The sequence below is a fragment of the Nicotiana tabacum genome, chromosome 22, assembly GCF_000715075.1.
Source record: "Nicotiana tabacum cultivar K326 chromosome 22, ASM71507v2, whole genome shotgun sequence".
Taxonomy (NCBI): Eukaryota; Viridiplantae; Streptophyta; class Magnoliopsida; order Solanales; family Solanaceae; genus Nicotiana; species Nicotiana tabacum.
Genome location: NC_134101.1, coordinates 128612752 through 128684000, shown reverse-complemented (window position 1 = coordinate 128684000; position 71249 = coordinate 128612752). Strand labels below are relative to the sequence as shown.

The 71249-nt window shown below is 40.7% G+C and overlaps 1 protein-coding gene across 7 annotated transcripts; it reads right to left on the bottom strand.

The window, feature by feature from the left end:
• Positions 1 to 15966: 15966 nt before the first annotated feature.
• Positions 15967 to 43760, bottom strand: LOC107764009 (protein LNK2). Of its 7 annotated transcripts, none has more exons than XM_075243795.1 (8): positions 43364 to 43671; positions 37745 to 38105; positions 37480 to 37609; positions 23805 to 24111; positions 22124 to 22165; positions 20153 to 20842; positions 19918 to 20063; positions 15967 to 16678 (listed from the first exon to the last, which is right to left on the bottom strand). In XM_075243795.1, exons 1-8 carry the CDS (start codon positions 43385 to 43387, stop codon positions 16321 to 16323), a joined length of 2058 nt encoding a protein of 685 aa, XP_075099896.1. In that variant the 5' UTR covers positions 43388 to 43671; the 3' UTR covers positions 15967 to 16320. The 7 variants fall into 7 exon arrangements, with proteins under 7 accessions (XP_075099896.1, XP_075099897.1, XP_075099900.1 ...); XM_075243796.1 differs by having other exon boundaries at positions 20153 to 20824; XM_075243799.1 differs by having other exon boundaries at positions 37817 to 38105; positions 43364 to 43670.
• Positions 43761 to 71249: the final 27489 nt, after the last annotated feature.

Genomic DNA, 71249 nt, shown 5'->3' with positions numbered 1-71249 from the left:
CATGAGTTTTGAAAATAAATTCCAAATTTATTTTGGCAAAACCCATGGCCAAACGGGGCCTTTGAATGGGTTTTCAGTGTTGGGTAATTTCTTTTTTCTTTTTTTTTCCCCACTAAGCCTACAAGTTTAAATTCTACGCATACTGTCGAAAATAATTACACAATTAGATCACTTATACGGTAAAATACTATTAAATTTCTAAACTTTAAGTTATACATACAGACGAGTAAAGATTTTTTGACACTATTATGTGATTTTTACTTATCTATTTTTACTTGATTAATAATTAATGTTTATCAAGAGATCTTACTTGTAATTATCTGGTGAATTATGTAATTATTTTTTATTGCATTAGTGTGTATGGAAACTCAAATTTCTATAATAATTATTACTTAATTCGTAATCTATAAGATCATAAGTGATCTACTATCACATGTTAAACTATACTAATAGTCGGGTTAATGGGTTCACTCCTTGGAACTTAAAACGTCGAGTGTCCGTCACGGCCTTCGAATTTTGAATCGTGAGTAAGATTTTTGGACTGTCAAAAGCTATAAGTCTATGGAAGGAATATTGAACAAAGTTCAAATGTTAAACTTGTATTGTCAGTCCCAAACTTAAATTGTGACTCCCTATTGAAAGGAGAATGGATCTGGCACAACATATAGGGAGAGTGGTTTCTGTATGGGTAAAAATTCGACCGAGAAAATTTAGTACGAAAAAGTGATTGTCGTGACAACGATAACACATTATAGGCAGCTTGGTCGAGGTCGAACAGTGGTTAACAAGAATGAGCCATCGTGTGGCTCATCTGGCCGAAGTTGAGTAGCGGGAACAGAAATAACGGCTAGTATAGCCTTGAGACTTTCAAAAAATATATTCCCTTGAATATTCTCTCTGTTGTACTTTTAGGCATTTTTGGGAATACCCCCCCCCCCCACACACACACACACATATATATATATAGTAGGAGAGAAAGGGATAAGGGGGAATTCGATTTAGGAGAAGAACATTTGTAAAAGATAAGCATTCAGAAAATACAAAGAACCACTTTTCGTAGAGATTCCACCGTTTTGTGAACTATTCTAGTGTCATTTCCATCATATCCAAGAAACTGTGAAATATTGTCCAAACACTCGTGTCAGTCATCATTGTCAGAGGAAAGAATCCTTCGCCCTCTTCAATATTGGGGAATCTTCTCCTATGTTTATATTTATTGTCATTTAATGTTATTTAATATATGGTCTTTTTACATTCCATTATATCTAGGCATAATCACTGTCAACATTAACATTCAACTATGTCTTCTGTTCATGTTATCCATCTCAGATCTAGAATTAATTATCTTTAACATCTTATTATCTAATTGGTTTAACAAAAATGTGTTATACTTTTTTGTCGAACAATTTGGCGCCGTCTGTGAGGAATTTTCTAGTTAAAATTTTAGTTTTCTCTAGATCCATAATATAGAACACACAACATTCCATGTGCACACAAAGCTAACATGGCAGGTAACGGTGAGGAAAAGAGGAAAGCAATAGCTGACCTCACTGCTAATCCCCCCCATACCATCAACGAAATCGATGAAACGGAAGGCGATGATGTAACACCAAATGCATTTCCTTGGCGAAACAGCTCGCCCTCTCCCCATGGCAGCATCACGACCTCATACGGTAAGGGGGCCTCTACGTCTACAACGGAAGAGGCACCACCAGCAGTGAACAAACTGCTCGAGGCATGGTTGGCAAAAACGCTAACCAGTATTCTCGATATGCCCGCTCAAAGGCCGAACAAAGAAGATGTAAAAGTCAGCGTTGCATCACAAACGAGCAATACGCCCCCATCATAACAGGTATTACTCACAATGTTAGTAATGCAGGTAATGACACCCTCATAGCCATTTTGAGGAAAATGGATGGGATGGAGAACGAGAATAAAATGCCGCGACCAAATGAAAGAACATCAAGAAAGAGTAGACAAAATACCGGGCGCCCCAAAACTCCTACCAAAAAGGGACGCCGGTCGATTCATTGAACAGCCATATAGTGACGAAGTTGCGCCACACACAATACCTAAAACCTTCAAAATGCCATCGTACCTAAAAATATACAACGGCACAACAGACCCTGAAGATCATGTGACTCGTTACGTCATGCAGTGAAAGGAAACGATCTCGCCAAAGAGAAAATTTCCTCCATCTTATTGAAGAAGTTCGACGAAACCCTCACCGGGGGTGTATTGACTTGGTATTCACAGTTGTCCGCATGCTCGATTGAAACATTCGAGGAAATGGCAGATAAGTTAGTAACATCCCATGCCGGAGCAAAAAAGGCGAAGGCGAGAGTAAATGACATATTTGCCATAAAACAATCACCTGGAGAGGGACTCAAGGACTTCCTTGCTCGATTTAATCGAGTAAGGATGACCTTACCAAACGTATCGGAAGGAATGGCCGTGGCAGCCTTTCAGAATGGGCTGAACAAAAGTGGGTCAAGGGCGACCAAAAAGCTACTGAGCCGCCTCATGAAGTATCCCCGACCACTTGGGACGAGATACACTATGCTTATTGCGCCGAGGTTCGATCTGACAAAGATGATCTAAATGGGCTGACTCAACGGCTAACTTCGGTACAAGCCGAATCTAGGATGGACTGGAGATATGATAACAAGAGAGATCTAGCAGGACCCCGACCTAATAGGAAAGACATCAACCTTACAACCCAGGCACCCTCATGCTGTCTCCCCGACACGACGAAGGCCCTTCTAGGCCAAGAATAGGAACTCACCGAAATGAGAGAGGTATGCCTCCCTTATTGTCTGCTCACAATTTCTGTGTTTCCCCCTCAAAAATAGTTTACACACTAGAGAAGCTCGGCCCAAAAGTAAAGTGGTCATAGAAGATGAGATCTGACCTGAGCACTAGAAAGTCAAATGCCCTCTGTGAGTTTCACCAGGAGCGAGGTCACAAAACCAAGGATTGTATCACCCTAAGACAAAAGGTCGTGAACATGCTTCACCAAGGGCACTTGAAAGAGCTGATGAGCGATCGAGGGAGGGCCAACTTCACCCGTGGACATGAATAGCACCAGGGACTACCCAAACCACCCTCCCTGGCTTGAACCATTCAAATGATCATTGGAGGGAACGACGATGCGTCAATCAACAACGTGAATTTCACCACCACCCACAAACATAAATGGCCGATCACTCATGAACAGTATGACGAACTCGAAGAAAGAATCATCTTCGATAAGTCGGATACCCAAGGTTTGGTGTTTCCTCACTATGACTCCCTTGTCATTACTTTAGGCATCTTAGATACTGATGTAAAAATTACTATGGTCGATGACGGGAGCGGCGCGTGCATCATCCACCCTCGAGTTCTCACCCAACTGAAACTCGAAGATAGGATAGTGCCATGCTGCATCACACTAACGGGTTTTATCAATGTAGTTGAGTGGACATCTGCAGAGATCACGCTGCCCGTCCTGGCCGGAGCCGTCACTTTTGAGACCATGTTCCACTTCATAGACCAGGATACGACATACAACACCATCATAGGTCGACCTTGGATCCACGCCATGAAAGTCGTCCCCTCCAGCTTATATCAAGTCATCAAATTTTCCACCCCTTGGGGAGTATTCAGCATCTGAGGAGAAAAACGCACCGCCTGAGAATGCTATCGTATCGCCCAAGACTACACGCACACCCAACAGTTAAAGGGTAAAGCCAAAGAAGCATAGCAATCAACAGGGTCGAGGTCAGGCGAGGACGAGAAGGATGTAATCAAAGATCCCGAAGTCGTAGAAGCTACAAAATCTACCGTAGAAGACCTTGACCCTGTCCTACTCAATGATAACGACCACAACAAGAAAGTTTTCATCGACCACAAGCTCCAAGAATGAGGTAAATTCTGCCAGTTGTTAAAAAGTAATGCAGACCTGTTTGCTTTTTCGCATGAAAACATGCTGGGTATCCTAAAGGAGATAGTGACACACAAACTGAACGTCGACCCATTCCACTCCAGTGCGGTAAGTTAGAAGAAAATTCAATGCCGCGATAAATTTTTACGTCCCGCAGTATTACGTCAATGTTATGCTCTGCAGTAATATATATGGCGGTGATGTTACGCTTCGTAGTATTAAGTTACGACGATGTTGCACCCTGAAGTATTGTACGTTGAATTTGTCATAAGGTAATTGACATCAGTCCAAGTAAAAGATTACTTGAAGATCATAAGGATTATTTTATTTCACAAGTGATTAGTAAATTCATGAAGGTGAAAGGGGGAGCAAGTCTAAGAAAATGAATTTCGTTGAAATTTGGTATTTTGGGATAAAATACGGCTATAGCTAAAATACTTGGTATTTATGGACTAGTACCATACAAGGTACCACATGACCCTACTAATAAGGTATATAAGGTATATGAAAAGTGAGTAATATTTCAAGTAAGTGGGAATAATTCTCAATTATGCGGGTAATTGGTTAATTACCGGGTAACAGAACATTACCCGGTTATCTAATAAGCGGATAAAATTAATAAGATCATACCAAAAGGGACGTGGCAGCTTGTGGCATTCAACCTAATGACTCATTAGTCATTTATATTATGTGTCACATTAAGGAAAAAGGTGGCTAGAGTTAATTTGACAAAGCAATTGCATGAATGACGTGGTTGGTCTAATATGCATTTCATTGGATTAGTAATATGATTTCTTCAGTAGTTCATGTGGAAACTTGGTCAGTGGGTATACCAAGTTATCAAGTTTGGACTTTTCCAATATGTGATAATCAAAGCTTTTACTACTACTTTGGTAGTGATTCTTGAAACTTTTAATATAGTGAAGGAGACTTCAAATGGAATTGTGGGTATCCGTATATGGTTGTGGTTTTAAATTTCAGTCAATCATGGGAATTGTATTGCTTAGTTCAATTTTATACTATTACAAAGGATGAATTATCTCACATCAAGTCACTGTATAAGTTTCTAACGTTCAAGTCAATTAACTTAGTGGCAAGGCGTCGAGATAGCCCAGTTTTCTACACTTCGTTTCTTTAGAAGTCAGATAGCTCAAGCTTTGTAGTTTAAACCCAATGTTCAAGAATACCATATGAATTTTTCCCTAGTTCAGGTATGTTAAGGCTAAGTTGTTCTTTCATTTGGCATGAACTCGTCATTACATTCATATCTCGGAATTTACGTATATTTTGCTAGTCTCGCAAATTGCGTATATTTTCCTAAGTGTTGTAAGTTATAATATTCTCCTTATCGGGACTTCATATTCAGTTGAGTATTGTCTTCTTCCAGTCAAGAGAGCAGAGAGCCTATATATACAGTATTACAATATTTTCATTACCATCGAGCTATAATCGATGGGCAGGCCCCTATTGGGCAACCTCTGATCAGATGGTAAGTTATATACTGATCCTACTGTGGCCGAACGCTTATGAGCGAGCCTAGTTGGTCGAGATACAGAGCCTAGTATGATCGAGCGCTTATGATCGAGCCTACTACGGCAGAGCAGATATATATGTATACCAAGCCTTATAGGGTCGGACAGCTATTTTACTTACTATATTGAGAGAATTGAGTCAGTATCAGCAGGTAATCATATCTTCAGATTATCTTTGACTTCCAGCTACTTGCAATTATTATATTATCAGTTCAGTTTCAGCTTTCAGTATATTTCCTTACATACTCAGTACATTATTTTGTACTGACATCCCTTTTTTGGGGGCGCTGCATTTCATGCGTGCAGGTCAGACAGACAGACGAGTAGGCCTCTTCAATAAGTGTTGCCCGAGTTCAGCTTGATCGGTAAGCTCCATGCCTTTCGGAGTTTCAGGGTCTAGAGCCTTATGTATATCTTGTATATATATGTATATATGTCATGAGTAGGTCGGAGAGCCGTTCCGATCACAGTATATCCATCAGTAGAGGCTTGTAGACATATCTTGTCAGTTAGTGCAGTATGTTGGGCTTTCAGGCCTTATATGTATATTTGGTTGGTTTGTCAGCTGTAATAAATATGACGGCCTTGTCGGCCATGTTTTATATTGATATTTAGTCAGCATTCGCTGTCGTCTTGCAATGTGGCCCATGGCCAAAAGTATGACATCATATGTTCAGAGTCCCTTAGTTGCAAGTTGGTACGCAAGGATAGGTAAGGCACTGGATGTCAGTCTCGCCCCCAGGTTTGGCGCGTGACATAAATGATGCTATCCACGAGGAGGTGGAAAAATTACTTAAGAATGGCTCCATCAGAGAGTCAAAATATCCCCAATGGGTTGCCAACGTGGTCATGGTAAAAAAGAAGAACGGAAAATGGCGGATATGCGTAGACTTCACAGATCTGAACAAATCCTGCCCAACAGACTCATTCCCACTGCCCCATATTGACCAACTCATCGATGCAACAATCGGGAACGAGCTGCTAAGCTTCTTCGATGCCTACTCAGGCTACATTCAGATCCTCAAGGAGAAGGAGGACCATAAAAAATCACTTTTATCACCCACCAGGGGACATACTGCTACAGGGTTATGTCGTTCGGGTTGAAAAATGCAGGGGGGACATATCAAAGGTTGATGACCAAAATGTTCAAAGATCAACTCGGCAAGACCATGGATGTATATATAGACGACATGCTAGTCAAGTCGAAAAGGAAAGATGACCACATCGACCACTTAAGGGAAGCCTTCGACATACTTAGAAGGTACGAGATGAAATTGAACCTCGATAAATGCACCTTTGGAGTAACCTCGGGAAAGTTCCTCGGCTTCTTAGTATCGCAATGAGGCATCGAGGTCAACCCCGAACAAATCAAGGCTATAGAGGGAATACCAGAAAACTTGACCAGCAAGAAAAAGGTGCAAAAGCTAATCGATCGTACAACCGCCCTATCAAGATTCATATCACGGTACTCTGATAGGTGCCATAAATTTTTCGGCGTACTCAAAAAAGACAACAGACTCCAATGGAATTCCGAGTGCGTTAACGCCTTAAAAGAACTAAAGGCATACATGTCCTCGCCCTCGCTGCTCGCTAAAGTAGAACCTGGAGAACGTCTCTTCATCTGCCTGGCCGTGTCCGATGTCGCAGTAATTACAGTCCTGGTATGAGAAAATAAAGTTACGCAGTCTCTCATCTACTACATTAGCAAGACTTTGGTCGATGCTGAAACACGGTGCCCCCACCTCGAGAAGCTAGCCATATCCTTGGTTGTAGCTTCACGAAAGCTTAGACCCTATTTCCAGTGCCACCCCATCTCAGTGGTCACGACCTTTCCGCTAAGGAGTATCCTGCACAAACCCGAATTGTCGGGTAGATTGGCCAAATAGGCCATAGAGCTGAGCGAGCATGATATAACTTATCAGCCGCGAACGGTGATAAAGTCAAAAGTACTTGCCGACTTCATCGACGATTTTAGTGCAAAGATAATGCCTGAAATCGAAAGGGAAGCCACCAGCACTTCCAACAAAATGCACGACCAATGGGTTCTGTATACCGATGATGTTTCTAATGCGTCAGGATCTGGACTGGGACTCGTGCTCGAGGTCCCAACAGGAGAAATAATTCGCAGTCCATACGGTGCCCTGATATGACTAATAATGAGGCTGAGTATGAGGTCGTGATTGCAGGATTAAAATTGGCACTCAAGTACGGAGCACGACGAGTAGTCCTAGATGCGACTCGCAACTCGTCGTCAACCAAGTCACGGAGAATTTCCAAATCAAGGAACAACAGCTGCAGAAATACAGGCCGAAATCTGCAAACTTTTACCCGAGTTCGAAGAATGCCAGCTCGATCAAATACCTCGAGCACAGAACATCGAAACGGATGGACGGTCTCGCCAAACTGGCAGCGACCACCAAAAGCATAACCACAGAAGGGAACGTGGTCACTATCCTCCATTCATCGATCGATCAAATTGAGGTACAGAATATAAACTTAACTTGGGACTGGCGCAATCGTATTGTCTCATATTTATAGGACGGGGTGCTCCCAGACGACAAAAAAGAAGCGAAGAAGTTTCGAATGTAGGCGTCCAGGTACAACGTCATCAACAACGACTTGTAGAAAAAAAAAGAACGTATGGCGGCCCCTTATCAAAATGCTTAGGCCCAAATCAGACGTGGCGCGTCCTAGAGGAAGTACACGAAGGCCACTACGGAGCTTATACCGGCAATCAAGCTCTCATCAAATGCCTCATATGAGCAGGCTACAACTGGCTCACGATGAAAAAAGAGGCCTCCGACTTTGTAAAATAATGTGAGCAATACCAAAAGTACGCCCCCATGATCCACCAAGCGGACGAGCACCTCCACTGAGTCACCTCACCCTGGCCTTTCATCAAATGGAAAATGGATATCGTTGGACCCCTCCCAGTGGGACGATGTAATGATTTCTTTTTATTTTAACCAGCTATTTTTCTAAGTGGATAAGAGCAGGTGCATTGGCCCAAATACGTGAGCAAGAAGTGATCACATTCATATGGAGGAACATCATATGCCGCTTTAGCATCCCCAAAGAATCAGTTGTGACAACGAACCACAATTCACTGGGAAAAAGATCGATGAGTTCTTTGAAAAATGGCACATCATAAGAATACTCTCCATGCCATATCACCCCGCGAGCAACGGACAAGCGGAGTCCTCCAACAAGTTAATATTGAACATCATGAAAAAGAAGCTCGAGAACGCGAAGGATTGTGGCCGGAATTGTTATCGGAAGTGTTATGGCATACCGCACAAAGCCGAAAACGAGCACAGGAGAAACACCATACTCGCTAGTCTATGGGACTTATGCAGTGATACCAGTCGAGGTCGGAGAACCAAGTCTTAGATATTCACACGAGAGTGGACCGACTAACGACGAAAGCAAGAGGAAAGACCTCAACGAGGTCGAAGAGCGAAGAGACATGGCATACATAAGGATGGTCGGTCAGAAACAACAAGAAGAACGATATTATAACAAAAAAGCCAAGGTCAGACCGCTCAAAGTAGGGGACTACATACTCAAAGAACACAGGCGAGCAAAGACCCACGAGAAGGAAAACTAGGAGCTAATTGGGATGTCCCATATAAGATCACGACAGCAGCAAGCAAAGGGTCATTCCAACTAGAAACAATGGAGGGGAAGTTATTACCAAACAACTGGAACATCGCCCAGCTCAAGTACTTTAACTTCTAAGAAAAGATGTTCTCTGGGCCGTACTCTTTTTCCCTCAACCGAGTTTTGTCCCAATTGGGTTTTCTCGGGGAGGTTTTTAATGAGGCGACAAGGAGGACATCTCGAAGTTTAAGGCTTAAGCAGGTTATATTACAAGTTTGGCAAGTTCATTGTTCGACCCCTCGAATACTTCTCCAGGCTAAACAATAAAAGGACTAGATAAACTGAGACTGGAATACCAGCCCAAAAAACATGTAAACTTTGATATAAATATATCTAAGCAAAGCATACAAACACATGATATGTGCCTGTATCCACCAAGTTTTAACTCTGCACCAATCAATTTACTCATATTCGACCTTGTTCGAATCAACTAAGAGTCAACATTGGACCTCGCTCAAATCGACTCACGTTCGACCACGTTCGAATCAACTAAGATTCAACATTCGACCTCGCTCGAATCGACCCACGTTTGACCTCGTTCGAATCAACTAAGAGTCAACATTCGACCTCGCTCGAATCGACTCACATTCGACCTCGCTTGAACCAACTAAGAGTCAACATTCGAGCTTGCTCGAATTGACTCACGTTCGACCTTATTCGAATCAACTAAGAGTTAATATTCGACCTTGCTCGAATCGACTCACATTCAACCTCGTTCGAATCAACTAAGAGTTAACATTCGACCTCGTTCGAATCGACTCACATTCGACCTTGCTCGAATCGACTCACATTCAACCTCGTTCGAACTAACTAAGAGTCAACATTCGACCTCGCTCGAATTGACTCACATTCAACCTCGTTCGAACCAACTAAGAGTCACATTCGACCTTACTCGAATCGACTCACATTCGACCTTGTTCGAACCAACTAAGAGTCAACATTAGACCTTGCTCAAATCGACTCACATTTAACCTTGTTCAAATCAACTAAGAGTCAACATCCGACCTTGCTCGAGTCAACTCACATTCGACATTGTTCGAATCAACTAAGAATCAACATTTGACCTCGCTCGAATCGACTCACATTCGACCTCGTCCGAATTAATTAAAGTAACATTCGAACTTGTTCGAATTAACTCACATTCGACCTTATTCGAATTAATGCCTTCGACCTCATTCGAATTAGTAAAGAATCATATTCGACCATACTCGAATTCAACTCATGCTCAACCTGACTTGAATTCGATTTACAACTTCGTTTGAGTTAAGTATTATGACATGTGACTTCACCCAAAATTCAATCAAAGATATACTCGACCATGGTCAAAATAACACGTACCAACACAATTCTTCTAAAGAAAAATGTTCGAAGAAAAGTAAAAAGGCCCAAAAACATACAACAAAGGGTTGTGATCGTTCCATTCCAAAAAACATATCTTACAAAGGGCCAAAAAGACGCCCCCACAAACAAAACAAAAAAGAAAAGAACACAAAAACTAAGTACAAAGTACTACTCCATGACATCCCACCTTCACCACCGACGCCTTCACCGCCCGGCCAAGCAGTGCCATCTCCATCATCGCCCTTGTCATCGGAATACTCGTCGACATACCAAGCATCTGATGCAAGCCCGTCTAAATCATCTTCACCTTCACCGATCCCTAGTATAGCAGGGTCATAACCGTAGGCAATCCTAGTGGCACGCACCTTAACACGAGCATCCTCAAAATCGGCCTCAGGAACCTTCCCCGTCGTCAAAAAATTCCTATATATGTCCAGTTAAGCCTCGGCATGGATCCACACCTCGTATAAGTGCCGTAGAATGTCGGGGAAAACAGAAGTATAAGAGGAGGACGGTTGGGCCAACAGCCGATCCTTCTCGGCCTCAAGAACAACAACTTGATCACTAAGGCTCGAAACATCTCTCTCGAGCCCACCAATTCTCTCATCAAGTCGTGCCTCCCTTAGCATAGCCGTTTTTTCCTCACTCGCCCGTTCAGATCTAAGCACGCGAATGAGCTCCTCCAATGCCGCAACCTTCGCCAAAGCCGTCATCCTGGCCTCCTCGACCTTCTCCAACTCTGACACTTTCTCAATCAACTCGTCACTCAAGTCGTTAGATCTGGTTGAGCTCTGTTCAAGCTCGGCCCGCAAAGACTCCACTTGAGCTTGAAGGTCGACATACTCAGCACGACCCCTTTGCTCACCTCGAGCTCGTCCTTCTTTACTCTAAGCAATTCCTCGAGCTCACTACATCTGCCTATGACCCTTACGAGCTCATAATCCTTCTGCCCCAACTCGACTCTAAGGGACTATAAATTACCATCCGTACCAAACCGGGCACGCATCACACGATACTCGTCACGATATCGGCAATACTTTGAAACCATCTTCTTGAAAACCACCTTCCGCTTCTCTTCTCGGTGGGCGCTCTCGATCTCCAAAATAAGAGTCTAAAGAGAAAAAAGAGCCAAGAAGAGTCGGTAAAAATAAAAAGGAGAAAAGATGCGAGGTACATAAACAAAAACAAGGATACCAACTCACCCACAAAGCCATTCTAGATATGCTCAATGACAAATCGACGTCCTTAAAAGATTCCAGAGCCTTGTTCTCGACGTAGAGCAAAGAGGGACCAAAGAGGGGACCACGCTCTCTGTGTTGGTCAACAGGTTGCAGTTCAAAGGGATGACTATCGAATGAGAAGACCCATCCATTCTCACCTTAACCCGAGTAAACCCCTTCAACAAACATTTTCTCCTTTTTGGGGTCCACGTCAGAACACGATTCAGAATCATCTACGGTCATGCCTTTTCCCCTCTCCTCGGCAGAGGAAGGAATGTCAATCGGCTCAAATGTCGATGGATCACTCCTCGGTGCTACCGTAGAAACTTCAGGTAAAGGAGCAATCTCTGCGTCTGGAATTGAAATCTCAGCATTCGAAGCCACGTCGGCCTCAGGTATAGGAACGATCAGCTTGAGCTCACCCCTCATTGCCCCTTCGCCCTTGCTACCTCGCCGCCTTTTTAACGGAACCGCTTCCTCATCGCTCGGCGACGACTCATCCACCAAATACAGTAAAGAAGAAGTCAAAGTCCCAATTGATGGGGCAGCCGCCCGGTGACCAGGTCGACGTGGAGCTGGGACCTTAGAAGAAACAGCAGTCCGCGCGGACTTGCCTACATCACGGCGGCCAGAGACCCGGTCGTGGTACCCGGTTAACGAAAAACAGGGGTGGGAGCCTTCACTTTCTTTGGAACCCTTCGACCTAAAAACAAGGAAAAACTGTGTAAGTAAAAAAGAAAAACGATATTAAGGTCGAAGCGACTAAAGATCGGAACTTGACTCACCAGTCGAAGAAGGTTTACGCCCAAACTTCTTGTTGAACGATGACCACTCACGGATCCCCACCGTATGGGATAATATTTGAGCCACCCAGTCGCGAATTTCGGCAACCAACATGGGAGGCACCTTCTTGGTTGCACCACAAAAGAATGATTAAGTCACCAAAGGGAAACAACAAATGACCAGTTAGCAAAAATACTAACGGGCAAAGTTCCACTCCTCGGAGAATCCGCTAGGGTTCGCCACCACATGCTCGATTTTGACGTAGAAAAAAGTTGACCCAAAATTTACGATTGGTCTTATCATCCATTTTCACCACCAATCCCTTGGACCCACGATGGAGAAGATGTATCATCATACCCCGATGAAAGCTTGGCGCGAAAAGATGTAGCAAATGGCGAATGGAAATTCCGTGATCGGCCAGCTCCGCGTACTTTATCAACATAATGAAAAGTTTGTAAATATAGGGAGAGAGTTGGGTCGGACAAACATCGTAATGGCGGAAAAATTCCTCCGCTAATGGGAGAGGAAGAGAATAACCCACTTGAAATGGGTACGCGTAGAATGCGCAATACCCGGGACGATGAATATGGATCACATCGCTCCCAGTTGGGATCACATCGATGTGAGCTGGGATGTCATACTTGGCCCTAAGCGCGGCAAGATGGGCCTCCCCCATTTCAAACTTTACAGGCTCAGGCTCATCCGCAGGTGACTTCAAAAAATCCAACCTGGCCCTGTCGTCACGGGGAACGATCTCCTCCACTATGGGGAAGCTATCATCCTCTGTAATAATGGCCTCCCCTTCATCACGAACAGGCATGGCCATTAACAGCAGATTCGGGCTAAGAATCTCCTTGGAATTGGAGGATGCACTGGCCATTTCTTATGATTGTATATAAGTAAAGGTATTAGAAATGAGGAAGAAATAGCAAGGCGAAAGTTGCAGAAGGTGGAAGCTCAGAAAGAATAAGAGAGGAAGATATGTTGGTTATATAGACTGAACGGTGTAAAGTTTCTTTCTAAAGGTTCCCCCTTTATTTGTAGGGAACACCGGCACACGAATCGAGAAGAGTAACCGTCAAATGCGCTGAGATCGAAATAGTAGGGGCACAAAAAACGATGCAATGCATCGGGAAGATGCATAATTATGATGCATGAGGCTATGACGTCATTCTGAACCAGCATCATTAAGCATGACTCATGAGGCTATGACGTCACCCTCTCGGCCACGACTACCACTACTCGACCTCCCCATCCAAATTTCTTGAGACTGCGGCTAATGAAGTCCGCTCATCAAGGCTGACCAGAAGATGACCTCAATAAGCGGAGGACTAACTGTATAGGTCAAAATTCGACCGAGGAAATTTGGTATGAAGAAGTGACTGTTGTGACAACGGTAAGCAACCTGGCCGAGGTCGAACAGTGGTTAACAAGAATGAGCCGTTGTGTGGCTCATCTGAGCCAAAGTTGAGTAACGGGAATAGAAATAACGGCTAGTATAGCCTTGGGACTTTCAAAAGGAATATTCCTTTGAATATTCGCTGCAGCAGGCCATATTGGCTTTATATATATATATATATATATATATATATATATATATATATTCGATTTTAGGAGAAGAACATTTGTAAAAGATAAGCATTCAGAAAATACAAAGAACCACTTTTCGTAGAGATTCCACTGTTTTGTGAACTATTCTATTGTTATTTTCATCAGATCCAAGAAAGTGTGTAATATTTTCTAAACACTTGTGTCAGTCATCATTGTTAGAGGAAAGAATCCTTCACCCTCTTTAATATTGGGTGAATCTTCTCCTCTATTTATATTTATTGCAATTTAATGTTATTTAATGCATGGTCTTTTTACATACCATTATATCTGGGCATAATCACTGTCAACATTAACATTCAATCACGTCTTCTGTTCATGTTATCCATCTCGGATCTAGAATTAATTATCCTTAACTAGGACTTACCCAACATCTTATTATCTAATTGGTTTAACAAAAATGTGTTATACTTTTTGGTCGAATAGTTTCTTGAAATTCACAAGCGGTTTTTGTTTTCATATAATTGTCTTCTTACTTGATGTTTTAGGACTCTTTTATAACTTGAGGTCAGCGTCTACAAACCTGTATCCAAGAATATCGTTGCTATGAAACCAAACCAGGGAAAAGAAAATGAAAGAAACACAAAAATCCATGGGAGTAAGAACAAAAAGTAATGTTTGCATACGTATCTGTATCCAATCCAAACACTCACTTTTAAGTCTTTGCTACTCTAGTTTTATAAATAGCGGTGCAATTTCAACATAAACAATACACAGAATTTTTTTTGTTCTGTGATGAAAATTGAAATATCTCTATGACTATGAGTGGCAATTTGAGCCCAAACTCATCTAATCCGTCCAACTAGCCCAGAGATTAATGGGTTGAGTTACAAATATTTTACCTCATGGATCAATTGGGGTTGAGCCCAAGTTAACCCATTATTTTTTATAGCCCATTATGACCCATTTAATAGCCCAAATACAACCCATGAAACTCACCCAAAACGAAGGATCTCAACCCAACTTATCTAGAAATTTACTTAGTTGCCCCAATTTTATTTTATTTTTGTATTTTTAATTTTCTGTTCTTTTGTTTTTCTACCCACCCACCCTACCCCCCCTCCCCAAAAAAAAAATTTTACTTTTTTTTTTTTGTATTTTTAATTTTCTGCTTTTTTGTTTTTCTGCGCCACCCACTCTCCCCCCTAACCCACCCTCCCCCTTAACCCACCCTCCCTCGTAACCCCCCCCCCCCACCTACCTAAAAAAAATTTCACTTTTTTTTTGTATTTTTAATTTTCTATTTTTTTATTTTTCTGCACCACTCACCCTACCCCCCTACCCCCGCGCAAAACCCCTCAATTTTTTTTTTTTATAATTTCAATTTCTGTTTTTTGTTTTATATTTTTTCGTTTTTCTGCACCATCCACCCTCTCCCCACCCCACCCATAAAATATTTGTCAACTTACATATTTTAAGGTAAAATATTTTTTTTATGCAAGATGAGCATGGTTCTAAAACATGAGTCAAGTTGGGCGGGTTGGGTTATGACCCATTGTTTAGCCCATCTTGATCCAACCTATCTTAACCCAAATACACTTTGGGCTGGATTGCGCAATGACCCATTTATTACCTAACCCATCTTGACCCGCCCAAATTCACCCCAACCCGCCCATTTGCCATCCCTATCTATGACTTGTTAGAGGTAAGTAGCAGAATTTACATTGTTCTGTTCCATCTTAGAAATGAATTTGCGTCTGCATTTCCGCGAGGCTAAAGAACTTGAAGAGCGAAGATGCACACACTTCAAATAACATAAATTCATCTAGCGCATCCATGTTGTCTAACAACCTTACAAATGCGTATTTATCATCTTATAGAACAGCACAGGTTGGAGTTCCAAGTAAATATCTCAAATAACATAAATAGGGCACACGTTGAGCGTGGTCAAATAACAATATTAGGTCTTAATTTCGTTGACGTAGGTATGTTCATTACTTGAGAATCTTCATTACAACAAAAAGCAATAGCTTAGCATGCAAGTGTGAACATAATTTACCCGCTGGGCAGTTAGTTTTCTTACAGAAGGTAAGAGAAAAAAAAAGCATTACACTAGTGTAAAAGAGGTTTCTTCCAGGGCACAACATAAAGACTCCTAAAATGTCAAATCTTGGTAACTCAGTATCCAGTTGGCTTACAATGAAAGAGGAGATCCTCATTACTAGTGGATTTGTTCAGCCATGGATCACGTGTTACAATCATAAGATAAATGGAGAAACAATTACCCTTGTATATATTTGACAATAGGATGGTTTCATGAGGCGGCTTCAACCCCAATAACACTAACATCTGCTCCTTCATTGTTTGATGCATTCTCTGAAGTCTCAAGGCAGGGGCTACTGTTCAGTTTATCCACTTCATTATGAGAGGTAGAAGTTTTTACTCCCTGGTGAGCTGTGATTGGATCAGTTACAGAATTCTGGTGTAAAAAGCTGCTCGAAAAGCTCTGTGAACCAATTGCTTTTCTTTCACATTTGAGCATGGCAGACATTGATGATTTCGGAATTTCAGCAAGTTTTGATGTCAACTCCGAGGGATTATGGAAGAGCAGATGAGCCACAATGCGATCTACTGGATTCGTTTCAGTCTCTACATTGGGTGGTCTCGCAATTCTGTAACAAAATGGAAACAGAAAAATGATGAATATGCTCACAAAGCCCTGGACACGACCTATGTTCCCCTAGATGAATATGAATGAACAAGGATACTAGAGCTGCAATCTCACAGCTATCCATGATCATAATTTAATGTAAATTCAAAGCTTACATAAAGATGAGTAATTGAGAGTATGGGACACATTACAAAGCTGAGGTCAGTTCTAAAATGCATGAAGCAGTAAGTTGTTGCTAGGATTTAGCTCAATTCACAATCTTGAAGAAACCATTCCCACGAATATTAAATCCTCGTTGTATGGGCTCTCTTGGAAACTGATAAGTACTGAAGTTAATGAATAATTCTACTGACTTCAATAAGCTCTATTAAACAAAACCGCATTGGCAAACAAGAGACCAGAAAATGGAAAATGGCACGGTCTTTGTTCCTATAAGTGATGTATGCACGTGCCTTTGGATAACTAGGGATTTGAGCTTAAATTTTAACAAGTTTAAGTACAATTCTGGGTAGATGCTGAATAATCAACCTGATCTAGACAGGCTGCTAGTGCAAAACGGCATTTTGGAGAGAGAACTTTGTTTAAAGGAAAAGAATGCAGTCTTCCACTCATCATGCATCAAACGGTAGAACTACAAAAGCAGAGATGAAGCAGATAATGCATCTTTACAACAATTGCCAAATTATGAAGCTGTTTGATGAAAGAAATATTTATATTGCATACAATTCAATGATCAGAGGAAGTCATATCAGTTGTTCCTTCACCTTTGCTACTTCAATTTGGTGGTACTAAATCAAGTAGATGTTATATTTTTCAATTTCTTGTTCAATTCTGCAGTATACAAATTTAATTTCAGCTTTAATTTGAATATAGAATTAGCTACTTAATACTTCTTAGATCGAGAGAATACTTTCTGAACATCAATAAAATAACTACTAAACTTGTCATTTTTTTTACACCTTAACAAAGAAGTATAATATTTCTAATTAACTTTAATTTTGAAATTGAATTACATCATATATATGCGCACAAATAGATGGTTGATCCAGGCCAACACGAAGCTCTAACCACATCTAATTCTGTTTCTGTTAGTTCTTCTTTTCCATATACGTCTTCTCATATTTTCTTATTCTTAGATTTCTACTACTACGTGTTATTTCTTTCTCTTCAGTCATCTTATTATTTTGTTGTTGTTGCTGCTTCTTTTCATGGCTTCTACACTACCGTATTTCTTTTTCATTATTGTTGTGCTTATGCTTTTCTTGAGATGCGGGTCTATTGAAAACAATCTCTCTACCTCCACAAGGGTAAGGGCAAGGTCTACATACACACTACCTTCCTCAGACCCCACTATATGGGATTACACTGGGTATGTTGTTGTTGTTGTTGTTGTTGTTGTTGTGTTGTTGTATCTTCTAGGAATGGAGTGGTTCGATAAAGAGATCGAATTTCTTTCTGGTAGAAAGTATTGTTCAAGACCTGTTAAAAGGAAATAGGAATTCTTGGCTGCAAGCATGCTACTACCATAATGTATTCAACCACCAATTTGGGGTCTAAAGAGAATAGCACACTGGTAGACAAGGGGAGAAATCAAAACGCTGGTTGAGAAAATAATTTATCCTTCCCCTACTAGATCTGGTATTAGTTTTTCAGTCAGTATGGTAAGTTAATCAATGATGATCCAGATAAACAACTTGCAGAGGAATTTTATAGAATCTTGAGGTTTTTAAAGAGGACATTTGTCAAAGGTCTGTACTTCGAGGAGAATACAAGAAGGGACACTAAAAAATTCACCAATGCTGATCGAACTGCTTCAAAAAAGGACTAAAGATCAGCTTCATATTACTGTATCCACATCTGAGGAAATTTGGTTACTTGAACAAGTAAGAAACAACAGGTCTATCAAGAAATATAGCAGAAACTGAATTCAGAATCATTGTGCAAGGCAATTGTGAATGAACAAGGCTTGAAAGAGTATGAAAGGACCTAAAGATCAAAGTTAAGAAATCTGTGAAGATTTACTATGATTACCAATCACCTTGAACACCGAAGAATATCAAGTATTTCAGCACATTATGAAGAGCAGAGCACAATAGATTTTTACTGGAAATGAGTTAGAGTTCAATGACTTTAAGTAAGCTAGCAGTTTACTGGAGATGAAATACAGTTTAAAGATTTTAGCTATTGCTCTGGCAAGACTATCCTGACTATTCATCTCTTTTAGTTTTCTCGCACATCGAGTCAACTTATTGATTAGCAAATACAAGCTGTTTCACCGACTCAAACTTTTTTGATTTGCAAATACATATGTGTTACCACCTTGATCTTGAAAGAGTACCAAAATAAGTTGGGACGGAAGGAGTAGTTGTGATAGATACAAGTTGAGTGTCCACAAGCAAGTTAGATCAATACATTGCAATTATCCATCTCTCTTAGTATCATGAAAGGCTAAAGTCAAAAAAAAGAAAAGGATCTCAGATCTATTGGGGTTTTAAACCTAGAGCGTAAAATGAAGCACGTGCTTTAATTAAGAAAGGTGCAAATGTAGAAGAAAATAAAAACTTTATAAGTATATAAGTCAAGAAAATTAACTATAAACACTAGAAACAATTATATGGACAAAAGAATTGAAAAAAATTATAATTATTGTTTAGATGCACACATAAGTGCCTTAGTACTCGCACTGATGCGCTGGATAAGCGAGGCAAAGCGCTCAACTGGTTTTGCACATATATTCCGTTTTGCACCTATATTCCGGACTTAAGCGTGCCTAAAGCGAGCCTTTGAAATCAAGTTATCCCCCCCTCCCCCCCCCCCCCAAAAAAAAAAAAAAAAATTTCGATAAATTCAATACAAACTTGGGTCTTGAGTGATGATGGATAAATAAATACGGCAGTAAAAGTAATATATGATATTGCTATAATCTAAAAATGATTGGCCTTTAACAAACCATTATTACATACACTTCTTTAAAAACAGACATTTATGCATTCCTTTTGCAAAGCAAGAAGCATGAAGGCTTGACATTAAGAGCAAACCCCTCAAATCTTGTGGCTAGGAACATCTATGAATATATTCAATGGAGATTTTTGTGATGCAGGTCATATTATGAAAGCTTTTTACATGCAGGCTCTTGTTTTTCTTAGAACAGAGAGCAACTGGAATGAGATTGCTAGATTGCTTCTGGCGAACAAGAACCATATTTCAATTGTGAGAGAGTGTTAATACTTAGGTACAAACCTGTTATTGGTGTTTATTTCATTGATGCTGACTTCTCTTCCACCCTTCTTGGAGCTGCAACTATCATTGCCACATTGCCTCTGTGTAGCACTTTGAGCCAGTCGGAACAAGCTATCTCTGATACAAAGTCTTATTTGGAGGTCCAACTGAAAGGAATCATCCATTTGACCATTAAGATTCTGTGGAGAAGAAATAATACCATGAAACTTTATTTGGTGGCAGTGCGAGCACGAACCTTTGAGATAACATCCCGAAGAAGATATAGTGCCGTGTCTTCCACTGAGGATTCTTCAACTGCCAAACAAACGGTGTTGGAGTCACCCTGTTCCAAAGGTGAGGTTGGGTCAAGAGAAGGGATGCAGCTCAAATTCTCTTCAACAGATCCTCCTTGCATTGCAGATTGTTCAGGGGATAACATTTGATAGCTAAACTGCTGCTGCTGTTTCTGAATGGCAAGCATTGCTCTCAATTGCTGTCGCCTTCTCAGTTTTTCAATTTTTTCCTGAGGTGTCATCATCAAAGGTTTTGACGAAGCATCTAGAGACTTGCTGAAATGATTTGAATTGCCTGGAGAAGCTTTATAACTTGAAAGGACGCGCTGATCGCTTGCTTGTCCAGAATGGACCTGTGACCAGACAGGCATGGGAGAATAGTGATTCCCCATATCCCCATAGGTAGAAGAAGCAAAAAGTGGACCTGGGAAATGTTTGTGCTGCAAACATTCTGGTCCTTGAAGCTGGCTCTGTTGACTGAGCTCTGAAGCGAGATAAGGTTGATTCGTTACATATGGCATGCCAAACGTGTTCACTTGAGGAGACACAGATCCGCATAATTCCTGCAACTGAGCAAGTTCACCTTCTTGTTCTAATTTAAATCGACCCTTCAATATTCTTTCCTGCTTATTTCCCTGTACACACGAAAACAACTAGAACAACACTTTGATGTTCAAAAACAAAAAAAAACAATAAATATATGACACTCACTCAAGTCAGCATACTCAAATTTAGTTTCGCATGCAAGTGCAGGGGGAGTTATTTTTCTTTGTCCACCTTGTCTTGAGGGATGACAATCCATGTTGACGTAAGTAGAGTTGTTCCCAATTACTTAACAGTTTTCAAGGTGGAGCCTTAGTGAGTGATTACAATGATATCCAAGAATAATTCCACAATTTCACCGAAGCAAAATAAGTTTCCAGTTGATTGTCCTCTGGATTTACTTTATATCCAAGATTTATCAGCAGCAAACTTTTCCTTTGTAGAAAAAGTATGAAGATATGATTTTCTTATAAGGTAAATAATGGGAAAATCTCCCGTGCACAAGCAGTATACCAAAAGGTAAAGGATCTACAGCATAATATGATTCTCAACGAACGACACTCAACCTTCTATATATACTGAAAACGCATGGGTTCACCAAAAAGAAACTAGGAATGAGAGGCTATTCCTCAAATGTACATAGTCATACTCTATGCCATCAAAAGCTCTCCTATTGCTTTCCTTCCGCTGGAACCACATGAGTGCTTAGTGGGGCAACCTCCAAGCTCCTTGATGTCTCTTCCTTCTTTTGAAATTCCAAGCTGGATAGTGCTTCCTTCACTATTTTCACATCGCCATTGCATCCCGAACCATCTCAAAAACTCACACCACAAGTGAGTTTCCACTTGAACATTTGCAACATGAAGCACCACTAATAGCATTTTGATTTCATTTTGATTTACTTCCCAAATTCACAATGCCGACCACCTAAGGAAAGAGAGTTGAAGAAAAACTGTGATAAAGCTTGTAAAGCCATGTGCACAGTGACAAAAGCACTTTCCAGCTAGAAACTAAGAAGAAGAGAGGTCGAAGAGCCTCGGATGTTGCGCCGCTAGTACTTATGTGGGTCCTGTGGAAGGAACGAAATAGGAGAGCTTTTGATGGGATAGAGAATAGTCACGTACACTTAGGAATACTGGAATAGCCTCTCATTTCTAGTTTTTTTTTTTTGGCTACACCAATGAGGTTCCAGTATGTATAGAATATTGGGTGTCCTTCATAGAGAATTATATTATGTTGTAGATTCTCTACTTTTGGTATATTGCTTGTATATGGGAGATTTTCCCACAACAACAACTATGGCTCAGTCCCAAACATGTTGAAGTAAACTATATGAATCCTCATTGACTATGTCTCTCCAAAAAAAATATTATCAGAAAAAAATTATTTACCTTATAAAAAGAAGAGCTTGTAGAGCCATTTGAAAATGCTACCTACATAAACTAAAAATAAGGAAAAAGGAAACAGGAAAAAGGAAAAAGGAAAAAGGAGGAAGTACAGAACAACTGCATAGGAAGCTCTCATTATTCCTGAAAGCCATGATTTTAAGTACAACCACGTCCCTGTAACAATCTGGGTCCACTACACGTATTCTCTTTCCCATTTATATAATAATTTTACAAAGTCAAAAGATCAGAAAATAACACACCAAATTGTGGATTGGAGGAATCAAATGTTCAACAAATTTTACCGTAAACAGGGAAAAAGAAAAAGAAAAATGGCAGGTGAGAGAGAGGGCTATGTGCAGCAATGTCTTTAAATATATGTGGTCATAATCATCACAAAGTCAATAACGGACTTTTCTTCCGCAAGATGTCTTATCTTTTTTATAAGGTAAAAGTTTCATTAATAAGTACCAAGATGGTACAAAATCTTACATAGAGCAGCCCCGGAAACAACCATCTCCGCAAAATGTCTTATTGTTCTTTTGCAGAAATATAAGGTTTGCATCTTGGAGCTATTTTATCCATGAAACTATTAATCTTTGCTTCACAACTTCTCTTACTAAAAGTTATTTAATGATCTGAAGAAACTATACAGATGATTTCACCAGCTATATGAAGTAGGCTTTGCCAATTAGATCGAAAATTAGAGATTCCCTTTTTCTCTTAACTGGATATGAAAGAACTCGATGAATGAGAAACTTCTATTTTGATGTCTGAAGAAAATTGAATAACGTGGAAATCAGCTAAGCAAGATAGCTTGTCATAGACCCTCTTTTTTTATCAGTAAATTTTGAAACCTATTTCTGGCTCCACCAATCTCTGCAGAGAAAATTTTGTGAAAGAAAAGATAACAGATCTCAAAGAAGAACGTCTGTCTTAATTTATCCTCATATCTTCCTTAACCTGCTTAGAAATTGTGAAATGCATACAGATAAGCACATATATACCAGTGGTATGAGGGAAAAACATTGGCAGCAAGAGGGGATGACCTAATACCACAAGCGATTATGACATCTCTCCTACAGACTCTTCTCTGCTAGAATATCTGAAGAAACAATATATCATCAATTACATGTGAGGTTAGGGACTGACGCCTAGTTGTTGTTGTTGTCATTGTATATGTGATGTTAGGCTTCGGTCCAGCTAAGGTAGAAATCTTGATACTTCCTATGAACAAATACCAATCAATACAGTCACAATGCACAATTAACTAGCACCATGAGACAAATAATTATCATGCATGTCTCTTGCCTAAATCTTCTTTGAAGACCTGAATCCAGTTTTCTATCTAAACTTCTTTTCATACTACCTTCATATTACTTACCCAACAAGAAGTGGAAGGAGTGAAAATGAAAGATCATCCCTATGTAATAAGTGAGTTATTGTGGATTAGTTTTCACTGGTGAGCTAGGGAACATTAAAAACTAATCCTTCTGAGATCTAGCAGGGACTGTGATAGTTCCAGCATTTAAATGGAAGACCCTATCCTCCCATCTGCGATGTTGTCTGTTCAAGCTACAACATGTATCCTTTTAGCTTTAAAAAATTATTGAACAAGAGATACAATCATTTACATACTGAAGAAAATACAATTGGTATGAGATAGTTTTAGATCCGGTACCATTACCTTTTCATTCTGTAAAAGCATATTTTTGACTCCACCATGGTCCCTAGCATCAGTAGACAGATGCACATTAGATGTGATATCACTAGCATTCTCTTCATCACCAGTGGAGGACTTCTCCTGATCTAGCCTGTATTCTGCTTTAACTTCTAATCTTTCTGATGGGCTTCGCGGAGATCCTAGAGCCAAACTCAGAGAGTCAATAGATAGGGGAACCGACTTATCTGAACTGCTTGTCACATCTTTACTAGATGACCATAGATCATGAGTGTTAGGAAGGCTTGTATCTCCAAATATTGGGTTGCTGTTGCTGCAAAATATCAGTTGTGAGGATATTGAGTCAGATGAATATAACCACGGATGATCTAAACTCCATCGAAGATATATATAACTATGCCGCATAACAGACAAAATTTTAAGATAAATTCCTATCTAGCATGCTTTGTTACTGAAAACTGCATAACACACAATACTTTAAGATATATTCCTATCTAGCACACACAAAGTACAATTCATGCAATAATTTAGTGGAGACCATAGAAGTGGGTGAATTCGTATAGGAGGGATTGGAAGGGGAAAAGGAGGCAATAGTAGGTTTTCTCCGAATTGTACAAAGAAAAGGAGGAATGGAGACCTATCCTGGGTGAGACAAGGTTTAGGCCTCATTTGTTTGCAACTTAATAGAGGTTTAAATTTTAATCATTCAGATCTCAGTCATTAAATGTGTTTGTATTTTAGATTTTAAATATTTAGATCTTAACCATTAAGTTATTTTTTTCATTTTACAATCACTTATGGGTCTTAATAGATCATAATGATTAAGATTTATAACAAAGTCTTAATATCATTAAGATGTTGTATATTCAAAAATTTATGCAAAGATGACATTTCACCATTACTCCATACACTTTCATAGCTAACCACCACTGTTGCCGCTACCACCATTATCACCACCGCCACCGCCCACTATTATAGACTACACCACCCACCACCACCACCACTCACAACAACCATCTTCAGTCACAGCCACCACCGTTGTAAATCACCAATGTCCGGTGTCAGCACCATTATTCACTATTCACTACCATCATCACCAACCACCCATTACTACTGACCATTATCACTATCAGCCTCCATTATATATCATTACCGTTACTAGTCACCACCTCCATCAACAACCATTGTTAACAACTAATACCATCCAACATCACCACTAACTACTGCCCACAATTACCACCATCAGCCAACACTACCGCCAATCACTACCCCAGTTGGCACCCAACTATCAGTGTTAGGCCTCACCACCACCAATCGCTATATATTTTTTTTAAAAAAAATTATTTTATTCATATAATATTAGATTAATTAGTATTTTATTTTGAATTTATATTATTAATTTTTTAATAAAAATAAATTTTATACATTCAGATGCTGAGAAAACAAACAATCTTAATTATTCAATATTCAGTTCTTAATATAACATCTTAATACTCATATGCGTATTTAGATTCAAACGTCTAAATCATATTGCATATCTTAATCTTAATAAAAACAAATATGGTCTTAGTCAAATAAGGTAGGAGAGGGAGAAATCAGAGCACGAAGAAGGACGCTATGAAGTGGTGTGTGGGGGGGGGGGAGGGGGAAGCAAAGAATCTAGATGCTTCACGTTAGCTTTTCCCAACAACGATGGGATTGGTTGTAACGACCCGACCGGTCGTATTGAGCTTTTGCATTTCGCTCTCCAGTTATCGGGCATGACTTGTTCCATGTAATGCAATATGACTTATGTAAATCGTTGGTGTTGGGTTTCAGGTTAATCAGAATTTAATTTGGAAGAACAGTCTCAGTTGAAAGCTTAAAATTTGAAAGATTTGACCAATATTTGACTTGTTTGTATATGATCTCGGATTGGAATTTTTATGATTTAGTTAGCTCCGTTAGGTGATTTGGGACTTAGGAGCGTGATCGGAATGCATTTTGGAAGTCCGTGGAAGGTTTAGACTTGGATTGGGAAATTAAGATTTCGGCGCTTTCCGGTTGATAGGTGAGATTTTGATATAGGGGTCGGAATGGAATTCCGAGAGTTGCAGTAGTTTCGTTGTGTCATTTGGGATGTGTGTGCAAAATTTCAGGTCATTCGGACGAGATTTGATAGACTTTTTGATCGAAAGCATAATTTAAGAGTTCTTGGAGTTCTTAGGCTTGAATCCTATGTTAAATTGGTGATTTGATATTGTTGTGAGCGTTCCGAAGTTTCGAACAAGTTTGAACAATGTCACGGGATGTGTTGGTACAATTGGTTTGAAGTTCCGGGAGTTCCGGGTAGGTTCCGGGATGTTTTAGGCCAAAAATCATAGCTGTAGCAGGTTTAGAAGGGTTGCAGGCCTCAGAACTCACCCGCGCGGTACGCACAAAAAGAAGTGCGGCCGCGGCATGTGCTGTGCGGACCGCACAAAATGGTGTGCGGCCGCGGTGAAGAACATTCCGTTGGTCCTACTTCGGAAGCTCATATCTTTTGATCTACAAAGAATTTTGAGATGATTCAAAAACGAAAGTTGTAGCCCTTCGTGTCTAGTTTCCAGAAAGGTAAAGATATCACAATTTGGACATCTGTAGCAAAAGTTATGGCCAAAATACTAAAGCCTGTCACTGCAGAGGAAAGCTGTGCGGCCGCGGTCGTTTTTGTGCGGACCGCGGTCGGTTTTGTGTGGCCCGCGGAGGTGGAAATCTGTGGGGTACTCTATAAATACGAGGTTTTGAGTTTTATGTGATATTTTGACCTAGAGAGCTCGGGTTTTGGCGATTTTTCGAAGGTTTTTCAAGAAATTCATCGGGATAAGTGATTCTAACTCAGATTTGGCTAGAGCACATGAATCTATCATTGAATTCATCATTTAATTCGTGATTTGGGATGGAATTTGGGAAGAAAATTGTGAAATTTTTTAAAAAAATGTAAAATGATGATTTGAAGGACCAAATGGTATCAGAATTGGATAATTTTCATATGGTTGAGAGTATAAGGATTCTAGTTTTGTGAATTTTGTCAAATTCCGAGATGTGGGCCCGGGGCTCGAGTTTTGGTAATTTCGGGAATCGCGCCCTTTGTTGATTATTTTCGCTTGGGCTTTGTTCCCTTAGCATATTGTGACGTATTCGTTCTGATTTTGGATAGATTCGACGCGCGTAGAGGCCAATTCGAGGGGCAAAGGCGTCGCGAGCTAGAGATTTAGCCGGTTCGAGGTGAGTAATGATTGTAAATGATACTCTGAGGGTTTGAAACCCCGAATTGCACATCGTAGTGCTATATTGAGGTGAGACACACGCTGATAATGAGCGTGGGGTTGTTTACTATTGGGGATTGTGACTTGGTCCGTCCCGATTGACGATTTTACTGCGTATTTGACTGAAACCTGTTTGTTAGCATCATGATTTGGGCTTCGTGCCAACTATTTGAACCCTTCGGGGATTTTTATCACTATTTCCTCACTGCTTTGACTTATTATTTGAACTCAGTCCTGTTGATATTTACTGTTTTACAAACTCAGCCACTATTACTCATATTTGAAACTTATGATATTTCTAAATGATGTTTTGGGCTGAGAACTACTGTTTTACTAATGCCCGAGGGGCTTGTGATGATTTTCGGACTGAGTGAGGCCAAGGGCCATATGTGAGGATATGCTGAGTGATATGAGGCCGAGGGCCTGAGATACTTTTATACGCCACGAGGTGGCTTGAGTGATGTGAGGCCGAGTGCCGAGTGATGTAAGGCCGAGTGCCGAAAGATGATGCCACGAGGCGACTTAATATAGTGCTTGGGTCGTAAGGGGCCCCTCCGGAGTCTGCACACCCACAGTGAGCGCGGGTATCCATCATGATCTGAGAGTGAGCCCGAGGGGCTGATATTGTTCTGAGAGTGAGCCCGAGGGGCTGATATTATTTTGAGAGTGAGCCCGAGGGGCAAACCTTTATGTGTTCATCTTTCAAATTTACTTGGTATTTTACCTGTTATACTGTGGTATTTGTGCCCGAGGGGCGAATGTTATGTGCTTATCGGCACTAACTGTTTCGCATTTATTTGCGTAACTGTTGAAAAAGTCATTTTCGAAAGAGGTTTTAAACTGAGCTAAGATGTTTCTAAAGATTTCACAGCTTCATTGTTTTTCTCAAAGGTTTTACACTGCTTCTATACAGCATGTTGGGCTGCCTTACGTGATTTCTTACTGCTCAGTTGTTATTTACCTTTATTACTCACTGAGTTAGAGTACTCACTTTACTCTCTGCACCTTGTGTGCAGATGCAGGTATTTATACACCCGGTAGTGGGTTTTGGCTAATCGGTGGCAGAGTTATCGGAGCTTAGCAAGGTGGCTGTCAGCGTTCGCAGCACCGTTTTCTCTCCCTTTTTGCTCATCAGTCTTGTTTTTGTATATTTCAGACCTTATAGTTGTATTATACTCTAATAGATGCTCGTGACTTGTGACACCCCGGTTAGGGCTGCGTCGGGATGGTTTCTACTATTGTTATCGTTATTTACGCAAATTATGGTTGTTATATCATGTTTTAGAACTATTTACGGTATTTAACTGTTTAAAAGAGGTGTTTTGTTTTGGTCTGGTTGGCCTTGTCTTCACGAGAGGCGCCATCACGACCGGGTTCGGGGTTAGGGTCGTGACAAGTTGGTATCAGAGCCTAGGTTACATAGGTCTCACGAATCATGAGCAGGTTTAGTAGAGTCTCGCGGATCGGTACGGAGACGTCTGTATTTATCCTCGAGAGGCTGCGGAACCTTTAGGAAAACATAACATTCTTGAATTCTTATCGTGCGTCCTTGATTCAGCTTGAAAAGTAACTCTTGAAATTCCTTCCACGCGTTCGCATGCTCGCATGAGCGCTCAGTATCAGATGTGCCTTGATGGCTTGTGCTTCCCTGATCGAGGGGCGAGATGTGATCTCTGTGAGTTGATGTTGGGCCAGTTTGGGGGACTTGAGGCCGGATCTTTTCCTATAGCTTGAGCACCGAGGTGCTGATTGTGTGAGCAAGTATTTTTGAACGTATATGTTCGGTATTGTCCCTACTAGTGGAAGTGACGACTGGATAGCTATGTGATGAGTATGTTGGTACTGCGAGATGTATCCACATGATTTGGAAGCGACGAGAAGGTCTGCTAGAGGATAGAAGCACTATTAGGTGCTTGAATTCCGTCTTGATTCGAGGTATAGCCCCGAGTTATGGGCGTGTGAAGGATCTTTTCATGTTTCCCAATTGTGAGTGAAGTAAATTTCATGTTGCGGTATGAGTTCAGACTCAGAGAGACTAAGTGACTGTGTACAGTTTATGACGGTGGAAGGTATATAGAAATGTTAGTTAGAGGCAAAGCAGGTGGGTTGTCTCCTACGAAATGTTCTGAGGTTGTACGATCCTTATGTGTCTGTTAGAAGATCTCATTTGCGAGTGAAGGATATATGTTGCAATTTAAATTGGGTCGATTAGAGAGTGGGTGTAACTGTTGCGAGAGTGGAATACGGGATTTGTAGAAGAGTTAAAATTCTAGATGATTTGTGTTTTCACAGGCTTATAAAAGATTTGAGTTTAATCTCACTATGGTATCATGGCATCAATAGAGTATAATCGTTATGAGTTATTGAGTGTGTGCTGATCTATAGCTTCGAGCCAAGTGGGGGAGCCTGCTATTGATTAGGTGATTGCACAGTTAGGTGCTATGTTGGTTCCAGTTTGAGGCGTGCTGGTGAATCAGTTATGGCTTGCGGAAACTGAGACCGAGGATGGCTCGAGTAAAGGAAGATTTTGACAAAGATTATATTATGCTTCATAGGTGTGTGAGAATCACGGGATGTCTTGAGTTGTTATTGGCAAGAATGCTCGGTGCATAGAGCAGGAAGCTGCTTGGTTGTATTAGGATGAGATTACATTCTGCGGTGTCGGAGTGCCAATGAGACACAGGTTGTTCGGTTCATTTGATCAGACTAATTGCAGTTTGAATCGAGTGAATGACTCTCGAGAGTGGTTCTAATGTCTTAAAAGATTCTACATGTAGCAATTGGGTATTTTAAAGTTGTATATGTGGTTAAGAACTGAGTTTTCATTTGGAAGATGTCAAGATTAGGAATGTAATGGTTCCAGATTCGCAGGAAGCCCCTTCGGGGTAGGTATTTTGAACGTGGTGCTTTTGAAAACATTTAAGAGAGTGCTCAGCGGCTTATAAGCCTTAGACAGTGTGGTTTCATGCTTGGGTCGCGCGTGGTGAGTCTGGGTTGAGGAATTGTGGCGTTGTAGCAAGAAGAAGTGTCAAGCTAACGGTAGATCAGAAGGAAACTCGAATAGATGGGATATCGTGGTAGTAGGCCAGATCGGTATGGTAAGGATATGATTAGTTCCTTGGGTGTTTTCGAGGTAATGGGTCTTTGCAGGTGTTTCGCTGCAATTCTTTTGGGTTTTAGTGACATGCGTAGCTCGGTTGAGTTAGAAGGATTCAGTCCTGATGAGTTAGTGTTGTGCAAAAGGAATTCGGGGAGTTCTAGATGGTTTCCACCACAGTTAGAGAGGTATATTTTTCCTATTGGCGTGAGGAGCATGGGATGCATAGTGATTTCCTTCTAGATGGGATCAATGGAAAGTTCTTGACTAGTGGAGTACGTAGATGTTTGTGGCTCAGAAGGGAGATAAAGTTCTCATGTTATCCTAGGATGGTATGGTATATGCGGTGTGTTGTGGAGGATTGAGATTTGCGTGTGTAAGGTTACAGTTCAGTCTTGAACGGAAAGTCATAAAATTCTTAGGCAGCACGAGCAGTTTCAGATGATTAGGGGGATGATCTCCAGATGATTAAGGAAATGGTATTGCTAAATGGGAGTGATTTGACGAGGGTATATGTTTCAGAAGAGGCAATGTGATTAAGTTGATGGTGCTTCGGTAGAATTGCGGCGCTTTCTTGTTAGATCGACTGCTGACATTCAAGCTATGTTGTGGTTGTAAGTTGTGTGTATCGGCACTGTTTAGTGACTATCGGGGTTTGGAGACCCGAGCGGATCTTTTGTGCTTGGCATGTTAGATTTGGATGGGATACTAGGTTCAGACTGGTTGTCTCCGTGTTGTGTCATTCTGGACTATTGCGCTAAGGCAACACTGTTGGCTATGCCGGAAATGCCACGGATTGAGTGGCGAGGTCCGTAGGATTATGCCTTAGTGGAGTGGTTTTATATTTCGAAGGCCCAGCGGACGGCTGGGAAGGATTGTCTTTCTTATTTGGGCTTTCGTGATGGATGTCAGTGTAGAGGCTTCTACCATTGATTCAGTTCCGGTGGTGAGGGACTTTTTCGATGTGTTTCTTGTGGCCGGGCATGTCGTCGGGCAAGGTTGTTGATTCGATATTGATTTGATGCCGGGCACCGGCAGAGTTAAAGGAGTTGAAGAGCAGCTCCAGGATTTTTGTGATAAGGAGTTCGTTGGCAGGCCAATGTGGATGCATGTTCTAATTTGAGCCGGCTGGGTTGGCTCTGAATTGTACTGTTGAGGGGTGTGTTGATTTGATTGTTATTGAGCATATTAGTAATCTGGGGAGATCCATGAGTTACCTTTCTGTGTTGCGAGATGTTATGATTTGTTGGTTATAGGCACATATAGTGCGGTTCTATTGGGGTTTCATAGTGGAAGTCGAGCGGGAAGAGTAATTAGGTGTTGCTCGGTGAACGGCGTATCGGTTATGTCCTATCGGGTGTGCGTGGTGTATGTTATTTGTTTCACCGTGGGTGTAATGATTGCTTTGGTTCCAGACATCAAATTGTGCGTGGTTGTCGATTTCGAGCATAATGATTTGAGGTGGTTCATGTAGAGCAGTGTTGGATAGGATCACGCATCGCAGCAAAGTTATGTGGAGGTATGACCTCGCGGGTTAGATTCATGTGTTTTGTTCCTATGATGCGATACGGGTTCTCAGTCTTGTGTTTTGGTGGTACTGGTGAGCTTGAGTACAGCTCTCTCATTTGAGTTATTTTCATGATTTGAGTATGTTCGGACCGTTGCTTATTGGTGCGCGTATTATGCAAGTTGTGGCTTAGGCCTGTATTGATGTGTCATGCCACCAGAGTAGTGTGTTGGAGTAGAGTAGATCGTTGGGATCATTAATGAATACGAATGGATTCGATTTCAGCATGTTGGAAGGATAACATGGAGATTCGGCTCGGAAATTTGCTATGGTATTTGCCAAAGGAGGAGTGGCTTCTTGAATGGTTGATCTGGGAAATGGTTATGGCTTACCGTGTGTCTTAGTGATCATTGGCAGTATATGAAAGTGTTGGGATGAGACTTTAGTTGATCAGAGTTTTTCTATCGGTATGCGGATGTTGTGTGCAGCTGCTGTGATTAGAAGTTATCACTACAAGTGTTGAGTTATGTGGTATATCATGTGATTGCACCGGAGATAGCATATATGGGTGATTACAGCTTGTTCGGGCTTATTCGGAAAATAGATGTGGGATTCTGATCTTGTGAATGATTTCAGAAGAGGAAATGTGGTTCTATGGTTTATGGACTAGGATGAATTGTGAAAATTCAGTTATATTGTGTTATCGAACCTATGTGAGATAGAGTGACGTGGGATCACCCCCGGGTATGTGCATGGTGAGGTTATTCAACAATTGGTTGGCTTTTGGAACAACTCTGGGCACGTTCGAGGACGAACGTATGCTTAAGTGGGGGAGGATATAACGACCCGACCGGTCGTTTTGAGCTTTTGCATTTCGCTCTCCAATTCTCGGGCATAACTTGCCCGTGTAATGCAATATGACTTATGTAAATCGTTGGTGTTGGGTTTCAGGTTAATCAGAATTTAATTTGGAAAAACATTCTCAGTTGAAAGCTTAAAATTTGAAAGGTTTGACCAATATTTGACTTGTTTGTATATAATCTCGGATTGGAATTTTTATGATTTGGTTAGCTCCGTTAGGTGATTTGGGACTTAGGAGCGTGATCGGAATGCATTTTGGAAGTCCGTGGAAGGTTTAGGCTTGGATTGGCGAAATTGAGATCTCGGCGCTTTCCTGTTGATAAGTGAGATTTTGATATAGGGGTCGGAATGGAATTCCGAGAGTTGCAGTAGTTTCGTTGTGTCATTTGGGATGTGTGTGCAAAATTTCAGGTCATTCGGACGAGATTTGATAGACTTTTTGATCGAAAGCATAATTTAAGAGTTCTTGGAGTTCTTAGGCTTGAATCCTATGTTAAATTGGTGATTTGATGTTGTTGTGAGCGTTCCGAAGTTTCGAACAAGTTTGAGCTATGTTATGGGATGAGTTGGTACAATTGGTTTGATGTTCCGGGAGTTCCGGTAGGTTCCGGGATGTTTTAGGCCAAAAATCATAGATGTAGCAGGTCCAGAAGGGTTGCAGACCTCGGAAATCACCCGCGCGATCCGCACAAAGTGCGGCCGCGGCATGTGCTGTGCGGACCGCACAAAATGGTGTGCGGCCGCGGTGAAGAACATTCCGCTGGTCCTACTTCGGAAGCTCATATCTTTTGATCTACAAGGAATTTTGAGATGATTCAAAAACGAAAGTTGTAGCCCTTCGCGTCTAGTTTCCAGAAAGGTAAAGATATCGCAATTTGGACATCTGTAGCAAAGGTTATGGCCAAAATACTAAAGTCTGTCACCACAGAGGAAAGCTGTGCGGCCGCGGTCGTTTTTGTGCGGACCGCGGACGGTTTTGTGCGGCTCGCGAAGGTGGAAATCTGTGGGGTACTCTATTAATACGAGGTTTTGGGTTTTATTTGATATTTTGACCTAGAGAGCTCAGGTTTTGGTGATTTTTCGAAGGTTTTTCAAGAAATTCATGGGGGTAAGTGATTCTAACTCAGATTTGGCTAGAGTACATGAATCTATCATTGAATTCATCATTTAATTCGTGATTTGGAATGGAATTTGGGAAGAAAATTGTGAAATCTTTCAAAAATGTAAAATGATGATTTGAAGGACCAAATGGTATCGGAATTGGATAATTTTCGTATGGTTAGACTCGTGAGAGTATAAGGATTCTAGTTTTGTGAATTTTGTCAAATTCCGAGACGTGGGCCCAGGGCTCGGGTTTTGGTAATTTAGGGAATCGCGCCCTTTGTTGATTATTTTCGCTTGGGCTTTGTTCCCTTAGCATATTGTGACGTATTCGTTCTGATTTTGGATAGATTCGACGCGCGTGGAGGCCAATTCGAGGGGCAAAGGCGTCGCGAGCTAGAGATTTAGCCGGTTCGAGGTGAGTAATGATTGTAAATGATACTCTGAGGGTTTGAAACCCCGAATTGCACATCGTAGTGCTATATTGAGGTGAGACACACGCTGATAATGAGCGTGGGGTTGTTTACTATAGGGGATTGTGACTTGGTCCGTCCCGTTGACAATTTTACTGCGTATTTGACTGAAACCTGTTTGTTAGCATCATGATTTGGGTTGATTGCCATATTTGGGCTTCGTGCCAACTATTTGAACCCTCCGGGGATTTTTATCACTATTTCCTCACTGCTTTGACTTATTATTTGAACTCAGTCCTGTTGATATTTACTGTTTTACAAACTCAGCCACTGTTACTCATATTTGAAACTTAAATGATATTTCTAAATGATGTTTTGGGCTGAAAACTACTGTTTTACTAATGCCCGAGGGGCTTGTGATGATTTTCGGACTAAGTGAGGCCGAGGGCCATATGTGAGGATATGCTGAGTAATATGAGGCCGAGGGCCTGAGATACTTTTATATGCCACGAGGTGGCTTGAGTGATATAAGGCCGAGTGCCGAGTGATGTGAGGCCGAGTGCCGAATGATGATGCCACGAGGTGGCTTGATATAGCGCTTGGGCCGTAAGGGGGCCCTCCGGAGTCTGCACACCCACAATGAGCGCGGGTACCCATCATGATCTAAGAGTGAGCCCGAGGGGCTAATATTATTCTGAGAGTGAGCCTGAGGGGCTGGTACTGTTTTGAGAGATTGCCCGAGGGGCAAACCTTTATGTGTTCATCTTTCATATTTACTTGGCATTTTACCTGTTATACTGTGGTATTTGTGCCCGAGGGGCGAATGTTCTGTGCTTATCGGCACTAACTGTTTCGCATTTATTTGCGTAACTGTTGAAAAAGTCATTTTCGAAAGAGGTTTTAAACTGAGCTAAGATGTTTCTAAAGATTTCACAGCTTCATTGTTTTTCTCAAAGGTTTTACACTGCTTCTATACAGCATGTTGGGTTGCCTTACGTGATTTCTTACTGCTCAGTTGTTATTTACCTTTATTACTCACTGAGTTAGAGTACTCACTTTACTCTCTGCACCTTGTGTGCAGATGCAGGTATTTATACACCCGGTAGTGGGTTTTGGCTAATCGGTGGCAGAGTTATCGGAGTTTAGCAAGGTGGCTGCCAGCGTTCGCAACACCGTTTTCTCTCCCTTTTGGCTCATCAGTCCTGTTTTTGTATATTTCAGACCTTATAGTTGTATTTATACTCTAATAGATGCTCGTGACTTGTGACACCCCGGTTAGGGCTGCGTCGGGATGGTTTCTACTGTTGTTATCATTATTTCCACAAATTATGGTTGTTATATCATGTTTTTGAACTATTTACGGTATTTAACTGTTTAAAAGAGGTGTTCTGTTTTGGTCTAGCTGGCCTTGTCTTCACGAGAGGCGCCATCACGACCGGATTCGGGGTTAGGATCGTGACATTGGTGAAGGGAGAAATTATGGAGACAGTGGAATCATTTAGGAGTCACAGTAGTTTAAGAGAAGCATTAGCTCAAACTTCACTGCTCTCATTTTCTAAGAAAGAGGGAGCATCAAATATTAAGGAAGCTACTCCCTCCGTTCCAGTTTATGTGAACCTATTTCCTTTTTGGTCCTTTCCAAAAAGAATGAACCCTTTATAAATTTGGAAACAATTTAGCTTAAACTTACAATTCCACCCTTCATGAGAAGCTTTTATAACCACACAAATACACTAGGCCTCTTTTGACTTGTTTAGGACCACAAATTCCAAAAGTCTTCACTTTTTCTTAAACTCTGTGCCCAATCAAACAGGTTCACATAAATTGGAACGGAGGGAGTATTAGCCTAGTAGAGTGCATTTACAATTTAAGCACTCTCGAATAGACTAAAAAAGTATTAGATGAAATAGTGTCATATTCCTTGAATGATTTGTTGAGAGTAGACAGAACTAAGCATGACTCTAGTAGCAAATGAGGCATCTGTAGAAGAAAGGAAGGAGATTCAGGCGTTCTATGCAAATTAGACCTCAAAAAGGCCTACGATCATGTGCTTAGTAGCATGAGCAGCACCGAACGCTTGTAGAATAAAAAGCCACTAAAACCCAATTAAAAGGTGAAAACCAAGAAAAGAACACCGATCAAGAAAACAAGGATACAGATAAATGAAAAGATTCCCAGTCTTAAACAATGAACAAATAATACTCTTTTCAACTTCAAATTCAAATACTCTTTTTTTCAACTTCAACCAAATAATGTCCAAACACCGACTAAAATTCAACAGAAGCCAATTTTTTCTACTCATTTGTTTTGCCATGCTTCAGTTCATCTTGAGTTGCAGAAATTTCAGTGTCAAGTTTTAACTTCCCATTGGAAATAGAATGCCTATGTAGTCCTCCATCTTTACTTTCTTTAGATTGTCACATAATTTTAAGTGTGGCCCTGTTATCCCTCTTTTGCATTTATCCACTCTTGCCCAACACTAACCAATTGTAGAAATCTTTGGCAGGTTTCGGCACAAGTAATTGTCATCATAAAGCTAGAAGCAGCAGAACTACTTACCACCATACTTGACTGATTTTTGTTACTTTTTCTAATTATTGAATTACAATTCTAGGAATGCATGCACATTTCTATATACCAATGTTCTAATTCAACATCTTGTTGATGACCATGATTTGATTGCTATAGAATTTTCTTGAAGCATTTGTTACCTATGATGCTTTCTACAACCTAACCTTGAGGGTTTCCAAGGGGATTCTAGGAGAACTACAAGACCCTTTCCTTCCCTCATCTTTCCAAGTGCATTTACGTGAATTTCCAACATGCTGGAGAACAGCCATCGTTCATTCCCACTTTTGCTTCTATATGCTTCACATCATTACCCATCCTTTAGTTACCCACAACCCATCAAGCGCAAGTACAGTATTACATTTCTCAGTCTCAATGCCCCATAGGATCAGCATCACGGCTGCTGTTTTTCTCAGTGCCAGTAGTATGTTAGTGATTTCCCAGGTTAGCTGTTTCTACGGAGAGCCCGATTGCATGTTAGTGATTTCCCAAGAGTAATTAAATGCCAATTTAGAGGGACAGACAGTTTGGATTACCTTATAATTTCTACAGCTTGTACATTGTATAAGTTTCTCTATTTTGTATAGATATAGCATGAAAATCGTATCATATCAATAAAATATTATTTTCATCAAATAACTTTGCAGTTCATAAGCAAAATTTTCCATGTTGCCTCAAAAACACAAAGTTTCGTCCCCAGACTCTGCTTTAAAATTGTGAATGATCAAAGGAAATGACGGGATGCCGAAACAACTGCATTACAAAAAGTGGCATATACAAGCCTATATATTTCACAGCAATACACAAGTCAGAAAGAACAGAGAAAGAAAGGTAATGTCAGCATTACCTAAATATCTTATCAAGGTCATCAAAACTTCCGATGTTAGCCCAGCCATAATCAATAAAATCGCCTTGCTCCAGGCCCCCACTCTGATGGTGAAAAACTCGAGAATCATCATCAAGCCGATTTCTCTCATCTGGTCAGAAAGATGATCAGTTAAATCCAACATTTAACTTTTGTTTCTTTTCTTTATTAGCAAGAAATCCAATTTTTAACTATGACTGCAGGTTATTTATTTCCTGCAAAAGACTAGAAACATTAGCATTAGCACCTCTAAAACATTCTTGTTTTGAAACTTCTGTCAGATTATTAGATGCTTTAGCACCCAAGGAATCTTGATTACTTTTTGTAGCATTGGTCAATGACAAATCAGCGCTTGATTCCCCCCTGTATCCAGCTGTGATAGTAGCTCCGCCAGTGTCATGTTTGGAACTGCCGTCTAGTTTAAAATCACTCAGATCAGTTTTAGTTGTAGGTTTCTTCTGATCAGTAGGCTTGAAACTAGAAGCTTCCACATCCCATTCCTTCTTAATGTTATCTTTATAAGCTGGAGCTTCCTCTTCACTTCTGTCAGGATATGGCACTGTGTGGTCATCACTCTGACCAGTATCACTCCATATTATATCCGTTAGCTGATTCAAGTAAGAAATGTGTCAGAAGTAAATGCAAGTATAATAACTTGGAAGTAAAATGTACAGCGCCTAAAGTCATAGAGAAATGCATATTAGTAGACACGCGTTTATATATGTAGGTGAGTGATGCAGAAAAGGAGAGGAAAAACACTTCAGTAGTCAACACTATGGAAATTTTGTGATCTCGCCTGCTACTTGCCTTCTCAATCAGTGATGTGAAGCAAATACTAACTTAATCATCAAGGCAAGGCAAAAGTGAAAATAATATAATTATATTATAATTCACATAGAGACCAGCTTTAGTATACCATCAAATTTCAAAATCTGGAGAAGGCATACTAGCAAAACAGAAAAGCAAGTCAGCATTGGTGGAGTTGAACTAGCATAATTCCCCGCATGCATTAAGCAGTGTGAGTGCTTGCTTTCTGACATTGGACTGAAAAGAAAGGGTTTCTACCAAATGATGTCATATATTATAACCCAACTAATGGTGAAACAGGAAAGCACACCATCAATGTGTTGTAATTTTATTGATGAAACAACAAAATTATTTAGATAGAGTCATATTCTACGTGAGGATGAGATAACATGAGGTTTTATGAACAGTTATATAGAGAGGAAGCGATTTGGAGACCCAAGCTAGGGCTGGGCAGTTTTCAATCAAATAGGAGAAGGAAAGAGGGAGTGGTTGGAGAGGATTTACAGAGAAAAGGAGGTGAGGGAGGAGGCGGAGCGTTATGGGGGAGACAAGGCTCCTGGACTGACAGATTCATCTTGGGTTTCTTTTAACAGTTCGGAGTTTTCAAGATACTGACGAGTTTGAAAGAAGTTTCAACACATCCTTCATAACTATTATCCCAAAAGGGTAATGGGGACAAGTATCATAGATTACGAGCCTATTAGTCTGGTGGGAAGCATCTATAAGAATAAACTAAAGAAGGAGCTGATTGAGACAATATCCACCTCTCATAATGCACTCATGGAGCGGAGACCAATCATAGATTCAGCTCCAATGGAAAAAAGGTGGTTGATTGTAGAAGGAACAAGGAAGAATTGAGAATTCTCCAGGTAATGTTGAATAGACAAATTGGTATTAATCCCTTAATGATGAAAAATGCACATTCCCGTCGTCCAAAAACCAGGCCAAACTGGCTCTAATGTATCCTTATATTTACCACTCAAGTCAACTCAGTCCTCCAAGTTATCTCACTGACTTGGTTAGTCCTGCAACATCAAACAAGCTCTTTTGAAGCTATGATTTCACCTAAGGAAATGGATGTTGAACAGCTAAAAACTAATAGCGCATGTACTACTGCTGTTAGGTTTGAATGGGTCTTTGTTCAGTAACTTTAGGCTACAGTTTAGTATCCACTGGATTTTAGCTTTTACGGTTAATTTATTTTTTGTACTGGTTATATTTTCCTACCTTCTAGGAGTTAGCTTAGCACAATTGGTTACTTCCTTTGTATATAAACTCCATTGGAGGCTCATCAAATATACAGACTTTTCATTCTAGTTTTCTGCCTTCATATGGTCTCAGAGCCAAAACAACACTCTAACGAGTAAACTATCCAAGATCCTCTCTTTTTTTCCCTCTGCAAAAATGGGTTCCTCTACACGAGTTGCTAATGATGACAACACCACTGTGTTCAAACATTTAATCCAATTCAACCCATCATCTCAGTTGCCCATTAAATTGTCTGGCAGCCATAATTTCACTACATGGAAGGCCCAAATTGCCATGCTACTCCATGGTCATGACCTCTATGGTCATCTTGATGGCTCTACGTCATCTCCTCCGACAACAGTGACCTCCAACAGCCGTGAGACGCCCAACCCGGAGTATAAGGATTGGTTTCGTCAAGATAAACTGATCCAAAATGCTCTAATGGCCTCTGTTGATGCCACCATTGCATCCACTGTCGCTTCTGCAGCCAACTCTAAATCTGCCTGGGATCAACTCCATACTTCCTTTGCGAACAAATCGCAAACTCGCATCTTTAGTCTCCGTCACCATCTCAGTCGGGTCACCAAAGACATCAAATCGATTGTTGAATACCTGCGAGAGATTCGATCTCTCTCTGATGAACTTGCCACAGCAAGTTCTCCTATCGCTAATGAAGAACTTGTGGTGAAAATACTGAGCGGACTCGGCCCAGAGTTTCGTGAGATCTCCGCAGCCATACGGGCACGCGACTCTCCAATCAGCTATGAGGAACTTCTTAATAAGCTCCTTGATCATGAGATATTTCTCAAACATGAGGACCTTAAGAAAACTACCACACAAGTCACAGCAGCTGTTGCTCAACGCGTCACGAATTCTTTACCAACTCCACGCAACAATCGACACCCACCAAACAATAACAACAACTGGCATACCCCAAATAGGCAGTCCAATCAAAACGCTAATCCCCACTGGCGCAACTTTCCTAACCAATCTGTTCAACCCTTACGGGTTCGCTGTCAACTATGTGACCGCTTTGGCCATACAGCAAATGTGTGTCGCTCACGTTCCCATAACCACTTTGAAGCAAAGGCAAATTTTGTTGCACAAACACCACCAAGTGACCCCTGGATTCTCGACTCAGGTGTCTCTCATCACATTACTTCTGACACTACTTCCCTTCACAATGTTCAAGACTTCAAAGGGATTGAGGAAGTAACAATGGGTAATGGTAATGGGATTCCAATTACTCAAACCGGTACTACTCATTTACATGCATCAAATAATGACTTCAAACTTTCTAATATTTTGTGTGCTCCAGCTATCAAGCGCAAGCTTATTTCTATTTCTCAATTTTGCAAAAACAACCTAACCTCAATAGAATTTTTTCCTTTTAAATTTTTTGTGAAGGATCTGACTACGGGAACACCTCTTCTGTGCGGCCCGAATAAAGCAGGACTCTACGAATGGTCGTCACTGTCTCGCCCTACCATCAATGTCGCCATTACTGGCCCTTCCTTACATCTGTGGCATCGAAGATTGGGCCACCCCCATTCTCGAGTTTTATTTTCTATTTTAAATAGTTCCAATCTTCCATATTCTTCGAAAGATAAATTTACTTATTGTAATTCTTGTTGCTGCAATAAAGCTCACAGATTTCCCTTTTATGCAAACACCTTGTGCAGCAAATATCTATTAGAAACAATTTACAGCGATCTGGGGCCCCTCTCCAGTGGTTTCAATTGATAAAAAGAGATACTATTGTCTTTTTGTTGATCAGTATAGCAAATACATTTGGTTATACACAATGAAAAACAAAAGTGAAGATCGCACAGGGAAACAACCCACAGCCAGATCAATCTGCAACTAATGACCCAGGTAACATTCAAACTGCTTCTTTATCTTCTGCTTCTAATGTACAACAATCACCTGCTGCTACTAAAAACCTACAGCCCCACTTCGTCTTCCAGAGCCAACCCCCTTCCCCCTCTACTCAACCTATCTCCTCAACTCGCCGACCATCAATTACTCACGTTTATCAGCGTCGCCCAAACTCATCACACAGTTTGTCCCGACCCACTGATCCCATTGTTCATGTTCCACAAATAGAGCCAAATCATGTAGTAATGAGGTCTCAAAACAACATCTTCAAAAGAAGAAAGATCGTTGACTACACTGCAAATCTCCCAGCCAGAAACACATCCAATACTTGTAACTCACAAGCAAGCACAAAAAGATTCACATTGGAGAGCCGCTATGAATGCTGAATTTGATGCATTGATGAAAAACCAGACTTGGGAATTAGTTCCCCCAGACCGTACCAGAAACGTTGTCCCTTGTAAGTGGTTGTTTAGAATTAAAACTAACTCTGATGGATCCATTGATAGGTACAAAGCACGTTTAGTTGCAAAAGGGTTCACCCAAAGGCCTGGGGTTGATTTTCACAAGACATTTAGTTCGGTTGTTAAACCCACCACCATTCGGACAGTACTCACTCTTGCTGTACATAATAATTGGGCATTACATCAGATAGATGTCAATAATGTATTTCTTCAGGGGAAGCTTCATGAAGATGTATATATGTCACAACCTCCCGGCTACGAAAACCTGGATCATCCCGACTATGTTTGTCATCTCAAGAAGGCCATTTATGGACTTCGACAAGCTCCTAAGGCCTGGTACGATGCACTCACTGACTCATTGATTCAAATGGGGTTCCAAATGTCGCAGTGTGATAATTCTCTTTTCGTTCTGCACAATCTGGGATTTACTATTTATGTTTTGATATATGTGGATGACCTCATACTCACGGGCAGTAATGAAACACTCATTCAACATGTAATTACCTCTCTTTCAAAAAAGTTTTCTCTAAAGTATCTTGGTTTACTGCACTATTTCTTGGGCATTGAGGTATACAGGGATGCCGACGGTTTGTTTCTCAGTCAATCTAAGTATATACAGGAGGTGCTACATGACACTCAGATGCAAGACTGCAAAGGTGTTCAGTCACCCATGAGACGTCCACGAAACTACTGCTTGATGACGGAGCACCCAAAACTGATGGCAAAGAGTACATATCTGTGCTTGGTAAGCTTCAGTACCTTTCGTTTCCCCGACCTGACATCACCTATTCGGTAAACAAGCTAACTCAGTTCAACACCTCTCCCTCCGTGATTCACTGGAAGGCAATTAAACGGATCCTTCGGTATCTTAAAGAAACATCCCAGCATGGTATTCGTATTTCCCCACAACCTTCAACCGCTCTGTATACATATGCTTGGAGGCTCATCAAATATAGAGTCTTTTCATTCTAGTTTTCTGCCTTCATAAAAACAGCTTACTTCTCGGCATTCTCAATTTAACATATACATATCTAACAGAATTATAGAAGTAGGAAAGAAAGAAAACCCAGGAAATTGTTATTCAATTTTTTATTTTTAAAAATAATGGTTGTGATAATTCAATTAAATATAATAACTGAATAAAGATCGAATGCGAGCCTACTGGTGATAGCTTCAAGTGCAAGCCTAGTGGTAGCAGTTCTTACGTTGCACCGTTTTGAGGTGCAGGGTTCAATTCTCATTCATCTTCTCCTTAGCTTTACCTTTATCCCATGCCACTAAAGAAAACATGCCTCGGTCCCAAACAAGTTGGCATCAGCTACATGAATACTCACTAACAATGTTTCTCCATTTAAGCTCAGCTCATGTCACCATCATACCAAATAACAATAAAAGTGAAAAATAAGTTGAATATATTAAAATAATAGTAGTACTACACCACCTACATTCAAGCTGAAGAAACTTAAACGCACCTCTTCGTCGTTCCAATCAAACATAGCTGTAAAACCGACAATAGTTATCTACTCCGAAGCGCTTCAAATTTAGCCCAAACATGGCCGATTTTTCTTCACTGGATCAGGTTATGCATCTCAACCCCCAAAAAACGAGTCTAAAAGAAAATTAAAATTTGCAGAGGACGTACGCCAGAGATCACAGAAGACCTACGCTAGAGATTCACATAATAGAGAGGAGAGAGAGAGGGAGGGAGAGAGAATTTGTGTGTTGTGTGTGCAGAGGAAGTCTATGGTTGTGTTTCGAGTGATGGCGCGCGTGGGGCCCAGGTGTGCTCGAGCGAGTGGGTTAATTTGTATGGTTCGAGCCTCTACACGTGTTAATGAGCGTATCTAAAGTTGTGGCTTAGGAGTGTCAGATCTAATGCTGAATTTCTACTGGTTCACTTGAACTTCCTTAAATTATAGGGGTCTTTTGGTTTGGGTTTTAGAAGAGCTCCTATCCACAAAAAATATATCAGCATAAGTTTATTAATATACAAATTACCATTAATTAACTACAATGTTTTGAGGGTGCCTCTGATATATTTGAAGATCGATCATGTTTTCAATATGAAATGGGATCTTAAAATTGAGAAACCTCCTAGAAAAATATTTCGGAGATTGTGATATCTATATGCTTAAACAATATTCTTTAGAAAACTTAAGTTTGTTAAATAATTTTAAACTTTTGGAGTAGAAATGATGAGGTTGTTCATGTTGTTTGTAATGTTTATCGCCTATTGTATTTCTTAAATCACTTAATATCGTATTCTCTTGTAATCTATTTTTTAAAATATTACAAAGATTGTGATATCAACATGCTTAAATAATATTTTTGTAGAAAAATTATATTTTTCTAATCAATTAAAGGTTGTGAAATAAAAAATATATAGGGTTATTCATATGAAATGTCATTGACTTTGTAGTATAAAATATTTATTTATAGATACATGTAGTTCGAAAAATATCGTAGTTTTCAAACGATTTGACTTGCTTAAATAGGGGCGGAACCCCGAAGCATATTTGAAATCGACTATTCACTAATCTAAATCGCTTATTTGTGAGTAATCTATATTAGACGATCTTTACAATCTCCAGTTCTTTTATTTGCGCTATGAGGTGATGTTTTAGTACAACATGTGATGTGGTTGCATATGGCATACTAATTAAAATTAATAATAGAAATACAATTTAAACATATTTATATCGCAATGTTTGTGAAATTTTCACATATTCTTCATACATTATTCTATCCCTAATAACAATCACCTTCAACAATAACTTGGAGGACGAAGCTTTGATTTCAACTTTCACACACAAATTTATCTCTCATTACATCAACATATGCCATGTTAATAAAAGTATATTAAATGATGTTAAAATTATTTATTTTATAATAGGTAAATTTAGGCGACCATAAATATATATGAGCGATTTCGACATAACACATAGGCGATCCACCAAGGCAAATTTCAAAAATATTATAAATCATATTATTCCCATTTGTACCAATTGAAACCAAAAATATAAAATTACTAATCAAATGCACATTCACTCAAAATAACAAACATGGACCATTAATACCACCATAATCATGTAAAATTAAACTTTCAATTTTGGAGAACTTTGATCAGGAATTATAAAGCTAAGAATAGTTTTCGATTGCGAAGCAGGTTCATCAAATGCAATACTTGCCAAAATAATTGAGTTTGCATTAATTATCACGACATGTTGAAATGTTCTTATGTTTCAATTGAGTGTTAACATTATCCAGAAAATATATTACCTTTCTTCAATCCCGATAAAGTAATAACAGCTTCAGTAGTAGAACACGTAAAAATTATAAATTTGTAGTCAGGTTGGTAGTCCCTGTACAAAATATCTTCGGCCTTCTTACAGATATTAGAGTAAAAATCAGATTTTTGCCCATAATTGAATCTAAAATCAGATATATATAAAAATCAACCAAAAAGAAGAACAGATGGAAGGAGAAAGAGAAGCTCTATAGTGATGGAACAAAGGCAGTCAAAGAATTTGATTCTTCTTAAGTTTTTCATGACAATCCAAAAATCTCATTCTTTGTGACTTTATCCATTCTTGAAATTGATTTTTTCCCAACAATGGAGCAAAAAACAAATAGAAAATAACATACGTATTGTGAAATAAAAACAATTCAGTAAAACATAAATAAGGAGCGGAGATAGAAAGAAAGAAGAACTTTTTTTTTCAATTGTGCTCTCTTACCCATCTGTTACAAAGCTTTTATATAGCATGAAAAGTGAAAATCACTATTGTAAAATAGTGAGAGGAATGGCTACTACACAGTAAATGTAAGGGGACTCAACATGGGCATCTATATCTACCATTTTTCAACACTCATCCTTGGACGTCCATAAAAATTTCAAGTGAAAGGAAAAGAGCACGTAGTTATTTGTTATACGCATTACTTGTTGCCTTATTAAAAACCTTACCAGAAAAACTCATTGGGACAAAACCTTGGTTAAGGAAAAAAGTGTGTAGAGCGTATTTATTCTCCCTGATGAAAATATCACTTAATGTCTCGAAGACGACGCATTCCAATCTTGTATATCAGCTTCTCAAATGTTGAGGTTAGTAATGCCTTAGTGAACAGATCCACCAAATTATCACTTGAACGAACTTGTTAATGTATCCTCCTTTCAGTTGAGCTATGCATGCAACATTGTCTTCATATAATATTGTTGGAATATTTCTTTTAGAAGAAAGACCACATGTTTCCTGAATGTGTTGAGTTATCGATCTCAACCAAATGCATTCTCGGCTCGCTCCTTGAATGGCTAATATTTCTGCATGATTTGAAGAAGTAGCAACCATGGTTTGTTTTATTGAACACCAGAATATGGTTGTACCTCCACATGTAAATAATAGTCTGCCTTAGATCGACCTTTATGTGGATCAAACAAATATCCTGCATCTGCATAACCAATCAATGATGACTTGGATTCATTTGAATAAAATAAACCCATATTAGTGATCCCTCGGAGGTATCTGAATATATGCTTAATACTATTCCAGTGTCTTTGTATTGGGGAAGAACTAAATCTTGCCAACAAGCTTACTGAGAAAGCTATATCTGGTCAGAAATTATTGGCAGAATACATTGTTGACCTGAACAGTTTTGGTTTTGACGATTGACAAAGGAACACATGCATGAACCAAGTCAATGGACAGTGTATGCAAGTGACAGATATAATCAAACAAAAGGCATGCACATGAAAGGGATAAGTATAAGTGGTCATATCTGATATTCCCTGAATGCAAATGTTGCATAATTGATAAGGAGCAGGACACATTACTTAATGAGAACTCCATCCAAGATAATGAAGGAGTTAGAAGTTGAAGATAACTAGAACTCTTCCACCAAAGAAGAGTATATCATTAAAACTCTAGTTATTTCCTATTCTACTAACTCTATATATATATATATTAGTTTGTTCTCCTTTACATGTGATGCATACATACTGAAGTTAATCAAGAAGATAGAGCAAAATAGCAAGGCATTTTGTGAGCAATTCTTGTGAGTTTTAAGAGTGTGATCCTGACGCTACACGAACCAATTTCATAAAGAGTTTTATGTGTCTTTCTTTATTTCTAGTTCAAAGTGTAGCATGTGTTATGAGTAGTACCTTTCAGCTTTCTTAGAAGCAAATTGTACTATGTACCTAAGTTGTATTATTTAAGTTAGAATTAACTTGAAGTAGTCACGATAGCCTGTGGCGTGTTGCCATAAAGGTTAAAGTTAATCCTTAGGTTTGCAAGAGGTGTAAACTCGAGTTGTATTATTCAAGTTAGAGTTAACTTAAAGCAGTCACAATAGCCTGTGGGTGGTTACTACAAGGGTTAGAGTTAATCCTTAGGTTTGCAAGAGTTTGTAAACTTTATTGTTGGCTTAGAGTTGTAGTGAAGTATTTGGGAAAAATTCTACTAGGTAGTAAGTCGTGGTTTTTCACCTTTGAGCCGAGTGTTTCCACGTAAAAATCCTTGTGTTCTTTACTTTCTGCATTATTTATTCCGCAACTGTAGTGTAAGTAATACATAGAAGAACCAGGTCATTTGATAATTCAGTGCACACAAAAATTCGGTACCATACAAATCACGCCCTCTTGTGTGGTATTGAAGTATAAAACATCAATTGGTATTAGAGCCAATTATCCTTAAAGAGACTAACACCTTAGGAAAAGATCAAGATGAGTGCACTACCTGAAAACTGTAAAGAGCAATCCACCACTATCCGATGATCACTACTATTCTTTGTGGAAGGAGAGGAGAAGAGATCATTTGCAGATGACTGATGGATGCTTCAAATATGGTAAAAAGAACCACATGATCAAGAAATGTTGTCACGCCCCAAACTCGGGGAGCGCGACCAGCGCTCAACCGAGTAAACATGGCTGAGCAAGCTTGTTAGATTTTATTCTACCCAAATTCATTCCTGAATAAAGAAGAGATGTACTCCATGTCACACCTCCTTTTTGCGCGCACGCCCCGAAGGGTAAAATGCGCGAGGGAGTTTTTCCAATTTAAGTGACAATATTCTAAAATGAGATTATTTATTTATTTCAGAGTCGCCACTTGGGAAAGGTTTAGCTTTGGGTGTCCCAAGTCACCGGTTTATCTTGAATCCCAAATCGAGGAAATTTTCGACTTTCCAAATGAAGTCTGCGAACCAGAAATTCTAAGTAAGGAATTCTGTTGACCCGAGGGAAGGTGTTAGGCACCCTCAAATCCCGTGGTTCTAGCACGGTTGCTTAAATTGTTATAATGGCTAAATATCTGATTTAATACATGTTATGACTTGTGTGCTTTTGTTACATTTAAATCGCTTTTATTATTATTATTTTTATAGAATTGCAACGTCGTGAAAATGCATCCCGAACCACGTCACAATCAATGCGCCCGTGGTTGTTAATACATTCCGACTTTGTTGAGACTTGGATTTGGGTCACATAAATGCGCACCCGGATTTGAGAATGTAATTTAGTTAGATCGCACCCAAAGAGTCTAACGCGTTATTATCGTTGAGGAAGGCAGTGAAATTCAATAAACAAACCATCCCAAATTCTAAGTATTTATTAAGATCAATTATTGAGGACCCCGCAATTCGTATTTTTTATTTGGCGAGGCTCGTCTCATTATCTTTTAAAGGATAATCTTAGCATGACTACATTTCCTATTTTTTTTTGTTTTCTAAAAATAAATGAAAGAAAATACATGCTAATTAAATTACATGCTTAGCCAATTCTGGCCTCTTAATCATTATCGGACTAATTATTTACGAGGCGGGGAATTGTTTCAAGCCTTATTCCATGAGCGAACATGCTTTTAATTTGACATAAAAATTGTATACAAGATTAATAAAATGCTAAACTCACGCTAAACGTTTTTCAAGTTGAGTTGAGACTAACTTATTTGAACTAAGTTAATGGAATTAACTACTAGAGGATGCTACTAATGAGATTCGAATATTATCCTACAAACTGCCTAACGGGATCCGATAAAATTATAACTCAGAAGATTAAAACTACATTGTATTTGACAAGGTTAAAGCATTCTACCTTATACATACAACATATAGTTGAAAGAAAATCTAGTTATCACTATGCCAACTAACTCGTGCATTCCACAAATTGCATGATTATATCATTCGTACAACCAAACAACTGTAAATCACAATACTTAAACAGACTAAGCTTCAGTTAAGTACAAAAATTACCTACTGTATTATACTAATGAGTTACAACCTAACAAGCTACACAAATCTAACAACACCTACAAAGCTGTAATTACTGCAGCAGATAATTAAAATCCTTAGCGTCTCTTATTTCATGCTTTCACTATTACATCAATGCGAAATTCTAGTGTGTACCTGGATGTTGAAATGCGAAAAGAAGAAGCAGAAGGTAGAGAAGTCAGCAGCAACAGCAAAGAGAAATGGCAGCAACAAAAAAATGACAGCAGCAAAAGTAGAGCAGAATCAAACCCCAGATGGACAAAACAGAAATAGCCCAATGAAACAAGTACCCAGTACCCAAACAATCACACTCAGCAGACACCGTTGGGACTCGGAAATACCAATGTTAATCAACAGGCCGAAATAGGTGAAACCGAAACAACAATGGAAAATAGTTTCTAATTCTCAAACACTCAAAGGAGGGACCCTAAGTTTTGACAGAACAAATAGCAGGTTAATGCTAATTTTCAACAGAAAAAGGTGAGGAAAAACAGAGTTTTCAACTTAAATCAAGCAGCAGAGATTCTCTTTCTCTATCTTCCTTAATTCTTTTCTCCCTCTCCTCCCCTCCTTAGTTCTGAAAACCCTTCCCTTTTATAGCCAAAAATGACCTCATTCCCCCCAGCCTGTTAAAGCAAACTAGTCCAATAAAATACTGATCCCCTTCCATGTGAACCTTCTGTTTTTCCACTCAAAAACTCAAAAGAAAAGTATTCCCCATCAGATTCCCCATGACAGCCCTTTTTTTCCTTATTATAAAGGTTTATCCTTTGTTAATTTAAGCAAGTATGGGCAGCATGAGTATGTCCTGACAGCACATGCTGTCCATTTTACTCTAATTCATTAACAGCTGACAAAACACATGCTGCCCAAGGCCTAAAGTGAGTAAACATGCTATCAATTTAAACCAAAGTCTGAAATCTATCCTAGACTGCAGCTATAAATCAATCCTTAAATGTTTTCTGACTTAACTTAACAGACTAACACACATTGACAATCAATTCTCAGCTGATTCAATAATGCCTCAGTAAATCAAATTAAATAGCATGAGTCAAATTAACTATCATTCCAGACTGAAACTAATTGACGACATATATCGAATCGACTACGCGAATCACAACACATACAATCAAAACCAATGATCAGAATCCAATAGTATTAACATGTGATTCGAATTGTACTGACCAAAACAAAAAGGTTGCCCTGAAAACTAATTAATAGGCCAAATTCAATTTCAGTCAATTGTATAGTTTACAACCATACACCCAATCAATAAATGAAGAAAAACTCGACCAAATGAAAGGTCCGGGCAAAGTAGACAGAAAAGTCGACACAAAATGAAAACAAATCGAAATGACATTTAAACACATGAACAAACATTAAGCAAAACAAACAACATGAACTGGCAAGGAAAAGAAGAAGAAGATACCTTAAAGAATTGAAAATCAGATGACCATGTCTCAGATTTTGACTCGAACCTCTTTTGGGGTTGAACGGACTTTAATCGAAGTGTTCTCAACTGAGAATACTTCGATTAAAATCTATTAGACCTCAAACTTCTTGTTTAATTGGACAAAACTTCAAATTCCGGATTTCTAGGGTTCTTGGGCCTGATTTGGGACTTGGGGTTTTCTGGTTAGATTCGGACCAAACCAAGCCTGGTTTGGTCACGAGGGAGGTCAGGGGGACACCTGGTATGGATTTGGGGGGGTTTGGAATGGGTTGGGGTCCGGCTCGAATCTTCAAATGAAGATTCGAGACGGTGGGGGAAGATTCGAGACCTACAGTTAGTAGATCTGTGTTAGGGGGGTTGAGGTGGCCTAGGGGTGTTAGTCTAGGGGTCACCGGCGTTGTTGCCGCCGGGTTTACGGTGAGGGGAAATGGGGGCGGCGCTAGGGTTTCGTAAGGTTTGGGTCTGGTGAGGGAGACGACTCAAGGGAGGGGGGTGTTCGGATGTGGGCGTGGGGTAAGGGATGAGGAATTATATATGGGGTGGGTGAGTGAATCCAAACCGTTGGATCTGATGAGATCAACGGTTTGGATCACTTTAACTATATAAAACGGGGTCGTTCTGTCTCAGAGGGGGCTGGGTCGGTTTTGACGGGAATGGGTCGGGCTAATGAGGCGTTTTGGAGACCGTAGGATTAAACAAAACGGACGGCTCTGATTGAACATCCTTATACGGCGTCGTTTGGTTTAAAATGGGAGTTGAATTGGACCGTTAGATATGTCAGATCAACGGTCCAGATCTGGTAGGCCTTGGACGACATCGTTTGATGAGGCCAAACTGGACTGGGTCATGAAAAAATGCATTGGGCCTGATTCATGGTCTCAATTTTAAGCCCAAGTCCGAATTCCTTTAATTTTAAACCTCTTTCTTTTCTTCTTTTAATTTCTAAAAATCCCAACTAATTTGTAAAATAAAACTATACAAGTATTAAACAAACAATTATCACACACATTAACATAAAATCACTCAATGACAACAAATAGAATAAAAGATGCATATTTTGTGATTTTCCTTTTAATAATCGAATTATGGTTTGATTAATTCCTAATAGTAGAATGATATCCTAAACTTACACACGACATATATTTTTGTATTTTTTTGTTTGATAAGACTAAATAAACACAGACAAAACCACAAATAACTACCAAAAATGCCACGTAAGTTCCAAAATTGTACAGCAAGACTATTTGTTATTATTTTGATTTCTTTTAGAGTAATTGTCGTGTAAACAAAAATCACGTGCTCACAGCTGCCCCTCTTTGTCCGAAAATACGAAGAGTTTTCGTGCAAAGATAAAGTGAGTGGATATGAGCGATTTTTGCCCATTGGAATACTCCGTGTGAAGCACATTTTTTGAAAGATTTGACCGAATCTTTGCTTCAAGGATTTCCTACATATCCTGGGCTAAACAGGAATCAGGTCAATGTAGTTCGGGAAACCTTGGTAGCTGGGACTACCATGGGGTTGCAATGCTTGCTGTTACTGCTGTTTCTATTGCCGCTACTGCTTTACCGACCTCTTTATTACAACTAAAGGAAATTGAAACTGAGCTAACTATTTATGCCTGTCAACCGCTAGTTACAAGATTCCTATCTATAATTCTTTTGCAACTTGATCTTGCGTCTTAGCTGATTCTGCTTGTAGATTTCGATCCGAATCTTGATGCTTGCAAGTTGTAGGTGCTTGTTTATTTCTGCGGTATTGAGTGAGACGGGATTGGCGGAGCTCGGGACGTTGATCAAATTTTGGAGCGACCCGCCGTTTGTTTGTTCCAGTATTTGGGAACATCTTCTCTTTTTGTTCTTTTCTTCTTTTCTTTATTCTGGAGTGAGGCTCATCCCATAGGTCATCTCGATCCACGTGCCTCGAGGTCAGACCTGCTGAGACAACGAAACAAACGAACGAAAGCCCCAGTTTCACCTAGGCAAATTTCGTGAGTTAATTGCCATGAAAATTTACAACACTGATGAGGGGATTGGAAAAACTCTAGTCTACGAAACGCAACTCAGGGATTGGAGCCCTAATGTCGCCAAACGTAAAAATGCACAACTCAGAGATTGGAGCCCTGATGTCGGCTGAAGGAAGGTTTCTCAACTCAGGGATTGGAGCCCTAATGCCGGCTCACAGAAAAATGCTCAGTTTAGGGATTGGAGCCCTAATGCTGGCTAACAGAAAAACGCTCAGTTCAGGGATTGGAGCCCTAATGCTGGCTAAATGGAAAAGTGCTCAACTCAGGGATTGGAGCCCTAATGTCGGCTAACAGAAAAAATGCTCAGTTCAGGGATTGGAGCCCTAATGTTGGCTAACAGGAAAACGCTCAGTTCAGGGATTGGAGCCCTAATGCTGGCTAAATGGAAAAGTGCTCAGTTCAGGGATTGGAGCCCTAATGCTGGCTAACAGAAAAAATGCTCAGTTCAGGGATTGGAGCCCTAATGCTGGCTAAATGGAAAAAGTGCTCAACTCAGGGATTGGAGCCCTAATGTTGGCTTAACATAAAAGTGCTCAGTTCAGGGATTGGAGCCCTAATGCTGGCTAAATGGAAAAAGCGCTCAACTCAGGGATTGGAGCCCTAATGTTGGCTTAACAGAAAAGTGCTCAGTTCAGGGATTGGAGTCCTAATACTGGCTATGGCTAACAGGAAAACGCTCAGTTCAGGGATTGGAGCCCTAATGCTGGCTAAATGGAAAAGTGCTCAGTTCAGGGATTGGAGCCCTAATGCTGGCTAACAGAAAAAATGCTCAGTTCAGGGATTGGAGCCCTAATGCTGGCTAAATGGAAAAAGTGCTCAACTCAGGGATTGGAGCCCTAATGTTGGCTTAACAGAAAAGTGCTCAGTTCAGGGATTGGAGCCCTAATGCTGGCTAACGGAAAAAACGCTCAGTTCAGGGATTGGAGCCCTAATGCTGGCTAAATGGAAAAGTACTCAGTTCAGGGATTGGAGCCCTAATGCTGGCTAGCAGAAAAAAAAAACACTCAGTTCAGGGATTTGAGCCCTAATGTTGGCTAAATGGAAAAAGTGCTCAACTCAAGGATTGGAGCCCTAATGTTGGCTTAACATAAAAGTGCTCAGTTCAGGGATTGGAGCCCTAATGCTGGCTAAATGGAAAAGTGCTCAGTTCAGGGATTGGAACCCTAATGCTGGCTAGCAGAAAAAACACTCAGTTCAGGGATTGGAGCCCTAATGCTGGCTAAATGGAAAAAGTGCTCAACTCAGGGATTGGAGCCCTAATGTTGGCTTAACAGAAAAGTGCTCAGTTCAGGGATTGGAGCCCTAATGCTGGCTAAATGGAAAAAGTGCTCAACTCAGGGATTGGAGCCCTAATGTTGGCTTAACAGAAAAGTGCTCAGTTCAGGGATTGGAGCCCTAATGCTGGCTAACGGAAAATGTCGGGGATTCTAACTGACCCTCTTTTTTTGAGTTTTCTTCTTTTAGTAAAATGTAAGAGAGAATTTTGGGGAAACTTCCCTTTTGGGTAGATTCCTTATTGCCAAGCTGTTTCTTGCACTCATGTATTTCTTTTCTTTTGGGCGACACTTGCTTCTTGCATGGTTGCTTTGGATCACACCTGTTTCAATTTTCCAAACAAAGAACAATTGTCAGTTTGGAAATGGTGGTTGGTTCGATGGCCTTGATTGTTCCAATTGTTTTGTCTCGTCCTTATTCCTGTTAAGAAACTCTCCCATTGCTTGGATTCACAGGCGACACCCTTTTAAACTGCTCAGACTCGCATTCCCGGATTTGTGATGATTTGCCCGTGTAAGGCTTTGGTTCCTCCATCCCATTCTGCTTGGGGATTTTTACTGAGGTAGACTCAGTGGGGATTTTTATTGGGGAGACTCTGTGGGGATTTGTACAAGGGAGACCCTGTGGGGATTCGCTGGGGCAGACTCTTTGGGGGATTTTTACAAAGGGAGGCTCTGTGGGGATTTTTACAAAGGGAGACCCTGTTGGGATTTGTACAAAGAGAAACCCTGTGGGGATTTGTCGGTTTTTTTTTTGACTAGGTATGTGTGGCTTTACTTCGAAGGCAACCAACATCGTGATCAATCGGGACTGGACAGTCGTCCACTGAAGCGGGGTATTTACTTCTTACTAAACGGAGCTCCGTGAAACCGGTCCTGGCACCTATTCTTTCCAGTATGTTTGGAACTTGGGGTTAAAAATGAGAGGGATTCAAAGAAAAATAAGACAAAGAACGGAGAAAACAAATTTAAAAGAGAAGTGTCCCTTTCGGGACAAGAAAGACTTATCTGAGGAAGACATGCTGACTTTAAATTGACATGACATGCTTTTTGGACTGGACGCTTGACCTTCAACGAACTTGCATTTCCTCATGAACCAAAACGGACCTGTGTTTCCAAATTGGTGGAACTTTGCCAAGACTTTCTGAGGTGGAATCATCCTTTCGGCCGACAGCGCCCTTTGCGGGTTTTCGCTAGTCGACCTCTCTCATTTCTCTCCTTACTGTCGCTTGATAACACTCTTTCCGAGTTTTTACTAAACAAGCTCTCTCATTTCGATTTCTCTACTCCCGTCGTCTCACGGTGTCCGAAGGTTTTCACCGTTATGACTCTCTCGTTTTATTTCTCTCAATTTGAATGTACCAGCCTCCAATCATGATATCTCTCGGCTTCCCCTGCCTTTGGCAATTGATCTGAAGGACTTGTGCTTGGAATGGTGGATGAACTATCTTCTAAGCCATTTGGTGTGCCCCGGTTTCAATTTCAGGGTAAATTGGATTTTATTTTTGGTGTGACTGAACCCTAGAGAGAGACTGCCTACGTATCCTTTCGGAATCAAGTCAGACGTAGTTCAGGCTCATAATCAATTTTTTTTAAGGTAGCCAAACAAGCGTAACTGGCTCAAAGGGCTTGTGGAGAGAGTTGATAGTGTTTGGGCAGTGGGGATGAATCCTTTATCATCTCAAATGTGCCACAATATCGCCGAAGTAAACTCAAACATAGTACCTTTTGACTGCGTCCGCATTCACTGCTGTTTCAGAATCATTTCCTTCAATATCGCCCAGATACAATGCTCCTCTCGGCAATATCTTCCTGATGATGTATGGGCCTTTCCAATTAGGAGCAAATTTTCCTTTCGCTTCCTGGTGATGTGGCAGAATGTGTCTCAATACCAGTTGACCCACTTCAAAATTCCTGGGTCGGACTTTCTTGTTGTAAGCACGAGCCATTCTTCGTTGGTACAACTGCCCGTGACGAACCGCAGCCATTCGTTTCTAATCAATCAAAGTCAACTGTTCTAATCGAGTCTTAACCCACTTGCTATCTTCAATTTCTTCTTCGACAATGGTTCGGAGCGAAGGAATTTCCACCTCTGCTGGTATCATAGCCTCGGTCCCATAAACCAACAAGTAAGGGGTTGCCCCTATTGATGTGCGTACTGTAGTGCGATATCCCAACAATGCAAATGGTAACTGTTCATGCCATTATTGGGAACTCTGGATCGTCTTCCTCAAAATCTTCTTGATGTTCTTGTTTGCTGCTTCAACAGCGCCATTGGCCTTGGGCCGATAAGAAGTGGAGTTCCTATGCGTTATTTTGAACTGTTCGCAAACATCCCCCCATCAAGTGACTATGCAGGTTTGCCGCGTTACCTGTGATGATAGTTGCAGGAATACCGAAACGACAGATAAGATTTGAATGTACAAAATCCACCATAGCCTTCTTAATGACTGATTTGAGAGTGACAGCTTCTACCCATTTCGTGAAGTAGTCGATAGCAACCAATATGAATCTATGTCCATTTGAGGCCTTCGGCTCAATCGGACCAATGACGTCCATGCCCCAGGCAACAAATGGCCACGGTGCAGACATGGGATGCAATTCTGTGGGAGGTGCATGAATCAAATCACCATGCACCTGGCACTGATGGCATTTTCGAACGAAGCTAAAACAGTCCTTTTCCATGGTCATCCAGTAATAACCTGCTAGAAGGATTTTCTTTGCCAAAATATACCCGTTCATGTGGGGACTGCACACTCCTGCATGTACTTCATGCATGAATCTTCCCGCCTCCTCGGCATCAACACATCTTAACAAATTGAGGTCCGGGGTCCTTTTATACAATACCTTGCCGCTCAAAAAGAAACCACCCGCATGCCGCCTAATAGTCCTCTTTTGATCTCCAGTAGCATGTTCGGGGTATTCTTGTGTCTTCAAGAACCTCTTGATATCATGGTACCATGGTTGGGTACACGATCCTGCCTCGATTACATTACAGTAACCGTGTCTTTCCTTGATTTGGATTTCCAAAGGATCGACGTGGGCGTTGCCTGGGTAGGGTAACATTGAAGCTAAGGTGGCAAGTGCATCCGCTAGTTCATTGTGACACCGCGGGATATACCTGAACTCTATTGATTTGAAACGCTTTCCGAGGTCCTCCACGTGTTGTCGGTAAGGAATAAGCTTGACATCCTGAATTTCCCATTCACCTTGGGCTTGCGGATAATTAGGTCAGAATCCCCCATAATCAATAGATCTTCAACATCCTGATCGATCGCCATAGGCATGCCCATGATGCAGGCTTCATATTCAGCTATATTGTTCGTGTAAAAGAAACACAGTCTAGCTATAGCAGGATAGTGCTGACCAGAGGGCGAGATCAAAATTGCCCCAATTCCCACACCTTTGGCGTTTACGGCCCCATCAAAGAACATCTTCCAAACATGAGCGTTTTCCGATACCACTTCTATGGTGTTTATTTCTTCATCCGGAAAATAATTACTCAATGGTTGGTATTCCTCATCAACCGGGTTATCGGCCAAATGATCTGCTAACGCCTGGGCTTTCATTGTCGTGCGGGTGACATAGACTATGTCAAATTCAGTAAGCAAGATTTGCCACTTGGCCAGTCTTCCAGTAGGCATTGGTTTCTGAAATATGTACTTCAAAGGATCCAACCTGCTTATGAGGTAAGTAGTGTGAGCTTGGAGATAATGTCTCAATTTTTTAGCGACCCACGTCAAAGCACAACACGTTCTTTCCAGCAAAGTGTACTTGGCCTCGTAGCCAGTGAATTTCTTGCTCAAGTAATAGATCGCCTGCTCCTTCTTTCCGGTTATGTCATGTTGCCTGAGAACACAACCGAAAGAATTTTCCAAGACTGTCAGATACAAGAACAGGGGTCTTTCTGGCTCTGGCGGGACCAAAACTGGGGGATTTGAAAGATATTCTTTGATCTTGTCAAAAGCTTCTTGACACTCAGCCGTCCATTTGATCGCTGCATCCTTCCTCAATAGCTTGAATATGGGCTCACATGTGCTAGTCAGCTGGGCAATGAATCGACTGATATAGTTTAACCTGCCCAATAGACTCATCACGTCTTTCTTCGTTCTTGGGGGAGGTAGATCTCGGATAGATTTTATCTTTGTTGGATCTAATTCAATACCTCTCCTGCTTACTATGAAACCTAAAAGCTTGCCTGATGGGACTCCAAAAGCGCATTTGGCCGGGTTCAGCTTCAAGTTGTACTTTCTCAGTCTCTCGAAGAATTTCCTCAAGTCTTGGATATGATTGTCCCGAGTCCTGGACTTGACTATCACGTTGTCCACATACACCTCTATTTCTTGATGCATCATGTCATGAAAAATGGCAGTCATGGCTCTCATGTAAGTTGCCCCAGCATTCTTCAGACCGAATGGCATAACCCGGTAATAGTAAGTGCCCCAAGGTGTAGTGAAGGCAGTCTTCTCGGCGTCTTCTTCATCCATCAACACCTGATGATACCCAGCGTAACAATCTACGAAAGACTGGATCTCATGTTTGGCGCAATTATCAACAAGAATGTGGATGTTGGGCAATGGGAAATTGTCTTTGGGGCTCGCCCTGTTCAAATCTCGATAATCCACACATACCCGAGTCTTCCCATATTTTTTCGGCACTGGAACTACATTGCCAACCACGTGGTGTACTGGACTACCCGAATTACTCTCGTTTTCAACTGCTTGGTGATTTCTTCTTTCACTGACATCGGTTTTGAACTTTCTCTGCTTTTATTGAACTGGAGGACAATCAGGGTGAATTGGCAATTTATGCACCACTAGATCAACGCCTAATCCTGGCATGTCATCGTATGACCAAGCAAACACATCTTTAAATTCAAAAAGGAGTTGAATTATCGCGTCTCGCGTTTTCTCATCCGTGTGAATGCTTATCTTGGTCTCTCGGATTTCTTCAGGAGTTCCCAAATTAACCGGTTCAGTGTCATTCAGATTCGGCTTAGGTTTATTCTCAAAGTATTCCAATTCTCGATTTATTTCGCTAAAAGCCTCTTCTTCGTCATATTCCGATTCTTGGTTCATTATTTCACAATTAAATAGCTCGTTGTGATCTGGGCGTGAAGTCCGCAAACATGTCATATTATTTAAAGCCGCATTATTATAACTGAAAGAAAAGATAAAGGAAAAATAACAGAAATCAGAATAAAGGAAAAAAATGAGAAAACACTGATTTTTATTTCTTGGAATTTGGAAGATAACAAGGTTTATATTTCAGGAATTCAAAAACAAGAAACTGAAGGAAAAACATCCGAGTTACATCCTGGGGATAACTCGAGATGCAGGAAAGGTGGCAGGACAGGTCTACCTGGACTCCTGTCTAGTTGGGAATGGCGTGGCCTCCCAGTTTCGAAGCTTGGCATTTGGCCCCACATATAACATCTCAGCGGTGCTTGTGCCTTCTCCTGGTTGAACCATGTGAGCTTCGTAGAGCATTCCTCTCATTGCCCCACATATCTCCTCGATCTCTTCGGCCATGAAAACCTCATCGTCTTCTTCTTCGATGTATTTCGGTCCGACGAAAGTCTCGTATAAATCTGGCAATGGCCGAGGCAGTTTCCAACCCTCATTTTTCCTCTTCCTTGCCCACTCTTCATCTTTTGGAGTGGGTTGAAAACCTATCCCAAAAAGTTTCTTGGTGGAAGGCAGGGTGATGGGTTCCGTTATTCCTTGCAACGTTTGTCCGAGCCCTTTCCCTGGCCTGAATCCATGTCAGATCATTTCTTTAGCCACCATGATTGAGACGTTGGACAAGAAAGGTTGGGGGCAAAGTCTTCCTTCTTCGTACTGCTCTGCTAGCACAACTTCGAAAGCCTGATAAACCGTGTGCTCGCTCCCTTCCCTTGATTCAAGATATGGGATGGATGGGTCCCGATAAATAGACTGTTCGTCTTCTCCGTGGACCACAATTTCCCAATCTTCATATTCAAATTTCACCATCTGGTGAAGAGTGGAAGGCACAACCCCTGCCGCATGAATCCAAGGTCTGCCGAGGAGAAAATTGTAAGACGTATCCATGTCAAGCACCTGGAAAGTTATTTCAAACTCCACTGGTCCTATAGTCAACACCAAGTCTATTTCCCCGAGGGTGTCCCTCTTGACGCCATCAAAAGCCCTTACGCAGACATTATTGGGGCGGATTCTTCCGGTCCCAATTTCCATTCTCTGCAGTGTGGAGAGCGGACAAATGTCAACACCTGAACCTCCATCCAACATTACCCGCTTGACGTAGTAGTCTTCGCATTTAATTGTCAGATGTAAGGCTTTGTTGTGAGCTGCTCCCTCTGAAGGTAAATCATTCTTGCTGAAAGAAACCTGGTTAACGGCGAAGAACCTTTCCGTCATTCGTTCCAGTTGTTCGACTGAGGTTTCAACTGGTATGTACGCTTCGTTCAGGGTCTTGAGCAAGATCTTTTGGTGTTCGGCCGACCTCATCAGCAGAGATAGCATGGACACTTGCTCGGGGCACTTGCGTAGTTGATCCACCACTTCGTAGTCTGGCATTTTCATCTTTTGGAAGAAAGCTTCCGCTTCTTCAACGCTTACAGGTTCCTTGGGTGGGAAGCGTTTCCGTGTGGCGTTGTTTAACTCTTGAGTGTTCGAATAGCTTCCAACGAAAGTACTCTCCGGAAGTTCTCCCGTGATTTCTCTGCCTTTGTACGTAACTAACGTTCTTTGATAGTTCCATAGTACTGTGGACGGGTCTGTCATTGGCTTCTGTGGTACGCGTCCGATAACCACTGGCTCATTCAGCCGAGATGGTTGAATCGTCCCCCGGACCACATAGCCTCATTTTGGTACGTACATTGGTTTTGCCTTGTTGACTTCGAATTTCTGCGGCTTCTCTGCTCGACCTCGTGGAACATAAAGAACTTCATTCCTCACAGGCACCATCGTCACTGTCTTTTCCTCGACCTTCTCTTTGGGCTCAACCTTGACAGTACTGTCCTTCTTTTCCCCTTTCTCTAGCTTTGGGGTGGTTTTAGGCTTTTTCCCTGCATCGACGATGGCGATTATAGCTTTTAAAGCAGGATCAAATTCTTTGTCCTCGCAAATCATTCCAATCAACGACCCGTTATTGTGAGCGGGCAACGGATTGTTAGTCACATTTGGGACCTCCTCGTCCTTTAGTACTATCTTCCCCTGCTCTATTAAGTTCTCAACTACCCTTCTCAAAGCCCAACAATCATTTGTATTGTGCCCTTCTGCTCCTGAATGATAGACGCACCTAACACCGGCTTTGTAAGCAGGTGATGCCGAATTGTGCCTTGTCTGAGGGACTGGCTGCAGGAAACCCATCTGGACTAGCTTTGGGAACAAAGTAGAATATGGTTCACCGATGGGTGTGAAAGTCCGTCTTCTAGGTGGTTCCTGAGGGCGGAAGTTATTTTGAGGGGGCTGTGGATTATAGTGGTTCCGGTAGGGAGGCTGATTTCTAGGAGGTGGAGCTTGGCCTCGATTGGCTTGCTGCGGTGGATGGACATAGGGCTGGGTATTCATCACCATGTAGGGTTGAGGAGCATAAGTCACATTTTGGTGGGGGTAGTAATGCTGTGGGGTTCTTTCTGGAAAGCGGGGCCTAGGATTACGATATTCCCTCGCTTCTGATGCGCCATGGATGTTTCTTCCTTTTTCTTTCCTCTTGCCATTCCTCCGGACCCGCTTTGGACGGCTTGGGAGGTTGCCCTTATGGCTGCTTGACTTAAGATTCTACCCGTTTTCAAACCATTCTCTACCATCTCCCCGATCTTGATTGCTTCCGCGAAAGGCTTTCCCATGGCTGACATCATATTCTGGAAATAGTCTGATTCTTGAGCCCGGAGAAAAGTAGTGACCATTTCTATCTCGTCCATAGGAGGTTTTACCCTTGATGCCTGCTCGTACCATTTAATAGCATATTCTCTGAAGCTTTCTGAAGGTTTCTTCTTCAAGTTTGACAGAGAATTTCTGTCTGGTGCAATGTCGATGTTATACTGGAATTGTCTCACAAAATCTCTGGCGAGATCATCCCATATATGCCATCGAGATATGTCTTGGTCCATATACCACTCTGAAGCCATTCCTATCAGACTTTCTCCGAAGTATGCCATCAACAATTCTTCTTTGCCGCCGGCTCCCCGCAACTGGTTGCAATACTTCTTGAGATGAGCAATGGGGTCGCCGTGCCCGTCATACTTCTCAAACTTTGGGGTTTTGAAACCCACGGGTAGGTGCACGTGAGGGAACATGCATAGATCGGTATAGGAGACACTCTTCTGTCCGCTTAAACCTTGCATGTTTTTCAAACTCCGCTCGAGGCTCCTCATCCTTTTCGCCATCTCATCTTGTTCAGCAGCTTTGGGGTTTTGATCCTGCCCAGGTGCAAACTCGTATTGAGGTTGTTGAGGATGAGTGCTGGTTGTGAACCGAGTTGGTTCCAGTGAGAAAGATGGTGCTTGGAATGTGAATGAGGATGAGTCAAAATTTGGCTTGTGTGTAGCAGGTTGTGCCACGATTGGACAGGGAGGTGCAGTGAATATGTTCGTAGCTACGTCCGTTGTTGACATCCGGGGATAAGAATCAAAGGGCGATCTAGAATAGAGGGCTGAAATGGTTGGGTACCCGAATTGGGTAGCTGGATAGCTTATGGGGACGTTGGAAGTCCCACTTGTCCTGGAGAACAACTCAGGGAACCCAGGGATTACACTCGGTGGCTCTTTTCTGTTATTCCAGTCATCCAACATTTCCAACATGCGGAGCCGCAGGATTCTGTTTTCCTCAGCAGTTGCTGACTCGGGCGTCAGGACGGCCGAGATTGAACTCTCCTTGGAAACAGGAACCGTCGGCAAAGGAATTTCTGAAGACATCTCTATGCTTCCCTTTGATCTTGTGAAGTAAGTGTGAATACTCCCTCTCGACTTAACAACAGGTAACTGAACACTTCCTTTCGACCTCGTAAAGTATGAATGTGAGGCCAGACCTCTACCGAACCAAACCACCTTTTCTAAAAACCTGGAGAAAACGCTCAGCAGCAAGCAAATGGTTAGTTTGAAACAAATAACAGATAGGTAATCGCACGTTGGGGCGTGATGCACCTATACAGTTAAGTGAATTTCTACATGTTTGCAACGAAGACATGCGTCATTCCGGCTTCTCTTTAGGCTTTCCTTTATTTATCATCATTTTTCTTTCTTTGCTTTTTCTATTATTATTGTTTTCATTATTTGTAGTTAAAAATGTGACCGGATCCGATGAGGATTGCCTACCTATCACGATGCCGCGTGAATCAGATCATTACATAGTTCAAAACAGATGAGTGTAAAAGAAGCACACATTTTATTACTGAAACAATCTATTACAAACTAACATTTTTGAAAAAAAGGAAAATAACAAGCCTTGAAACAAGTACAGACTCAATAGACTAATACACCTTGATGCAAAAGACGGGCAGACTCAACCTATGAATACATTAAGGTTCCGAGAATTGGCGCCCGTGGGGCATCGTTCGGCCTTGCAGTGGTCTTAGGTGTGAGGTCCCTTTCAAGTTGTTCCAGCTCATGCATGGTTTTCTTGACATAAACCATCACTGCCGAGAGAACGGTAATGCTGGTCATGTTTTCACACCGTAGACATCTTCTGATGATGTCATGGGCAATGGTCCTAATCTTATCCCTGGTTTGCCTCTTTTCTTTGAGTAAGTGCTCTATTTGATGATTACGGGCTGTCATAACCCGAGAATCCTGGAGGCATTGATTTTGCCACTGCTGAATTTCTACTTACATCTGGGCTAAGAGCTTGCAGCAATGTCTATTTTCAACTCCCAGGGTTCGGGTTTGCTCAAACGCTCTGTCCACCTTTTTCTTCAGATTGGCAATGGTTCGCTCGTGATCCCTTTCCAACTGCCACAGGTGCCGGTTACGCTTTTCTGTCCTTCTTGCCCAGTGTGCTTCGAGCCCTGCTATGGTATTTTCTGACTCACTCTGGCACTCCCCAATTTATATCCTTAAAACTTTTATCAATCGTTCATCCAACCGGCTCCTTTGCTGGTTATCAACATCTATCCTCATCTGTTTGATCTGGGCCCTGAGCATCTCATTTTCCTGGGTCAACCTGTTCTTTTCTCCCAGATCGGTAGCAACTTGCACGTTGTGCTCATATTTCAGACCTTCAACTTGTTGCTTCAACTTGCTGATTTCGGTACAATAACCTCTTTCTCTTGCCAACCAATCCCACTGTTTTTGCGATGACTCAGCGAAATTCAGGATGTGAGGTCTTTTAGCCGGCCTTTCGTGTTCAAGTTCTCTTTTGTACCATGCAAGGTAACCTGGTGCCATTTCACTTTTGGCCCGATCCTGCACACAAGTATCTGCTTTCAAATATTGACATTCGTTCCAGATTTGGCGGATTTTTGCTTCAGGAAATTGTCCGTCAGGGCTTATCTCAATTGTTTGAGCACTAAGATCTTCCTCGTGTGGTACTATCTGGCATCTTCCGAGTTGTCTCAAGACTCGGCAGGGCGCGTAAGGTTGAATTCTCTTAAGTCCCATCAGTAGAAAGTGAGTTCTGGATGCTGGCATATACATGACCTCATCAACAGGCAACCATCCCAGTGTCCATTGTATTTGGCTGGCAGTGAGAGTCTGAAATAATGAAGTCCATGCCATAACTCCTTTGGGCAGACTGATCTTTTTGGTTCTTGTGTAAAACTCTTCTATGAAAGTTTCTTCGAGGAACCATGGCTCAAAAGCTCGGAACGATGACAGAGATGTTCAGTCATCCATATTTGTAACAGCAAGTTACACCCTTCGAAGAAATTCCCCCCGGATTTGCAGGCTGTGAGAGCTCGAAAGATATCAGATACCACCATAGGCGCGAGAGTACTATCATTCTGTGTGAGCAAAGTACTGACGACCCCGGATATTTTCAGATCAATATTTCTGTCTTTCCTCGGAAATACCAGAAGACCCAAAAATGTTATCATGAAAGCCACCCGTCTGTGCTCATCCCACTTCTGACGACTACCTTTGCTGCATATCTTGTTAATCGGATTGTTGAATCCTCCTACATGACCATACCTGTCGTATATGAAGCATGGATTATAAAAACCGGCGGCCAAATCTGGGTTATGGACCGTCCTGGGTATTTTTAGTAAGTCTAGAAATTGATGCACCGTGACAGCTCTTGGGGCAACCAGGTATTTTTGCCTTAATGGAAGTTCAGCATTTCCGATGTACCCAGCCATTTCCTCCAGAGTCGGGGTGAGTTCAAAGTCGGAGAAGTGGAAAACATTGTGCGCTGGGTCCCAGTAGGTGACCAAGGCTCTTATGATATCTCCCCGAGGTTGAATTTCCAATAAACCCGTGAGACCTTTCAGATATTTCTTGACCTCATCTTGCCCTTCAATACCTAGATCATTCCACCATAGCCGTAACTTGACAGGGATTTTAGTCATTATTGAAAAGTGTTCATTTTGCATTGTGCTCATCCTGCACATTTATTAAGGTGACTTTAAGCAAAAATGATTTGACTGAAAAAAATATTTTGACTATATATTATTTTTTTTATAGAAAAAGAAGATCCGATTTTCGAACACGGCCTTTCAGCACTTCGGGGATGAAGATTTTAAGGCTGTGAGGGTCAACCGATCAAAAACTCTAAAAGATGACCGAAAGTGGCCGTTTATGCAAAATCAGCCTTCCGCCGTCCCTTTCGGGAACATTTGGCTATTTTTGACAAAACAATCACTTGATTTATTTATGACTCTCTTTTTTTTTAGTAATGAACCAACATGGGGAACACAACCTCACAGAGCCTCGGGGACGAGGATCCTAAGGCCGTTGGGCAATTTGGTCGGAAAAAAGTAAAAATGACCAATAATGGCCGTTTGTGCAAAGTCAGCCTTCCGGCGCCCCTTTCGGGAACATTCGACTATTCTTGACAAAACGGCATTACCCGACTCATTCATGACGAAATTAAAATTCTAACATTTTGGCTATTTGAAAAAGGGAAGTTGGGCCCGATGAGGGTTGTCTACGTATCTCACACTCTATGAGAATCAAATTGGCGTAGTTCGGGCTCATACCGGTGTAGAGTAAATAAACTAAAACCCCTTCTGAATACAATTTTTTAAAGAAAAGGAGAAAAAATATTTTTCTGGATTTTTTTTATATTTTTTTTGTCTTTTTTTTTGAAAAGAGATGAAGACTAATGAAATATTTTTTCTTTGAACTTTTTTTTTCACCCCTTTTTTTTTTGAAATTTCGAAAAATCTTTTAAGGAAGTATTTGGACTATTAGTCCGAATTTATAAAAGAGATACTACAAAAGAGACAACATATTTTTTTTGAATTTTGAATTTTCCCCTTTTTTACTTTTTAAGTAAATATATTTTTTTTGGATTTTGAAAGTGATTAAAAGGAATTTTTTATATATATATATATATATTTTTTTTTAATAAATCAAACTAAAAGACAAATTTTGTTTTCATTTTTTTTATAAGAAAATTCTGGCGAGGTTTTGACACTACTTGGACATTGGTTTTATTTTTCCAAAAATAAGTAATTATCTCCCTACGCTGCTATTTTTCTTTCCTTTTTGAATTTTGTTTTTTAGAAACCGGTCAGCATGCAGATATGAAGCAAATAAATGCGCAAAACAAACGGGATGCAGCAAGATGATCTTTTCATTTCAGGTTACCTGTCCTAGACGGACCCAACCCCTGTGTTGAGTCCCCTATGTCAAATGCAACATGATGCAAATAAGCGTTCCTACTAGGGATCCGGCATGAGGTTTTGTTATACTAGGTTTATAACCTGGGTATATGTTCTAGACTGTGTACCCGAGCGGACAACTCGAGTCGAGGAGGGGGCTACGTACCGGGGACCCGCGAGATCGTCCGACTTTGTAACTTGTCCGGCCTCTTTCTTATTTCAGGTATTGACACTAACAGAATAGGGAGTCTCGACCAACAAGCTTCTCCCCGGAGGTAAGATATATCAAATGCAACATGATGCAAATAAGCGTTCCTACTAGGGATCCGGCATGAGGTTTTGTCATACTAGGTTTATAACCTGGGTATATGTTCTAGACTGTGTACCCGAGCGGACAACTCGAGTCGAGGAGAGGGCTACGTACCGGGGACCCGCGAGATCGTCCGACTTTGTAACTTGTCCGGCCTCTTTCTTATTTCAGGTATTGATACTAACAGAATAGGGAGTCTCGACCAGCAAGCTTCTACCCGGAGGTAAGAAGAGAAGGGTTTCGGCACAGTTTATATACAGTTCAGATAATATCAAAGCGGTAAAAACAACATTTAGCACGTTATGCCAAAACATGTAATAAATATCAAATAATAAAGCCAAATATAACAATTATTCTAAGCTCGAATTCTTGAACCCTGAACCAGTGGTTCTGGGTTATTCCCCAGCGGAGTCGCCAGAGCTGTCACACCTCCTTTTTGCGCGCACGCCCCGAAGGGTAAAATGCGCGAGGGAGTTTTTCCAATTTAAGTGACAATATTCAAAAATGAGATTATTTATTTATTTCAGAGTCGCCACTTGGGAAAGGTTTGGCTTTTGGTGTCCCAAGTCACCAGTTTATCTTGAATCCCAAATCGAGGAAATTTTCGACTTTCCAAATGAAGTCTGCGAACCAGAAATTCTAAGTAAGGAATTCTGTTGACCCGAGGGAAGGTGTTAGGCACCCTCGAATCCCGTGGTTCTAGCACGGTCGCTTAAATTGTTATAATGGCTAAATATCTGATTTAATACATGTTATGACTTGTGTGCTTTTGTTACGTTTAAACCGCTTTTATTATTATTATTTTTATAGAATTGCAACGTCGTGAAATTGCATCCCGAACCACGTCACAATCAACGCGCCCGTGGTTGTTAATACATTCCGACTTCGTTGAGACTTGGATTTGGGTCACATAAATGCGCACCCGGATTTGAGAATGTAATTTAGTTAGATCGCGCCCAAAGAGTCTAACGCGTTATTATCTTTGAGGAAGGCAGTGAAATTCAATAAACAAACCATCCCAAATTCTAAGTATTTATTAAGATCAATTATTGAGGGTCCCGCAATTCGTATTTTTTATTTGGCGAGGCTCGTCTTATTATCTTTTAAAGGATAATCTTAGCATGACTACATTTCCTAATTTTTTTTTGTTTTCTAAAAATAAATGAAAGAAAATACATGCTAATTAAATTACATGCTTAGCCAATTCTGGCCTCTTATTAATTATCGGACTAATTATTTACGAGGCGGGGAATTGTTTCAAGCCTTATTCCATGAGCGAACATGATTTTAATTTGACATAAAAATTGTATACAAGATTAATAAAATGCTAAACTCACGCTAAACGTTTTTCAAGTTGAGTTGAGACTAACTTATTTGAACTAAGTTAATGGAATTAACTACTAGAGGATGCAACTAATGAGATTCGAATATTATCCTACAAACTGCCTAATGGGATCCGATAAAATTATAACTCAGAAGATTAAAACTATATTGTATTTGACAAGGTTAAAGCATTCTACCTTATACATACAACATATAGCTGAAAGGAAATCTAGTTATCACTATGCCAAATAACTCATGCATTCCACAAATTTCATGATTATATCATTCGTACAACCAAACAACTGTAAATCACAATACTTAAACAGACTATGCTTCAGTTAAGTACAAAAATTACCTACTGTATTATACTAATGAGTTACAACCTAACAAGCTACACAAATCTAACAACATCTACAAAGCTGTAATTACTGCAGCAGATGATTAAAATCCTTAGCGTCTCTTATTTCATGCTTTCACTATTACATCAATGCGAAATTCTAGTGTGTACCTGGATGTTGAAATGCGAAAAGAAGAAGCAGAAGGTAGAGAAGTCAGCAGCAGCAGCAAAGAGAAATGGCAGCAGCAAAAAAATGACAGCAGCAAAAGTAGAGCAGAATCAAACCCCAGATGGACAAAACAGAAATAGCCCAATGAAACAAGTACCCAGTACCCAACAATCACACTCAGCAGACTCCGTTGGGACTCGAAAATACCAATGTTAATCAACAGGCCGAAATAGGTGAAACCGAAACAATAATGGAAAACAGTTTCTAATTCTCAAACACTCAAAGGAGGGACCCTAAGTTTTGACAGAACAAATAGCAGGTTAATGCTAATTTTCAACAGAAAAAGGTGAGGAAAAACAGAGTTTTCAACTTAAATCAAGCAGCAAAGATTCTCTTTCTCTATCTCCCTTAATTCTTTTCTCCCTCTCCTCCCCTCCTTAGTTCTGAAAACCCATCCCTTTTATAGCCAAAAATGACCTTATCCCCCCAGCATGTTAAAGCAAACTAGTCCAATAAAATATTGATCCCCTTCCATGTGAACCTTCTGTTTTTCCACTCAAAAACTCAAAAGAAAAGTATTCCCCATCAGATTCCCCCTGACATCCCTCTTTTCCTTATTATAAAGGTTTATCCTTTGTTAATTTAAGCAAGTATGGGCAGCATGAGTATGTCCTGACAGCACATGCTGTCCATTTTACTCTAATTCATTAAAAGCTGACAAAACACATGTTGCCCAAGGCCTAAAGTGAGTAAACATGCTATCAATTTAAACCAAAGTCTGAAATCTATCCTAGACTGCAGCTATAAATCAATCCTTAAATGTTTTCTGACTTAACTTAACAGGCTAACACACATTGACAATCAATTCTCAGCTGATTCAACAATGCCTCAGTAAATCAAATTAAATAGCATGAGTCAAATTAACTATCATTCCAGACTGAAACTAATTGACGACATATATCGAATCGACTACGCGAATCACAACACATACAATCAAAGCCAATAATCAGAATCCAACAGTATTAACCAAAACAAAAAGGTTGCCCTGAAAACTAATTAATCGACCAAATTCAATTTCAGTCAATTGTATAGTTTACAACTATACACCCAATCAATAAATGAAGAAAACTCGACCAAATGAAAGGTCCGGGCAAAGTGGACCGAAAAGTCGACACAAAATGAAAACAAATCGAAATGACATTTAAACACATGAACAAACATTAAGCAAAACAAACAACATGAACTGGCAAGGAAAAGAAGAAGAAGATACCTGAAAGAATTGAAAATCAGATGACCATGTCTCGGATTTTGACTCGAACCTCTTTTGGGGTTGAACGGGCTTTAATCGAAGTGTTCTCAACTGAGAATACTTCGATTAAAATCTATTAGACCTCAAACTTCTTGTTTAATTGGACAAAACTTCAAATTCCGGATTTCTAGGGTTCTTGGGCCTGATTTGGGACTTGGGGTTTTCTGGTTAGATTCGGACCAAACCAAGCCTGGTTTGGTCACGAGGGAGGTCAGGGGGACACCTGGTATGGATTTAAGGGGTTTGGCATGGGTTGGGGTCCGGCTCGAATCTTCAAATGAAGATTCGAGACGGTGGGGGAAGATTCAAGACCTACGGTTAGTAGATCTGTGTTCAAGGGGTCGAGGTGGCCTAGGGGTGTTAGTCTGGGGGTCACCGGCATTGTTGCCGTCGGGTTTACGGTGAGGGGAAAGGGGGGTGGCGCTAGGGTTTCGTGGGGTTTGGGTCTGGTGAGAGAGACGACTCAAGGGAGGGGGGTGTTCGGATGAGGGCGTGGGGTAAGAGGGCAGGTTTATATACGGGGTGGGTGAGTGAATCCAAACCGTTGGATCTGATGAGATCAACGGTTTGGATCACTTTAACTATATAAAACGGGGTCGTTCTGTCTCAGAGGGGGCTGGGTCGGTTTTGACGGGAATGGGTCGGGCTAATGAGGCGTTTTGGAGACCGTAGGATTAAACAAAACGGACGGCTCTGATTGAACATCCTTATACGGCGTCGTTTGGTTTAAAACGGGAGTTGAATTGGACCGTTAGATATGTCAGATCAACGGTCCAGATCTAGTAGGCATTGGACGACGTCGTTTGATGAGGCCAAACTGGACTGGTTCATGAAAAAATGCATTGGGCCTGATTCTTGGTCTCAATTTTAAGCCCAAGTCCGAATTCCTTTAATTTTAAACCTTTTTCTTTTCTTCTTTTAATTTCTAAAAATCCCAACTAATTTGTAAAATAAAACTATACAAGTATTAAACAAACAATTATCACACACATTAACATAAAATCACTCAATGACAACAAATAGAATAAAAGATGCATATTTTGTGATTTTCCTTTTAATAATCGAATTATGGTTTGATTAATTCCTAATAGTAGAATGATATCCTAAACTTACACACGACATATATTTTTGTATTTTTTTGTTTGATAAGACT

Bases quoted from the DNA above. Each gene is read 5' to 3' on its own strand.
- LOC107764009 (XM_075243795.1), bottom strand. From the start codon at position 43,387: ATGTTTGATTGGAACGACGAAGAG. The intron at 22,166-23,804 runs GTAATGGTACCG...TAGTTTATGTAG, and splicing joins TGCTTTTACAGAATGAAAAG to GTAGCATTTTCAAATGGCTC. The intron at 20,843-22,123 runs GTAAATAATTTT...GTGTTGTTCTAG, and splicing joins CAAGCTCTTCTTTTTATAAG to TTGTTTTCGTGTGTACAGGG.